This window comes from Mangifera indica, chromosome 18, assembly GCF_011075055.1.
Source record: "Mangifera indica cultivar Alphonso chromosome 18, CATAS_Mindica_2.1, whole genome shotgun sequence".
Classification (NCBI taxonomy): domain Eukaryota; kingdom Viridiplantae; phylum Streptophyta; class Magnoliopsida; order Sapindales; family Anacardiaceae; genus Mangifera; species Mangifera indica.
In genome coordinates, this window is record NC_058154.1 from 1,646,366 (window position 1) to 1,714,693 (window position 68,328).

General features: G+C 32.7%; 9 protein-coding genes, 1 long non-coding RNA gene and 1 other non-coding gene across 20 annotated transcripts; 5 read left to right on the top strand and 6 right to left on the bottom strand.

Moving 5' to 3' along the window:
• The first annotated feature begins 904 nt into the window (after nucleotides 1-904).
• Nucleotides 905-4,450, top strand: LOC123202447 (E3 ubiquitin-protein ligase HAKAI homolog). 6 transcript variants are annotated; one of them, XM_044618399.1, is made up of 5 exons: nucleotides 905-1,063; nucleotides 1,145-1,217; nucleotides 1,561-1,851; nucleotides 2,387-2,445; nucleotides 3,162-4,450. In XM_044618399.1, exons 3-5 carry the CDS (start codon nucleotides 1,597-1,599, stop codon nucleotides 4,345-4,347), a joined length of 1,500 nt encoding a protein of 499 aa, XP_044474334.1. In that variant the 5' UTR covers nucleotides 905-1,063; nucleotides 1,145-1,217; nucleotides 1,561-1,596; the 3' UTR covers nucleotides 4,348-4,450. The 6 variants fall into 6 exon arrangements, with proteins under 6 accessions (XP_044474334.1, XP_044474332.1, XP_044474331.1 ...); XM_044618397.1 differs by having other exon boundaries at nucleotides 1,145-1,851; XM_044618396.1 differs by lacking the exon at nucleotides 1,145-1,217 and having other exon boundaries at nucleotides 1,514-1,851.
• Nucleotides 4,451-5,251: 801 nt separating this feature from the next.
• On the bottom strand, nucleotides 5,252-7,995 carry LOC123202021 (reticulon-like protein B12). Of its 2 annotated transcripts, none has more exons than XM_044617732.1 (4): nucleotides 7,568-7,995; nucleotides 7,164-7,338; nucleotides 5,962-6,173; nucleotides 5,252-5,820 (listed from the first exon to the last, which is right to left on the bottom strand). In XM_044617732.1, exons 1-4 carry the CDS (start codon nucleotides 7,632-7,634, stop codon nucleotides 5,651-5,653), a joined length of 624 nt encoding a protein of 207 aa, XP_044473667.1. In that variant the 5' UTR covers nucleotides 7,635-7,995; the 3' UTR covers nucleotides 5,252-5,650. The 2 variants fall into 2 exon arrangements, with proteins under 2 accessions (XP_044473667.1, XP_044473666.1); XM_044617731.1 differs by having other exon boundaries at nucleotides 7,164-7,344; nucleotides 7,568-7,985.
• Nucleotides 7,996-8,645: 650 nt separating this feature from the next.
• Nucleotides 8,646-12,958, bottom strand: LOC123202022 (ataxin-3 homolog). 2 transcript variants are annotated; one of them, XM_044617734.1, is made up of 4 exons: nucleotides 12,896-12,958; nucleotides 12,790-12,822; nucleotides 11,289-11,645; nucleotides 8,646-9,411 (listed from the first exon to the last, which is right to left on the bottom strand). In XM_044617734.1, the coding sequence occupies exons 3-4, from the start codon at nucleotides 11,535-11,537 to the stop codon at nucleotides 8,821-8,823; spliced, it is 840 nt and encodes a 279-aa protein (XP_044473669.1). In that variant the 5' UTR covers nucleotides 11,538-11,645; nucleotides 12,790-12,822; nucleotides 12,896-12,958; the 3' UTR covers nucleotides 8,646-8,820. The 2 variants fall into 2 exon arrangements, with proteins under 2 accessions (XP_044473669.1, XP_044473668.1); XM_044617733.1 differs by lacking the exons at nucleotides 12,790-12,822; nucleotides 12,896-12,958 and having other exon boundaries at nucleotides 11,289-11,693.
• LOC123202228 (OVARIAN TUMOR DOMAIN-containing deubiquitinating enzyme 3-like) lies at nucleotides 11,982-12,964 on the bottom strand. The gene is made up of 4 exons (XM_044618053.1): nucleotides 12,896-12,964; nucleotides 12,790-12,833; nucleotides 12,230-12,281; nucleotides 11,982-12,125 (listed from the first exon to the last, which is right to left on the bottom strand). Exons 1-4 carry the CDS (start codon nucleotides 12,962-12,964, stop codon nucleotides 11,982-11,984), a joined length of 309 nt encoding a protein of 102 aa, XP_044473988.1.
• A 213-nt stretch (nucleotides 12,965-13,177) lies between these two features.
• TRNAG-UCC lies at nucleotides 13,178-13,249 on the bottom strand. Its single transcript has one exon. It is a non-coding gene; the product is annotated as a tRNA-Gly (tRNA).
• A 5,007-nt stretch (nucleotides 13,250-18,256) lies between these two features.
• LOC123201991 (acetyl-coenzyme A carboxylase carboxyl transferase subunit alpha, chloroplastic) lies at nucleotides 18,257-24,126 on the top strand. Its single transcript, XM_044617687.1, has 12 exons — nucleotides 18,257-18,431; nucleotides 18,567-18,973; nucleotides 19,063-19,137; nucleotides 20,060-20,167; nucleotides 20,298-20,458; nucleotides 20,587-20,701; nucleotides 20,786-20,940; nucleotides 21,406-21,457; nucleotides 21,548-21,616; nucleotides 21,886-21,963; nucleotides 22,048-23,206; nucleotides 23,801-24,126. Exons 2-11 carry the CDS (start codon nucleotides 18,647-18,649, stop codon nucleotides 23,203-23,205), a joined length of 2,298 nt encoding a protein of 765 aa, XP_044473622.1. The 5' UTR covers nucleotides 18,257-18,431; nucleotides 18,567-18,646; the 3' UTR covers nucleotide 23,206; nucleotides 23,801-24,126.
• A 2,400-nt stretch (nucleotides 24,127-26,526) lies between these two features.
• Nucleotides 26,527-43,610, top strand: LOC123201994 (mRNA-capping enzyme-like). Of its 3 annotated transcripts, none has more exons than XM_044617691.1 (18): nucleotides 26,527-26,766; nucleotides 27,154-27,367; nucleotides 27,768-27,885; nucleotides 29,610-29,761; nucleotides 29,916-29,999; nucleotides 30,073-30,135; nucleotides 30,391-30,522; nucleotides 30,618-30,830; nucleotides 31,122-31,241; nucleotides 31,723-31,769; nucleotides 40,170-40,332; nucleotides 40,436-40,576; nucleotides 40,742-40,864; nucleotides 40,951-41,049; nucleotides 41,637-41,726; nucleotides 41,839-41,920; nucleotides 42,864-42,994; nucleotides 43,079-43,610. In XM_044617691.1, exons 2-18 carry the CDS (start codon nucleotides 27,242-27,244, stop codon nucleotides 43,199-43,201), a joined length of 2,007 nt encoding a protein of 668 aa, XP_044473626.1. In that variant the 5' UTR covers nucleotides 26,527-26,766; nucleotides 27,154-27,241; the 3' UTR covers nucleotides 43,202-43,610. The 3 variants fall into 3 exon arrangements, with proteins under 3 accessions (XP_044473626.1, XP_044473625.1, XP_044473627.1); XM_044617690.1 differs by having other exon boundaries at nucleotides 27,165-27,367; XM_044617692.1 differs by having other exon boundaries at nucleotides 27,165-27,363.
• LOC123201995 lies at nucleotides 31,776-36,861 on the top strand. Its single transcript, XR_006498895.1, has 2 exons — nucleotides 31,776-35,577; nucleotides 35,997-36,861. It is a non-coding gene; the product is annotated as an uncharacterized LOC123201995 (long non-coding RNA).
• Nucleotides 43,611-44,867: 1,257 nt separating the features above from the next.
• LOC123201944 (protein DEFECTIVE IN EXINE FORMATION 1-like) lies at nucleotides 44,868-50,865 on the top strand. The gene is made up of 13 exons (XM_044617568.1): nucleotides 44,868-45,225; nucleotides 45,291-45,401; nucleotides 45,499-45,581; nucleotides 45,776-45,893; nucleotides 46,033-46,199; nucleotides 46,635-47,140; nucleotides 47,241-47,311; nucleotides 47,538-47,794; nucleotides 48,740-48,921; nucleotides 49,383-49,666; nucleotides 49,752-49,869; nucleotides 49,958-50,140; nucleotides 50,256-50,865. The coding sequence occupies exons 1-13, from the start codon at nucleotides 45,083-45,085 to the stop codon at nucleotides 50,571-50,573; spliced, it is 2,541 nt and encodes an 846-aa protein (XP_044473503.1). The 5' UTR covers nucleotides 44,868-45,082; the 3' UTR covers nucleotides 50,574-50,865.
• Nucleotides 50,866-51,248: 383 nt separating this feature from the next.
• LOC123201945 lies at nucleotides 51,249-53,001 on the bottom strand. Its single transcript, XM_044617569.1, has 2 exons — nucleotides 52,355-53,001; nucleotides 51,249-51,578 (listed from the first exon to the last, which is right to left on the bottom strand). Exon 1 carries the CDS (start codon nucleotides 52,698-52,700, stop codon nucleotides 52,362-52,364), a length of 339 nt encoding a protein of 112 aa, XP_044473504.1. The 5' UTR covers nucleotides 52,701-53,001; the 3' UTR covers nucleotides 51,249-51,578; nucleotides 52,355-52,361.
• Nucleotides 53,002-55,115: 2,114 nt separating this feature from the next.
• LOC123201548 (probable anion transporter 3, chloroplastic) lies at nucleotides 55,116-58,789 on the bottom strand. Its single transcript, XM_044617107.1, has 7 exons — nucleotides 58,121-58,789; nucleotides 56,742-56,968; nucleotides 56,305-56,653; nucleotides 56,166-56,210; nucleotides 55,930-56,076; nucleotides 55,705-55,842; nucleotides 55,116-55,610 (listed from the first exon to the last, which is right to left on the bottom strand). The coding sequence occupies exons 1-7, from the start codon at nucleotides 58,556-58,558 to the stop codon at nucleotides 55,407-55,409; spliced, it is 1,548 nt and encodes a 515-aa protein (XP_044473042.1). The 5' UTR covers nucleotides 58,559-58,789; the 3' UTR covers nucleotides 55,116-55,406.
• Nucleotides 58,790-68,328: the final 9,539 nt, after the last annotated feature.

The window sequence follows — 68,328 nt, forward strand, 5'->3', positions numbered from 1 at the left end:
TTCATTTTAAATTATCCAAGTTTGAAGAAAATTTTTAATAATTGTTTATCCTCTACGTATATTAAATAATTAAATATTATTTTATTATTAATATCATTTATTATATATATAAAAGAAAAAGAAAACCAATTATAAATCGCATCAAAACTTGTCTTAGATTTTTCGAAAACTAATAGTATAATTATAGGGTGAATAACATAAATAACATTTTTATCAAAAATAAAGCACAAATAATAATTTCCTATCCAAAATTAAACCCAGATAATAAAATAAAAATATTTGAAAGTTAAATTACTAATTTATTCTTATTATTTTATTTTTAAAATTACCATATTGTCCCAAATTAATAAAAAGTAATAATAACATTTTAAATTATCTAAATTATATTAAAAGTTATTTATTTTCTTTCTCTTTCACTTTCATTCTTTCATCATCTCTTTTTATAAATAAAAGAGTCTTGTCTTATAATTGTATCTTAGGAGATAAATTATAATTTTTGAAAATATTTTTAGCCTTTATGAAGATTTTTGGAGGTTATTAGTTATTTTAAAAAAATTAGAGATCTTTTAAAATTTTTTTACTTATCATTTTACCTCTTAATTATTTCAAAAATAAAAATTATACTATCAAAGAATTGAATATAATACAAAAGTATTTTTTTAGAATTAAATTGTTTATTTAAAATGTTTATTTTGATAAAAATTTGTTGTTTTGTATTTTTAAAATTAATAGATATTAAAATTATTATTTTATCTTTATATTATTAGTTTTTTATTAGAGTTTGAATTTTCATAAAATATTATTTATATAAATTAAAAATAAAAAAATATTATTTATACAAATTAAAAGGGGGAAAGTGTTTTTAAACCAAACCCTAGCTCATATGTACGTAAATACACAAATTCCCAAGGGGAACGTCGCCAACGTTGCTCAGTTCTTATTACGTCGTCGTTTCTTTCTCACACGGGCTTTTTCCTTGGGCAATTGAATTTGAAGTTAGTCCGAGTCTGGCCATTATCTCAAAGCAGACAAATATCTTCCGTCTACCGGCACAGCCTCGCCGGTTAGTTCCATAAAAAAATATTTTGCTTCATTAATTACGCCTCTATACACTATTGTCACACTGAAAATTTAATGAACGCAGCATCTATCGAAGGACTCGTTTCGTTTTGTTGGAACTCGTGGCTTTCAGTTTTTTCCTTTTTCCCCAAAAGATCGTATTAAATCCTCGCGGTTTCGCTTTTATTTTATCATCTTTTATCTTGATTCCCACTGTTTACATGTATTTATTCCTTATTATTGCATACCGTATGTGGGTATCTCTTGTTTCACCGTTTTGAAGTTTGTTGGATATAATTTAATTATTATGGATCTGCTGCATATCACTTTTTTATTTTTTCTGCATTTTGATTTAATGTTTTTATAAGTGGTGGATTCTTTGTATGCTCTTATTGAATTAGTAGAATATTCTTTGTCAAGTATATATTTTTTTAAAGCTTTCTAATTATTTTTGGGGAGTAGATTTTGATTGACTTTGGTTGTTGCATACTGGAATTGGAGATTGAAGCTGTGGGTAAAAGACTTTGAAGTTGAAGAATGCTTCAAATCAGGCTGAGCAAGGCCCCATCATCAGATGGTGGTGGAGCAGCGAAGCCTTTGCCTGCGGAGACTGTGACAGTTGCGTGCCCAGACCATCTTGTTCTTGCTGATCTTCCTGTGGCTAAGGGCATTGGTGCGGCAACTGCAGCTTCACTTGTCAAGACTGTGGGTCGCAGGTCCAGACGCCAGCTTGGTGAGCGAGTCCATTTTTGTGTTCGTTGTGACTTCCCAATTGCTATCTATGGGCGCTTGGTAGGTTCTTATTATCACTGCTTAAATCTGTTATTTGCTTTTCAGAAATTTTGAATTGCTTAGTAAAGAATAATGTTAATTTAAAATGCGCTTAAGTTTTAAAAAGGGCAAGGGAGTCAGTGAATTGTGATTTTTCTCTATAAATTGACAGTGCAACCTCTGTTGTGATGATCAATTGTGTTCTTCTTTGATAAAGTTTGTCAAAGGAAAGGATTACCAAAATTGAAAGGGTAAGGGGAATTGTAAATCTTTGTGCTTTCTATGTGAGGATGTGTACAAAGTTTAAGTCCAGTTTTCTTATCTTGTCATGCTAAGTTGTAATGCATATGTACAATGCATATATTCTTGAACTGGAGATACTTCACATAAGGTTTAAAAAATTCCTAGTTATATTCAATAGCTCATCTGTTTTTATGATTGGTTCTGCCTCTACCTATTGTCATACATTTTGGGTTCCTATAACATGTACTCTGATCAATGTTTTAGTAGGTGTATATGATATTTATTGTATGCTAACAAGTTTATATCCTTGCAGAATCCTTGTGAGCATGTCTTCTGTCTCGATTGTGCCAGGAGTGATTCAATATGCTATCTGTAAGGAGTCTTCCTGATATTGTCTCAATACATTCTTATTATTCATGTAATGTTTTTTGATGCTCTTCTTTCATGTGCTTGCTCACAATAATTTAAGGAACTCAACGGTAACCAAGTGCTATTCCTATTCAATGTGATCTTTTTTTGGTTTAAAGGGGGCCTTGTTTGGGGAACTTTTGCTAGGTTCGATGCATGAATATATTTATAGGTTGAATTTTGAGCATCTGAGACTTTTGCTTGGGCTAAAATCTACACTCCCACCTTAACTTAATATGAGATTAATTCACATGTTTAGGGTTTAGGTTTTAGGGTTGGGTTATTGATTGAAAGTCTTCAATCCCACTTGTTGCACATGAGGTTTTAGGGTTTATGCACCTGACTGTTTGCACTTAATTTATGCATCTAAGTTCTTCAGTCAACAATCAGGGATAATCATGGTGCATTGCCTTTGGGTTTAATATTGATTGGTGTAGCATATAATGAGGCTTTGCTTTAAACAAGAATAAGACTTATCAATAATTTTTACCTTGGTTCCTTCATATTTCCTTGTAGTATCTTATTAACAGGATAGGACCTTATAATTTTTGCCATTAGTTGTTAAAAGACTTAAACTCTAAGGCTGAAATGGATATTTGAAAATAAAAGCGAACACTTTTTGAACCAATTAAACAGTTGAATAATGCATTAAGTAGTTTCTCATTATTCATCAAATGCAGTTGTGATGATCGTATTCAAAAGATTCAGACAATCAAGATGATGGAGAGCATATTCATCTGTGCAGCCCCTCACTGCCTCAAGTCTTTCCTAAAGAAGACTGAATTTGAGTCTCATATTCACAACAGCCATGGTGACCTTCTGCAGCCTAATGCGGAGAAAGAAGAAGGTAATGAATCTGAGAGTCTGAGTGCCAAGCAACCTACAGTTTCGGATTCCTCTGTTCGAGCTCCACCAAGGCAAGTCATTTCTCCTGGTTCTAATTCTCAGCTCAGTGATCGTGAAGACAAAGCCAGACGGCAACAATCTAGAGAGCAACCAGCCCCAAGGACTGTCATGCCACCTAAGGCACCAGTTTTTGGGCAAGTTCAAATTTACCAATCAGATACCCAACCCGAAAACAACCTTCCCCCAGGTTTTGAGAGGCCTGGCCCCTATAATCGCTTTAACCAGGGCTTTGATGCACAAGGCGTCCCACAACAAGAATCTAGCCATCAGCAGGGACTTGTATCAGAATCCCCGTTTCCTGAATATCCACCTGTGCATTCCATGCAACCACCTAATTTTGTTGTCCCCATGAATTCAAATCCCATGATGATTCCACCATTTTCTGTACCTCCTTTCCCAACTGAAGGATCCCAACAGTTTTACGGTGCCCCCTATGGGATGCCTAGGCCAGACTTAGCACCAGAAATTGGATCAGAACAAGCATCATTATTGGGTTTCCCACAAGGTCCAACAGGGGGAGTAAATTTTCCAGGAAGTTATCCTCAGCCCTGGAACACTGGTCCCACTGGTATGCCTTTTGAAGTTCCCTCAGTGGGTCAAGGAATTCCAGATGGTTTTGGAAACATGTCGGATTCCCAAAGTAAAGCGGCATTTTATCAAGGCTATGCTCAAAATCCAGGTGGCTTACGCATGATTCCTCCCCTACCAACTGCCAATAAGGGAATGGAGGCTTCACAGGGTAGTAATGCAATAGATCCCCGGGATAGCAAGGGTATATTGACTTCACCACAAATGTCACTTCCTCCACCACCACCACCGCCACCACCAGGGCCCCCACCGCAGTCTCACCTGCCACTACATAAACAAGGTATGTACTATTCTGGTGATATGGTTCATGATGGTCAGGGTTTTGGATGGCCATATGAGAGTCGAGATAGCTATGCAAACAGCCAAGACTAGAAAAATTGCCTCTATTTATGGGCATAATGGCTTGTAATTTTTTTTTTCCTGGGTCATGCTGACTCACATGTCTAATGATACTAACATAGCAAAATTTTGAGCATGTCTTCGTTTGCCAGGGCAGAAATCTCTATACAATGGTTGCTGGGGGTGTAGTAAAGTGAGTAAGCATAGGTTTGCTCGTGTTTGATTTAGCTCAAAAGAGTTGAGCTCAAATCTAAATTTGAGCTCACCAAGTTTTGACAGAATTGAACTTGAGTTCGAACCTGATATGATAAGCCAAACTCAAGTTTGGTTTGGTATTGTCACATTTTTAAAATTTGATACTATTAATTTTATATAATTAAGTTTTTAATATAGGAAAACATAGAATAAAATTGAATTGTAATTATTAATTATATGAGAATTTTGGAATCGGGAATCTCTTTAATAAGTTGCTTCATCCATTATAAAAGAACTCTTAATTCAATTTCAAATAATTGACAGAAAACAACTCACATAATTCATTATAAATAAACTTATTCATTTTTTATATTAGTATAATTCAATCTCTTTTCATCTTTTCTTTTATTAGAATATATGAATTTTAAAAATGATTTTTAAATTAAAAAAATTGTTAAACTTGGGTACTCATTTCGAACTATGAGTACTCATTTCGAGATGGATAGGTCAAATCTTGTGCAACACCAAATTCCAAGATCAATAGTATTACATGATTCCTTCCTGCTTGGCTTGCCTTACGCTTATGTTGCATAAATTTTAAACTTCTAGTGATTGCCTTGATCTTAAAGAAAGATTATCATATATTAAGTATTCATTATAATATTTGCCACATTATTTGAGAGTCAGATAAGAATGGCTAGGAATAATCATGAAGAACTTGAAAAGTATTTGGACGGTTGTATCAGTAGAATGAGATTTTATACATTTTCCCTCATCAACAACAATGGAGAGAAGGGTCAACGCCCACCAAAGATGGTGAACCCAGATACATTTTCATCATAAAAAAACATAAAGGGTATTTCAAAGCCAAAACTATCTCATTGTATGATTTTCAGATTACCTCGAAGTGATCAGGGTACTGCCTCCCATATTTCTTCTAATCAAACGCTCTCACAGCCTAAAACTCAGAAATCTAAATAAGGATACAAAGAGAAGAAACCATTTATGAAAAAATACCTTCTCCCACACCCTGCAGCTCGGTATGAAAACAATCAAACCATGCCAGACCATTGGCACTCCCCAGCACCTCACAAAAGAAAACCAATATCACAAAAGGAAGTAATTACCATGCAAGGAGAAACTAGCTTAGTTTTTTCTTTTCCAAGACCCATTTCCTGACTTTGCAGACAATTTTCGCATCGAATTTCACATACAACTCCTGCAATTTCCTGTAGCTTGTAATCACGCATTTATCTATACAATCTTCATATCGCTCATATAAAGCTGGAACTGTAAGGATGATAACGAGGCCTGCAATAGAAGAAATGAATGGAATTATAGAAACTCAAATTCAGGTTACAATTAAAGAAAATTCACAAATTCTTAGAAATAAAGGAACTCTCCCAGAAGGACGATTAGTTTTCTGTTATAGTTATTAGATCTAGAACTTACTGGTATAGCCTAATGTAAGAAAATCTGTGAAGCCACCAATGAAAGATATCAGCCACAAGAACAAAGCTACTTTGAAAAACAACTTTGAGTCCTTTCCCAGGGCAATGTCCTGGGAAACTGAGAGCAAATAATTCATATTGGTGCGAACGTAAGTTGCCACTTCATTTACCGTTTCTTCTGAGAGATACAACTCCGGAAGGGGTGGAGCAGGCCTGTTCAGGAGAAAGAAAAGTGCAATTTGATTGTATTTTTATAACCAGAAGGAGATATAAATTGAACATTGTTTTCAATCTAGTGGTGATACTTATTACATTCTGTGAAGTGCAGGATCACTGGAGGTAATTGCTATTTCTTAACTGAAGTACACTTGTATGGTGTGTGTGTTCATTCTTCCAACTTATAAGATGAGGCAACAACAACTACACCCAAGATCAAAGAGAGAAAAAGACTGATGCATATGAGAATTACATTTTCAGATCAGTTCCAACTTTGCAAGGCCAGAAGTCATCAAAGCAAACCAAAAATCTTGTAAAAAGAAAGGCTTCTCCAAGATAGCTTTGTTCAAACTTTGTTCTCGAGAGAACTTTGTTCCATCCTAATGAATCAACAGAAAACGCAAAACTGACTTTTAAGGGGATACTTTAGCTAAATAGTATACCCAGAAGAAAATCCTAACATATCTATTTAAATTAAATTATATACACTTATAATGAGTACCAATTTAGGTGTAAATCATGATGTGTCATCTTGTAATAGGTTGATATTGAATTAAGAATAAAGTAACATCAAATCATATAGTGATATATTATCATTAACACCCAAATTGGAATTTATTATAAGTGCATATAACATTACTCAAGAAATCACTGTGAGGACTGGCTCTGCAATGGCATGATGGAACAGAACATTTTTATAAAAAATTCTGAAAAAGAACAATGAACTCTAAGAGTCCTTGCATCTTCAACTGGGCGATGATAATATCCAATCAAGCTTGAATTTGAGATAAGCCCATAAAATGTAGTTCATAAACAATTGAAATTAGAAACGCCAGTCCCCAATTGCAAAATGGAGGAACTAGAGTGGAGCAAAATAGTACATAGATAACATAAATCACAAATGAGTATAGTCATCATTTGCATGCACTTAAAATGCACCAAATAACATCAACATGTAGTTAGAGGCACAATTTAATTGCATATTACCGATTAAGAATTGCTGCAGATTTGGCCCAAAGAAATAAAATGGCAAAGAGGAGGAGGAGAACACTAGAGACAAGAGACAATAGAGTATAACCAGATCTCTCAAACACCACCCAAGCAGCAAAAGTTACCATCAATATCCCCAAAGTTAGATTTGTTTGCCTCCAAAGAATCACATCTGCAACTGTTAAAATAAATATATCAAACGTATAAACTCTTTAACAGCTAGCCTAATTACCCCATTAAAGCAAGATCATCAAAGACAAAGGCCATCTCTTCATAACTTTATAGTTACATTTAAAGGATATAAAATCTCCTTAATTAACACCAGGGATAAATGCAAAAAGAATGAACTATATATCGGATCATCAAGAATTAAAAAGAGGAAACCATCGAATTTGACTTACCAAGATTTCCTCCAAGGATTTCATGTACAGTTCTCTGTCTGTCAAACAATCGATCAGAGGACCCCATTTACAAGAAACTGAAATTAAAGATCTTAAAAACTCCAAAACAAGGGAGCTTTGGGATGATCTTCAGAAAAAAGAAAGTAGAAGTAAGCTTCTGTTACTCCTTATATCTAAAAAAAATATATTTTTTAAAATTTAATTTGGGTAATGTTCATTGTGATGAATATAAAAATAAGGGATGAAAATTGAAAAAGTGTGGTTGGTGAGTCACAATCCAGCCTAAAAGCATCACCCCACAAATAGCTTTTTGTTTTTTCTCCCATTTTCAGGACTTTTTTCTTGGTAATATTTATTGCCCACAGCATAATTTTCATCGTGGAATGTGAAGACATTCATTCCTTCTATCCTGCCATTCCATGCATTGAGATTTTCACTTGAGGGTATTCATGTCATTCAATTTTTGCATCTCTGTCTTCTGTCAACGGTGCGTGTGCGCGAAGACTTTAATGGCTGCTACTTTGTTCAAGCACTTTATGGGCTATGCGCAGTGCAACTATCATAAATTTGGGCTGTAAATACAACTAGTATCTGAACTAACATAACTTCAGCCAGTTGTGTACAGAAATGAAGATGGTATATTTTAGACCTCTTCCAATTCAAGGTTCAAGATGATGTCACCCCTTGCCGCAACTAGTCTTTAACTTCACCGGCTATTTATACTGCGGAAGGCTGGGCAGCAGCACAATCTCGACTCAGTTACACAAATCCCGAATACTAATATTTATTTTAAGTCAAATTATGTGAATTATAGGTGTGTAATATTATGTATACTATTTTTTATATATAATTTATATATTAAAATAATATATCATCTTATAATTAAATATTATTTTATTTTTAATTTAAAATTATTTAATCATATTAAGGAGTTAACAAAGACCTCGTCTGTAACTTCGGTAGGAATTAGATAAGGCTCCTAGTGACGAGACAAGAAAGTTCAGACACAAGCAGAACCAGTACATTAACCCAGCATGTATGCATGTAAACCTGAGGAAAAATGTTACATTACTCCAGATACTGAAAGCTAAAATGTCATTTCTTGATACCGCTTTGATAATGTTATTTGAATTGGACAAGGTATAGTGAATGTATATACTACACAAACACAAGGATTCATGTTAAGGAGGCGAATCGACATCTAACCTGATATTTGATCATCATACTTGAACGGTAACAAAAAGTTTACAAAATTATTCCTCTCGTGCAGTTTTTCCTTTGCTATCTTGATTTTCAATTTTTGGAGCACAAGTTTCAACACTAGCCATTGCTGGGGAAGAATCCAAGAGGCTGGCAGCTATTGCAGCCTTAAGGTCCTCATCTTCATTCTGAGAAATTGCACCAGCCTCCCCAAAAGAAAGTAATGGATCAGATTGCTCTTCAGTCAGCTTCATTCTCTTGGATTCCTCCCTTGTGTTGCAAGATTTAGTAATCCTCTCAGCATCCTCAGGCAAGAGCCATTGGCCGTAACCAATAGAGGTTTCTGAGGATGAAATAGGGCACTCCTTTGGGAAACTTCCCCTAACCAGGAAAATGCTCCAGCCAAAGCCTTTCAAAGAATCCAAAGAGGCTGAGAGGTAAAACTTAGAAAGGTGCTCTGGGGCTGCATAAAGACTGTCAAAATTATACCACTCTCCATTCACTTTCCGGATACAGAACCAATGGTCATGCAAATGGCAAATGAAGGCATTTTCTTGCTCAGGATCAATCTGGGCTGGCTCAGCGATGGGGCAGTTAAGAGGAATGACCTGCAGATCCCACACCTCTAATGCCTTTTGTAAAACCTTCAAAAAGAATTTTTGACAGGATCAATTTGAAAAGTACTATGAATGTTACCAAGCAAGATCAACTGCAAAAGGAGCACATGCTCATGCATTTAGATTAGCCAATAAGAATGGTAACTTTACCCAAAAGATGATAATCATCACTAAGGCAACATGCACACATACACTGACAGACAAACCTAATCAAACAGCACAATCTGATTTCATAAACTAAAGGCTCCAGTGCATGTGTGTAATGCGCGCATAAATCATGAAGCCTTAACTACATGTGGTACATAGGAACTGGTTACTAATTGATATTTTACACCTATATTGTTGAATTAAAGAGACAAAGTAGCGCACTATATACACTCAATGAACCTCAGCATTAAGAAAATATTTTCTAATTAAATTTGTGTTTGCATGGAAGGAAAAATCCACACCATGTTAAATGAAAAGGAAAAGGAACATAGAGAACTACAAGGTGCAAGGAAGATAAATCAATGTCAATCTTCTTTCTTCATAAGGAGATTCAACTAAAATCAGATGTAATAAGCAACAAAGAAAAACCATGAAGTGGAAAGGACAGAGACCGAAGAAAAATTAGTGATAAATTGTCATAGTTTCACCAGTTCAGAACCACAAGAAAGCTCCAAAAGAAGAAAGGCTTCATTCTAAACTCAGTGTTTCATTCATACTACACAATAATGCAGTTCACACTCTCAGTTTCAAAAGAACTACTCATTGCTCTAGATTTTTTAGATACTATGGCCACAAAAGCTTTTATTTCTTTGAATGATTTTCTGTGACTGGGGCAAACATTGTCAATACCAGCAAGAGTAAGTACAATGACCACTGAGCAACATGATTGAGAATTTACTTAACAGTAATAGATGACACATTGATGGCTGCAGGCATTCATTCAAAGTGCCTTTGATTATTATTTTGTGCCAGATGCCCGAACTTTTCAAAGATAAAACCATCACAAACACCATTAGCATTATTGAAAAAAAAAATCAAATCATGAATTTGAAAAAGCAGTCAGAACAAAGAGCTGTATGTGGAGACTGCTACACTACTTCATATACAAAATCTTGTGATATCTAACAAATTATATCACATATTAAATCATTCTATAATTAATGTGAGACTCTCAAATCATTTGTCAAATCCATCCATTTCCTAACCTCAGTCAAAATAGACGAAGGCTGAAGAAAAAGAGTTGAAAATTGAACCATAATTCTCATACATTTCACTAAAGAATATCATCGTCTCCGTATTCATGACCATAACCGAATTCAGCACAGTTTAGATGCTTTTGAAAGAATACAGCAGCCAACTCTTTTTCCCTTAGTTTCCGAGTGATCTGACTTCGAATAATGCAAATCAAACAAACTATTCATCTTAACATACTTCCCAAAAACAGACTAAAAGATACAGAATGAATGAACAAGTCTAATGGCAAAAAGATTCAATTTATAATTCACATTCTTCATACATAAGGAAACAAATAAATATACCCTTCAACACATAAAAGATCATTTTCTAATTGGCAAGCAATGAATTTTACCTCTCCTTTACGAATACCAAACAATTAGGTATTCATTAACAGCAGTTCAGTCCTTTATTAGCAGAATTTTTCATGCTTTAATACCATTATCACTAACTTCAATTTTTAGGTAAAAGCATTGCATATAGGGTTTTTATTCTTGTGTTCGAAATTCTGGACATGTTTCCGGGTAATTACTAATAGCTGACCTCACGAAACTGTTATATTCCTTGCTTATTTATTCCTCCGAATCCGAATTTTGTTGACAATCGAATTTATAAAATAAATACTAGCAACAATTCTTGTTAAAATGACCGGAATAATGCAGTATCAATTTACAATTCAGTACCTGAATACTGAAATCGCCGTCGAGAGAGACGTTATGAGACTCCTCCGTGAGTAAATCACCGGAGTAAGCGGAAACGCCGCCTTCAAGCATCATCTGTCGCTCCTTACGATCGAGATCCGACGCCAGAGCTGCTAAATCAATTTCGGAGAAAAAGGGACCCTGTAACACCGTGTTGACGCAATGTACAGCGCACAGCTTGGACTCTTGTACCTCGTGGTACAACATACCTCCGTTACTTGCCCCTTCCATTCGTATTATCAATCAAAAGGCAATATTCTCAGTATGAATAAATTCGTACAACCCTAAAGTTTGCTGCGATCGTGTTTAGTTTAAACTCTGATACGGTGGCGTTTTAGTCTGCACGAAGAGAAGAAGAGGAGGATAAAGAATGAGATATATATATATATATATATATATATATATATATATATATATATAGAGAGAGAGAGAGAGAGAGAGAGAGAGAGAGAGAGAGAGAGAGAGGAAGCACTTTTATTAGAAGCGCTTCTATAAATTCCACAAATCAAACAAACCCAATTATTTAAAATAAAATCTTTGAATAAAATTTATTGAATTGATTGAAAACAAATAAGAAAAAATAGTATAATTCTCCATCTTTCAGGACAAAATTTGAGCATTTCCTTTCTTGGCAAATGTCATTATTTATGTATTTCCTGCTCTCATGGTAAAATCTCAGATAAGCAGGTCATAATGGTTTCTACCACTGTAATGAAGCCGCATGTCTTTCCCGGGTTTTCCTTTTATTGAACCTTTGAGAAACTCAGCTCCATACTCTGCAATTGGGATAAAAGAAGAGCCCCCTCCACCCCTTTTATGCTGCAATTCAGTTTTTAAGAGACAAGCAACAGAGAAAAGAAACTATGAAGATTCATTTTTGGCTCTGTGATATAATATTCATCATCCTGATTGACCTAACAAACTTGAAAATGAAGAAGAATGGAGAAATCGTCGCCTGAAACTAAGCAAGCTATACTGATATCAACTCAGCAATGAGAAACATGCAGTCTGCCATAGAAAGTTTCCCATGAATTAGCCTTCTTATATCGAAAGCTCCCAGATTACATCCATTTGGATGCAAAAGAAACATTTAGAAAGACAATCATATTCACCCATATGTCGAATTTCCGCAGCTCTAAAACCAGTTCTGGGGGTTTGACTAACAAATAAACCTGACAGTAGGCAGGTTAAACTGAAGCAATTAGAACTGGCAATTCATATTTAGAAAAATTTCACATCCCTTATGCTCCGTTATGTAAACAATGATGGGCTGACAACACAAGTTAGACAACACCTGGTGCAGAATTCATAGTCAATGGTCATTATGTAATATTCACACAAAAATATACATAATCATCATGTGGACACATCTTGCAAGACATCAGCAATTGCTGATGCAATTATCAAGAAGATGATCATCATCTTGAAAAATAAAAGGATGAAGTGAATAAATCAAGCAAATATACATTAAATGGGTACTAACCAGTAGTTCCGACTCTCCACCCAGAAATCAGATCTGTCAATGCTCTGGCAGTAAGTACAGACAGAATTAAGCATATGTTCAATAGAAGCGAAGCCTGAAAACTTACCAAACCATACTTCAAAGACTCATCTACTGTAATTGTGATCAATTCCTCCTCATTCTGCCGGCGTACCATTATCATATATAACCTCCTTCACATCCATTCATAATTCATCTGCATTTTCATAAATGAGGTAAAACCATTTACCTAAACTTATAGCAATATCATCTGACCATCTATGAAATAAAAAGACATGACAGCCCAAGTTTCCCACCTAGGTTTAAGGCATAGAGAGTTTAACAATTAAGCCCAAGAATTCTTACACAAGCTTTAAGCTAAAAAGCCAATTGCGTTTGCCGGGAGTCGAACCCGGGTCTATTGCTTGGAAGGCAATTATCCTAACCGTTGGACTACAAACGCTTGCTTGTCTTTCGAAGCTAATTATAAGAATAATTGTGCTGCCTAAACTTAAGGAAATCTTCGACATGATGGGCAGAAGACATGACAGTGAGCAATGCTGGGCTGTTTTTGATACGATCATACCTAGGTAGTCTTGGCACGGTCCATAAACCGGTGGTTTCGATTCGAAATCACCAGTTCACAATTCAAAAAATTAATGACCGTAAACCGAAACCGTAATAGGATGGTTTCGGTTCATGACCCCGGTTCGAAACTGACATTGAACCGTCAATTCTAATACATGATCTTGATTTAATTTTTAAATTATTAATTACGATAACTGAAAATTAAAAGAAATGTTTGGACTTGATTTTTCAATCAAGCTTCCTACGTATCTTTTTGGGGTTTAGAATAATCAAAGCCTATATAGTTCTCTTACCTTTGCATATCTAATAGCTGACAGTGCCCCCTTACCTTATCATTCACCTGTACTATCTTGAGTATTATTTCCCGTCATCGAACTATCTTGGATGTAGGAATTTTTTAAGAGTGTTATTTCATCTTCATCTATTGTTGTTATTGTTGCTCCACATCTACATATTGGTTTTCACTTTCTTGTGTTGAAAAATCATCTATAAATTGATTTTCATTCATATTTGATATATGTGAATATTGACCAAATCTTCTATTACCAGAAGAATTTTCACTACTTGTTATTTTTTGATAATAAATAAAATTAATTATATAATTAATTATGAAAGATAATAAATAAAATTAATTATAACAATAAATTATATAATTAATTATGAATTATATAATAAAAATAGAAATTAGAATTAATACAAAATTAAGAAAGAATTTAATTAAATTAAAGAGAATTTGATTGAATTGAAAGATTGAGAAAATATTAAAAGTTGAAATAATGAGAATGAGAGTTTGAAGGGTTGAGTGAGAGAGTGGAGAGATTGAATGAAATTTGAGATATTGAAATTTGAATTGGAATGGGTATATATATATAGAAAAAAAATTGTTTAAAAGAATTTTAAAAAATAGGGGGTGAAAAGGCAGTTTTTAAAATTACAGGGACCAATCAAATTACAAAATTTTCAAAGTAATATAAATAATAAAATATATATTATTAGTATATTTTGTTTGATTTGTCAATAATAAAATATTCTGATAATATTCTATTATTAATGGTGATCTAATAAGTAATATAAAAGGTAATATAATTATTACTTATATTTTAAATATTAAAATATTATCAAGGTAATCGTAATTTTATTATAATTATATCTTCACTTTTATTTTTTTAAGACAAAAATAAATTTATTTTCAATTAATATAATAAGTAATACGAATAATATTTTAAAATAATTATATACGAGGGCATTTAAGAAAAATAATATTTTATTATTCTTTTTTTACCTTAAATTAAATATAATAATTATTTATAATTACTAATTTTTATCAATTTTTATCAAATATAGTAATAATTTATATTCAATAATCTTCAAGAAAATTTTTTACTTTTATTAATAAAAAATTTCTCAAACCAAACACACTTTAAAAGGCGTTTGGTTTGAAAAATGTTTTATTATCAAAATTAAAAAATTTCATTGAGGATTACTGGGTGTATATTATTATTATTATTATTATATTTGATAAAATTTGATAGGTATAAATTATTATTGTATTTAGTTAGAGGTAATAAAAAATATTAATATATTATTTTACTTAAATTTTCTTAGGTGTAATTGTTCTAAAATATATTTTATATTATTTATTATATGAATTGAAAATATGATTATTTTTACCTCAAAAAAATTAATAAATAAAGATATAATTATAACAAAATCAATATTATCTTAATAATTTTTTAATATATAAAATAGAATTAATAATCAGATTATTTCTTTGTATTATTTATTATATTATTATTAATAATAAAAAATTATTAAAATTTTTTATTATTTATAAATCAAAATAAAATAATAAAATAATAAAATATAAATTATTACAATAATTTTTACTCCCCCTGACCGAACAGCCCCTAAATATATTTGATTGTGGGATAAGGCATGGTGGTTGGTGGTGAGCTGTTGGGCACGCAAAAGGAGTGATGGTTTGATGCTTTCTCTTATTTGCGGGGGTTTGATGGAAAATAACTTTATTAACCATGTAACAAGTTACAGTACAAAATTGATGGACTAATGAAAAATTTTTAACAGAGCTGGGATGACAAAGAGTCAGCAAAGTTCGGATGATAAATAGCCATTTGACTTTTTGGGAAAGGGCAAAGGACTGATTTCCAACCAAGATTTAAATTAAATTCAAAATCACATTTACAATAGTTAAAAAATTCAAAATTTTATTTATGGCTTAATTTTTATTAATTTTTTAATTAAAAATAAGAATAAAATAATTATTTTACTGTTAATATTAAAAAGATATAAAATTTATTATCTTTTTCCTTTTAAGTTTTAAAAATTAATAATGTTATCTTTATTTAAAGTTTAAAAACTTTAAAAAATAATATTTTCACTTTCAAACTTAAGGTTTCAATATTTTTTAAATTGCAATCACCTTCTAAAACTTTCAAAAACACTAGTTTTACTCGTCTCTTCAACTTCAACTTCTGACACCCTTTCGACATTCTTCGATACTTGAGTTGACAGTAAATACTAGTGCAACGAAAAAAACAAAGATCTCTTCATCTCAACAAAGTGCGATGAAGAGACAATGCGATGAAGAGATCTCCGTCTTTTCCTTGCATTATCTTTTTCCATTGGGTCAGGAGAAGGAGGATGTCATAAGAGATACTGAGAGTTGAAGTTGAAGAGTGGGGTGTAATTGCTATTTTTGAAAGTTCTAGGGGATGACACAGTTTGAAAAATATGAAAACCCTAGGTTTGGGCTGAAAATGTTATTTTTTAAAAGTTTGAAAACTTTAGATAAATATAAAATTTTTAATTTTTAAAACTTATTGAAGGAAAAAATAATGAATTTTATATATTTTTAATATTAACAGTAAAATAATCATTTTACTTTTACTTCTAACAAAAAAAAAATAGTAGAAATTGTATTATAGGTAAGAGTTTGAGTTTTTCAACTATCAAGATATGATTTTAAATTTAAACTAAAACTTGGGTGAGACACAATCTTTTGCCCTTTGGGAAACAATCAAAATAAATAATGGGTAAGCCACCTAACAAGTACGTTCTAAATTTGCTCTTAAAACTGTTAACAAAGTTTCTAGAAAGAAGACTATAATGTATTCAAGCTCCAAAACAAAACTCACAATTACAGCCCATGGCAATTTAAAGGTTGAGACACATGTTCTCTATTAAATTATGGCCAGAAGACTTGTTCTGACCCAAGGTTTAATATATAAACCAAAATTTTTATTTATCAACTTTCAAAAACTTAAATACCAATCTATGAATTAATTTTTGTTAAAAATCTAAATTAAAGTTTGAGGTAAAATCGTTATTTAATAAAAAAATTTTAAAAACTAAAGTTTTATCACATTTTCTCTCTCTAAGTTTACAAAATATTATTTCCTTTCTGCTTAAGGTTTGAAAAATAAACATTTCCCCCCTAGGATTTGTGGTTTTCCCTTACTCCTACTACTGCTCCAATGATTAGAGCTTACCAACCTCCATATTGGTGCTCCTCTCTCTCCTCGACAATGACACTTAGTTAGCCCACCTATAACCAGGTAATGATGACGACGAGTATTGGTTTCAATCGGAAGCATAGACAATGACAGGTATTAATGACTATATTTGCAGTAGTTGACAACAACTTCACAGGCTCAAACAATGGTTGAAGATGACAAATTCTCATTGCTACTGTGATCGACGTTTATTCTTCAACAACAATGACGACAGGTTGTCGGTTGTCGGTTGTCTTGAAAGGGATTTTTAAAAGGCCAAAAGACTATTTCTCACCCAAGGTTTGGTGCAAACTGCTTTCTCACTTAGTAATTTTGGAAAATCCAAATACCTGTCATTCTGTTAAATTTTACTATTATTATTAAAAATAAAATTGTTATTTAATAAAAATATTTAAAAAACTATAAATACATCACATTTTACCCCACCAGGTTTAAAAAATAATATTTTACCCCACCAGGATTAAAACTAACAATTTTACCCCACCTTTCCCCATTAAAGGTTTGAAAAATCAAAATTTTCCTCCCAAGGTTTTTGTAGCAACCGCCAGTGCCCAAAGATGATGGTTACAATAATATTCTCCCTCACTCTTAACTTCTCTCTTAGCCACTATCAATTTTTTACCACCATTGACTGTATAATATCCTTCTTAAATTAATATCAAGGATTATAATAGATGTTAAGTTAATATATTTGTTATAGTTAATTTGTAGGTGACTTCTTGTTACGATTTTATATTTGTTCAAACTTTAATTCGTTTATGTGTTTTGTTTAATGTAGTAGATTTGATTTTTATTTTTATTTGTGTTATAATGGTTATGTTACATAATTTGTCTATAATAATATTTTAACACGTGTTTTATAGTGTTTAAATTTAAAAATATATATAATATATAATTTAATATATAAAATACATATAATTAGACAAAATTTTATAGGCTTTCACACAAAATTAGAAAGCCAATCAAATTGGCGGATCAAAATAGTCTAGTTGGAATCAATACTCAAAATAATTTTTTTCTTAATTTAATTTAAAAAAATTAATTAAATATTATTTTATTTTTAATTTAAAATAATACTATCTAAATTATTATTTTTATTATAAAAAAGAGGGAGTTAGAAGTAAATTCGGTTGAGTTTGGGCAAGCCAAAGAAAGTCGTATGGTCAGAGTTTGGAGAATGGAGTCGAGTCCTAGGAGAGCATCGAAGGTATCGAGACAACAAGAAGTTCAATCAAGGTGTACACGTGTCAATAACGAGGGTTCACAAAAAGGAAGATGTTTAGTTCAACGACCAAACCGAAAAAGGGTGGCTCCATTACTTCACATAAGAAGTATCGACACACACATACATACATATACAATTTCTCTCGCTACCCTAAGTTATTTTCATTCTTTATTTTTTTTTCTTGACGATCTCCACGATGTTCTCATCGTGTCTCCCATTCCCTTAATTATAATCTCCATTTCGTTTCTCCTGATTCTCTTCAGAACTCTTATTCCTCTCCTTGAAGATCTCTGAATCTGGTAATTGTTTTCTTTGAATTTCTGCTGCGGTTTTGCGAACTGTTTGATTTGTGAGAAATTAATTTGAGTTGTATGTTTGAGTAGTGAAGTTGCTTGTCGGTTGAAGTGAATTTTTGTTTGGTAATTTTGTTGCAGATTAATTTAATTGGAGATATTTGAGAGGTTTTGGGATCTAATTGGTGAGAGTTTAAGGGATTGGCTTGTGGATTTGGAGAATGGCTAGTATATCTCAGTCTTCTGTTGGATTTATTGGAGCTTCGGCTTCGGATCTTTTTCGGAGCTCCAGAAACGGCGTGAGTGGTGTTCCTTTGAAAGTGTTAGGTAGGACGCGGTTTAGTGTGAATCAGAGTGGATTAGTTGTGACTGCAAAGCTTAGGAAGGTGAAGAAGCATGAGTATCCATGGCCTGACGATGCTGATCCAAATGTGAAAGGTGGAGTACTCTTTCATCTCTCGCCTTTTAAGCCGTTGAAGGAGAAGCCAAAGCCTGTGACTTTGGATTTCGAGAGACCACTTGTTGAGCTAGAAAGGAAGATCATCGATGTAACTGAACCTGTTCTGATGGTTTTCTTTGTTTAGGTTGTGAAAATGTGAAGTGGTTTAATTTAATTTTATGATTCTTTTCACTGCAGGTGAGGAAGATGGCAAATGAAACTGGTTTGGACTTCTCTGATCAGATTGCATCTTTGGAGAATAAATATCAACAGGTTTCAAGAATTATATATAATTGATACTTTCATTGTTGCTTTGAGTGTATGCTGAATTTTGCCCCAGTAATCCTATTTATTGTTTTTGCTAATTGAGACTGTCTTGTCTGCCTTTATTGAAAACATCACATTAGTTACTTCGTTTGTTGTTCATGGATTACAAGTGACATTGGGATATTTAGATAATGGAAAATGTTGTTGAGGAAATTAATGAAAAATAAAAAAAAAATCTACTATCTGGCGACATGGATTTAATTATGTGTTTCACTGATAATTGATACATCTGTCTGTTGCTCAATACATCTGACCCTTCTATAGAAGGGTATATTTGAAAAAAATCCTCTTGATGTCAATTCTTCAAACAGAAGTATCTGCTCTTCTTTGTGTAAGAGTTTGCTATTCTTGACACTTGAAGTTTGAAAGATAGGAACATATTCACAAATTAATGGATTAGGAAAATTTGAAGCTAAATACTCTGTTTAGAACCTTAAACATTGAAGGGGAGAAAATTTTTTTTCCTCTGCTCTTGTAGCCATTAAATTCCATGGAACTGAATGACACATAATTTTCGTTCCTTTCAGTGGATAGGAAGTGAGGTTCTTTGTCAAGATTATCTTACATTAAATATCTTTCTCATTTATTGATGCTCAATTGCAAACATGTTTCTTTTTGCTTGCTGAGACAATACATGATAAGCCAGGGATTACCAATGCATGCATATTATTATTATTATTATTTTTGGGAAATTGCTGCATAGAAATGCATGCCTTCATAAGCTGAAGGAGATGGTAATCAAGGCTTCACTGTGTTATGAATAACTTTTTCATGTGCATTTTATAATATCGGTGCTCTTTTTTACCACTATATTATGTATAGTTTCTGGCTCAAATTATCGATGCATACTTTCAATTGTTGATTTCAGGCTCTAAAAGATTTGTATACACATCTGACTCCTATACAACGTGTGAATATTGCAAGGCATCCTAACAGACCCACTTTCCTTGATCATGTATTTAACATTACTGAGAAGGTCCGGTAATCATACTATCTTTAAGTTTGAAATTTTAACATAAATTGTCCTCTTTATTAAAATGCCCAGCTTTTAGATTTATATTGAAATGGCTACTAATAAATATATTTCTTTACGTCCATTTGTCCAGTTTGTGGAACTTCATGGGGATCGAGCTGGATATGATGATCCTGCTATTGTTACTGGTATAGGAACCATAGATGGCAGGAGGTACATGTTCATGGGTCACCAAAAGGGTAGAAACACGAAAGAAAACATTCAGCGTAACTTTGGAATGCCTACTCCTCATGGGTATGTCCAGTAATAATTATAAAGTGTATAATTACCTCAAATTTTTTATTACTTGAAACATTACCAGAATTTTTGTTAAACTCATTAAACTACTCTTATCTTATGTTAATTGATAAATGTTAAAACAGTTACCGGAAGGCTCTCCGCATGATGTATTATGCAGATCACCATGGCTTCCCAATTGTTACATTCATTGATACACCTGGTGCATATGCAGACCTAAAATCTGAGGAATTGGGTCAGGTATGTGAAATATTTTAGTTAAAAACTTCAGACTACTCTCTTCTACTGCTGGCTAAATTGATTGGGTTTGCTACATTAATGTAGGGTGAAGCAATTGCTCACAATTTGAGGACCATGTTTGGTCTTAAGGTACCAATTATTTCCATTGTTATTGGGGAGGGCGGCTCTGGTGGTGCGCTTGCCATAGGCTGTGCCAATAAATTGTTGATGCTTGAAAATGCAGTTTTCTATGTTGCCAGGTGATTAGAGAATTTTGACAATTTTTTTAACCCATAAATTAGTTGAGGAAGCAAATCATATGTCTAATCTGTTATAATTATCCTCATAACTGGGAAGAGGGAGAAGATTTTGGCCATCCATTTGCATACTACTATCTCTGTTCTTAGTATGGTAATATGGTAGATCAATAGGCAGATCTATTATGTACGTATACTATTCGCTGCGGTGACATATTCAAATATATTAGCTATCCAAAACTTGGCCAATATTTGTTTGCGATGTGTCCTCAATTATGCATACAACAACAGGAATGGCTTTAGTTTGAGTGTATCACTTGACTTGATAGAATCCAACTAATGGATGATGTGTTCTGTTTCTTTTTTAATCAGTTTATAGAATATTTTCTTCTTTCTGCGTTATGTTTGTAGATCATATCTTCTGTCTATTTTTGTCTTCTGATTTCATCTCTATTATTTATTGTGTAGTCCAGAAGCATGTGCAGCTATATTGTGGAAGAGTGCCAAAGCTGCCCCAAAGGTTATACAGTGTTAATGATCCTGTGCTTGTCTATCAGTTAATCAAGACTTGTTTATTTGATTATGACCACTGAAAGATGTCTGTATGCAGGCGGCTGAGAAGCTGAAGATTACTTCGACGGAGTTGTGCAAGCTAAATATTGCAGATGGCGTGATCCCTGTAATAAATCTCTCTTGTTCATGTCTCTTACAATATTTTCCATCTTCCTTGCCCATCCTGGGTATTTTTTAAGCTGTTATAGAAAGCAATTTCTCCTAACTAGACTGATTTGTGCATCCATTTCATTGTTTAACGTTAGAAGAGAATCCTGTATCATGTCTCTTCTCTCCCTTCTCTGGTGCACTCACAGTAGATGAATTATGTTTTTTATGTTGAGTACTATATTTTAATTTCTGTGGTATCATAAAATAAATTTCACTTATGCACAGGAGCCACTGGGAGGTGCACATGCTGATCCGTCTTGGACTTCACAACAGATAAAACAAGCTATAAATGAATCAATGGATGTGAGTACGCCTGGCACTAGTTCTTTAAGAATATACATTTTATCTATTCATTCATAGTCTAATGCAGATCTTTGGTTTTTACAGGAGCTCCTAAAGATGGACACGCAGCAGCTACTAAAACATCGCATGCTCAAGTTTCGGAAAATTGGTGGATTCCAAGAAGGAATCCCAATTGATCCCGAGAGAAAAGTCAACATGAAAAAGAAAGAAGAACCTATTGTTGGCACAACTTCAAACGAAGAATTGGAGGGTGAGGTTGAACATCTGAAACAGCAAATTTTGAAAGCTAAAGAGACTTCTACAACACCTCCAGAGGTGGCTCTTAATCAGATGATGGAGAAACTGAAAAGAGAGGTTGATCATGAATTTTCTGAAGCAATTAAAGCCTTGGGCTTGAAAGACAGGTTGGCAATGTTGCGGGAGGAATTTTTGAGAGCAAATTCTCAGGATCAACTCATGCATCCAGTTTTGATGGACAAGATAGCAAAGCTTAAAGATGAATTCAATCAAGGTCTGTCAGCTGCTCCTAATTATGGAAACCTGAAGTATAAGCTTGACATGTTGATCGAATTCGCCAAAGCCAAGAATCTATCAGAGAGCAAAAGCAAGGCTTCTAAATTGAAGCAGGAACTCAATGAAAAATTCAAAGAAATTATTGGTCGACCTGATATAAAGGAGAAGATGGAAGCATTAAAGGCTGAAATTCAGGGGATGGGAGCATCGAATTTAGAGGATCTAGATGAAGAGCTGCAGGAGAGAATTGTTTCAGTTAAGCAAGAAATAGAGTCAGAACTAACTGACGTTCTCATGTCCATGGGTTTGGAGGTTAAGGCTGTAAAATCAAAGGCAAATGATCTTATTGAACAGACTTCATTATCAAACTTGAAGGCTAAGATGGACAATCTGAATGAGGAAATTAACAGAAAAATAGAAGAGGTTGTTAATTCATCAGATGTAAAAGGTATGATAGAATTACTGAAGTTGGAGAGAGCAATGGCAGAGAAGACACCAGATTTGACATCAAAAAATAAGATTGAAGCTCTAGAGCAACAAATTAAGCTAAAGATTTCAGAGGCTATAAGCTCCTCTGACTTAAAGGAGAAGCATGAAAAGCTGATGGCTGAGATCTCTGAAACCACAGAGTCGGCTGGAGGATTAGATGGAAGTTTGAAGACTGACAATTCTGAATATGACCAGTCCAGAGTAGAGCTTAATGTGGGTGCAAACAGTAGCTTTGCTTAGTGTAAGTTAATCTCCTCTCATCACACATAATTTCTTTAATGATTTATATATTATCTAACTGGTAATTTAGAATGTTTTGTGTGACTATTTGTGACGGAGCGAGAACAAGAAGAGTTGTTTCATCAATGCCTCATGTCTAGAACGCCACTTTTGTATTGTATGCATATTTGTGCCTAGAGGTCTCAAGCCCGCCTGGCCTAGCCCCTAAAATTTTGGCACAACCTGCGTTGACTTGGCACAAAAAAAAGTAGGTTGTGCCAGGCTTGTGGGTTTAGCAAGCTGTGCCTCAGGCTATGAGATAAGTTCCATGGGTTGGTTCAGTATGACTTGCTAAAAAATTATTTAAACATTAATTAAAAATTATAATTTAGGAAGCCAACCCATGAAAGTACACAGATTGGCCCGTTAAGGGCCCATGGGGGCATGACCGAAGGAGCCCTGAACCATGCCCTAGGCCTTGTGTTTTTGCCAGATTAGCCTAGTCTAGCCCGACGTATTGACATCTCTAATTGTATCTTTTTGTATCTTTGGTAATGGAAGAATTCAGAGGTTTCATAAATCCAATTTTTTTATGATAATATTTTCTTGTATGCAGTATTTATGTTTGTATTATTATGCTACCGGTGAAGATGATGCAAAGCAGATGGTAGTGATTGATCAAGTCCTTGGAAGATGAGACCATGATGCTGCTGCCACTGCATGGTCACCTTTGCTAGAGGCCTTACAGTGGTACAGACAGGGCACACTGTTCCTGCTTGAGCACGTTTCTTGGCTGTAACTTGTTCTCCTTTCGTTTGAATTAGGTTTTATTGATTAATTAGTATACTTGTTTTAGCATTTAGGGTTCAATAATAAAATAATAATTTGACCCTTATTTGTAACAAAAAATTACTTTATTAATAAATGTTTGAGTTTTTGAAACGTATATGTATGTTTTTTAAAATAAGTTAAGACTTGGGTGAGAAATAGCTTTTGGCCAAACATAAATGCCTTCCAGCCTACTTGTCAAATGCCAATCATCCTTCTTTATTTGATACGTTTTTTAGTTTTTTAATTCACGCGTAAATTTCTATTTTTCATCCGCGGGAAAATAGGAAAAGAGTTTTTTCAATATATAAAAAGGTTACTTTTAAATTAATATAATAAGTAATTTAAAAAATATTTTAAAATAATTATATCAAAAATATTTAAATAAAATAATATATTAATATTTTTTATTATTTATAAACAAATATAATAATTATTTATATTTATCAAATTTTATCATATATAGTAATAATCTATTCTTAATATTCTCTTAGGTTATTTATATTTAAGATAATCGTTTAATTATGGTAATAAAAAATTACTTAAATCAAACACATCCTAAGTTTTTTACTTTTACCCCTTAAAAACTTAAACTACAAACTCAAATATTTCATAACCAATGTATTTCACAAAATCACAACATTCATGAATCCAACAAAATTGTTGACAAATTATTTATTTTCTTTAATGACTTATTTTTCCACTTTTTTGTCTCATGATTTTATAAATTAGATTGAATTGATCAGTCTAGCCAATTAAACCAAGTAAAACTTAGGTTTGATTTAGTTACAATTGTTATTATGATTATGTTAACAAAAGAAAATCAATGTTTTTAAAAAAAATTATTATTAGGATATGAACCTAAACCTTATAATTATTTTGAATATATATCCTATCAAATTAAATTTATTATTTTGTTAAGACAATTTAAAAAACATATTTTATGAGTAATTATATAAAATTACTTTAAATATTATTTTTAAACAAAAGAATTTCATTATCAATTAAATAATTTAAGTGTCAGTTGGAACGAATCGTCTCTTTCACTACTATAACTTTTTGTCTACAATGCCCATAAATTAGATGGGAACATTCTATATGTGTATTTTACATTATATTTGGTAAAAAATTGTCTTTTGTAAGTTTGTTATAACTTTTTCATATGGTTTAATTTGATACGAAGTTATGGACAAGTATTTTTTTATGTTCAAACAAACTCAAATACTTAACTCTTATCTAACTTTTGTTCAAATTCTCTGTTAGTTGTAAGAGTAAAATTATTATTTTATCAATAATATTAAAATAAATAAATTTTAATCTCATCTTTTTATCTTAGTTTTAAATACTCACAATTTTTCTTCAATTACAGTTTTAAAAAGTTATATTTTTTTTTAAGGTTCATATTTTTTCCCTTTTTTCTTTTATAACCGAACTCCAACCGAAATTGTTTTCATCCCATCATTCTCTTTTTGCCACCATTGATGATGGTGGATGACAAACAAAGAAGTTTTAACACTTCAAGTTGATGAATAGAAGACAGAGAAGCCTTGACCAACTTCATTATTAATATACATAATTTTATTACTTCTAGAATTCAAATCCCATAATATTTTATGGGGAAAAAATTCATACTAATAATTCAAAAATTACTATTTTCTTCTCGAGAAAGAGAATTTAAAGACTATTTTTTTATCAGAAACACCAAATATTACATGTTGAAATTTGGCAAACTGACTACTTCCTAGTCAAGGTTTGACAAAACAAATTTTTATCCTTTAAATTAAAAAAAATTAAATTTCCACCTATTATTCGTTTTCATTAGTAAATTTATTTAGTTTTTATAAAAATAATTATTTTACTTTTTTATTGGAGTTATAAAACTAATATTAATATTTTATATAAGTATTGAAATATCAATATATTATTGTCAGTTTAAAAATGGATTACTTATACTTAAAAAATATCAAAATTCTAAAGTTTAACTAACTTTAAAATATGAGTTTTGGTAAGTTTTTTTTGAGATGTGACAATCATTTATGAAACCATGAGGGGTATATTAAAATTTTATAAAATTCAAAAACACCTCAAATTTTTTGAATTTTCAAAATCCCTTTAAAAATTCTATCAGCAACTATAATATTTTCAAAAATTTATAATTCACTTGGAAACTTTTTAATAGGGGAAAATAAAAGAATAAAAGAGAGAAGAAAAATAAAAAAAATAAGGAAAAAAGAAATATAGAGAGAGAGTAAGAGAAAAAAAAAGAAAAATCTATACAAAGTAACCTTTGTTTCACTAATGAGAAGTGGATGAGAAGTAAAAATTAACTTTTTGAAAATTAGAGGGTGGGAAAATTATTCAGGCAAACCTTGAGTGGAAAAAAGGCGGTTGACCTTAAATAAAAGTCCCTTTTAAAGTTTTCTTGAGATAACTAATTTGGCCCTCCTAACTTTGCAATTTTAATTATTCGTGACATTCGTCTGTCGTTTTAATAATGTAAATCGAGTCGAGCGTACTATTTACCTTTCCCCTTTAGTAAATGATACAAAGAGAAATCTTCCCTACGCTCCCCTGTCTCTCGCTCTCAAATTCACTTTCTTCCTCTAGGGCTTCGAAGCCAAGTTCTCGGTCTGAGGTTTTAAATTCTTGTTTCTTGTTGATTAATTGATGTGACTCGTCAATTCAGAATTTTTCATCTACTTTTTCCTGGTGCTCCGTCCCAGCTAGATGTAATTTCGTAGTCGACACTTGCTAGTGAGTTTTTGGTTCTTTCTAGTACTTTGGTTTTGAAGATGCGTTGTCTTTTAATTTAGTTTTATTTTTAAGTTTAATTTGTTTATTTGGTTGCTTGGGAGATGTGTAAAAGTCTGGAATGGGTTTTTATTCTTGTTTACTTTTGCTAATTAGGGTTAGAGACCTTGATTTTATTTGTAAATGTTTAGTTTGCTTGAGTTCATGGAGGTAAAATTACTGGTGAAGTGAAGAAATTCATTAGTTGAGTCTTTATGTTGTTTCGTTTCTTTTCTAAAATTTTTGCCCTGTGTGGTTAGATTCTTGGTGTGCTTGTGAATTTCGCTTTGATGGGTTGGAAATTTTGCATTTTTGTTGTGCACTTAGGCTTAGTTTGTCTTATGGGTACAGTTTTTTGGCAGTTCATAGTCTTGGTATTTACTACTGATATGGGCGAGTGAGACTTTGATGTTGGTGAATGCTTTCTGGTGGATGTTGAATGATTGGTACCATGGATTTAAATGCTTCTCCATTACCTGAAGAGGACGAGGATGGTTTCGAAGGGCATGTAGAACAATATGCTGTACATGAACGTATAGAGTCCGGGGCTGAAATTTTAAGGCGGGTAAGCTCATTGATTTTCTCAATTGTTTCCAACTTTTTTTTCCCCCTTGATTCTACTATTGAAGGATCCTTTTGTTTTATATTTGGCGGGTCTTTTACACTTTGAATTTAGTAAATTACATAAATTGGGCTAATTAACAATAGTGTTTGAGCACTCTTAGCTTGACATAATAGTTTGCAATGGGCTTGCCTTTTGTAGTTTGGGTTGGAATGACATTATGTGTCAACCTAATTGGTTATTTCTAGTCTCTTAATCTAACAGAGACATGCAACAAGTTCACTGAGTTATTTGGTGGCTCTTTCTGTTATTTTCTTTTGTATCTTTCAGAAAAATATAATACATTTTTGTGTGCTTCCCTATGTATTTTTTATGTTCACAATTTTTTTCCTGCTCCTGTCAGGAGCGTGAAGAAAGAAGAATGCGCTTGAAAAGAGATCGACCTGATGATAGAAACATGCATGATCAATATTTTCAAGCTAAGAGAATCCAGTCGTATGAAAAGAATAAGCTCCCCCCTGGTATGTTCTTCAATATCTTAATTGTGTTAAACTAATTTTATTCATTGAGACTGCAATGAGGTATTACTTGATTTTATTATTCTGTTATTGACTAAAAAAATTGCCTCATTTTGCTTATATCTTTTTCAAGTTACTATTTTATGTCTTAGATTTGTTTTTTTGTTCTATTTATTAATTCTTTAATTTTCTTAAACAATTCAATGATTGAGATTCTAAAGGGGTAGTATGTACTCTAGTTAGTAAATATGAGAATGAAAAAAAAAAAGTTACGGGAATTATAAAGGTATGATATTGTGAATGGTGAAAGGCATGTTTGTAAAAATACGGTCATAAAATTCGGATATGAGAAAAATACAGAACATGTATATATGGTTTTTAATACAGTATATCATCAATAATACATTTGAAAAAATACAAAACTTCCAATCCTAATTTTAGTACTTTTCATTTAAAACCTAGTTAAAATTAGTGTAGCATTTCAATATATCATCAATGATTCAATTGACCATTAGACCTAATATAACACTATACATAATTGATTTTCAAAGTATAGTCTCAATACTTTCAAATGCAATATATAGTGAAAATTCAATTATAGTCTTCTATACACATAACATAATTAATAAATCACAATAGTTGATTTTTCTATTTTGCATGGAGAGATTTAATAATAATCGATGGTTTATATCCCACCTTTATTTGCTATAGACGAGTTAAATTCAATTCATGCAGTTATCATCCTCATACACTTTAGAAGTACATATTAATAAAATAACCTAAACCCTTTAAAAAGAATCTATAGAAATTATATTATATCTCTAAAATTTTATATCTTGTCTTACATCATTTGCTCTAATTGAAAAAAAAAAAAATTCTAGTCGTAGTGATTGTGTTACAAAATAGGATTAATCATGCCTATATTTTTTCATATCTGGATTAAGATTAGACTCTAATGTCAAATGATAGAGATAAAAAATGATTTGTTAGACAATTATCAATCAAGTTCAAGTTTTCTTTACAACCAAAACAATGAAGGCCAAAATCTATTATTGTAAGATTGTTCAAGTATAAATCTAACAAAGTAATAAGTTTCTTACCTTGCTTACCAATGTGAATTGTTGTTTCCAAGTATTAACAAATTGAAAGATAAAATGATGAGTTGATGGTGGGAAATAGAAATCTAAAAGAAAAAATATGAAATTGTAAGGGATTTTCAATTTTGAAAGACAAGTAACGACGTCATTTTTTGTCTTGTAAAATGATGTCGTTTTATCCTTTGTCAATGGAAAAATTAAAGATATGACAATGTATAATATAGACTTTTAATATGACAAACATATAAAATACGTGTTTTATATGTTTTATGTTTAAAGATGTGACTGAACATGTTTAAAACAGTAAAATATGACAAACACGTATAATATCCTAATCAAACGCGAATTTTAATTTTTAATTATAATGTGCTAATAATACGGCAAACATGTTTACACTTATTGCTTTTTAATTTTTCATCAGGCAGCATTATGCCTTTAAAGAGTCAATATGTTACAACCACGCAAATGATTTAATCAACATGCAATTTGAAGATGCAAAATTGGTGGATGAGTATCTATTTCTGGATACCGGATACATATTATGTTTTATAATTGGAATATAAAGTGATTTCTTATGTATAAATTGTCAATATTATGTATATTTTTAATATTATTTTCTTTATGTTTCAGGTTGGTTGGACTGCCCTCCATCTGGTTCGGAAATAGACTGTATGATCCCTTCCAAGGTTCCTCTTGGTGAATCCTTCAATGACTTTATTCCTCCTGGTAAAAGATACTCCTTTAAACAAGTGATTCATCAACAAAGGGTTTCAGGAAGAAAGGTAAGTCAAATTTTAGTAAGCATAACTTCCCCTTTTATTTGCATGGCTATGTCAAACGAATTTCTTCAAGTTCCAACCTATTTATGTTTGTTTACCTTTTTTTTGGACAATCAATTTAAGGGGAATAAAAAACATTTCTTGGGTTTTGTGTCAGCTTGGCTTAGTGATTGATTTGACAAATACAACTCGATACTATCCAGCATCAGATTTGAAGAAAGAAGGCATTAAGCATGTCAAGGCAAGTATTGAGTCATCCTGATTCTTATGATTGACTGTTAGGTTTTTAACTTTATTGTTTGTTTGTGTTCTAGATTCAATGTAAAGGGCGAGATTCTGTACCTGATAACCCTTCTGTAAATATCTTTGTTTATGAGGTACATTTCTTTGGTATATTTATTGACCTTTTGTGGTTTTATAGAAAGGCTTGGGTGAAATATTGAAATGATGTTTGTTTCTGTCAACTCTACATAGTTCAGTTACTCAACTTTTTTTTAGTTTTCTAGACTTTCTTTTCCCTTTCTTCTCTCACTCTCTCTCTCCCCTCTATTTTTGTCTACTTGTCCCATATCAATTTTGAAACAAAATATGTCCTTATGACACTGGGTATATATAATTATTGGTTCTTGCAGGTCACACAGTTTCTCTTTCGTCAGAAACACTCAAAGAAGTATATCCTTGTGCATTGTACTCATGGACACAATCGCACAGGATATATGATTGTTCATTATCTTATGCGTTCACAACCAATGTCTGTTACTGAGGTTAGTTCATGTCAAATTCTTTCATGTTCAATCAGTTTTACATTTTTTTCTTAGTATAAATTTTTTGTATTTCCTTTCATTTGGTCTGTGTGCAGGCTATAAAAAGATTTGCTGATGCACGTCCTCCAGGAATCTACAAACGTGATTACATAGATGCTTTATATGCATTTTATCATGAAAGGAAGCCTGACATGATTGAGTATCCAATAATTCCAGAGTGGAAGAGACCTTCTGAATTTGATCTTAATGGTGAAGCAGTACCAGATGATGATGATGATGATGATGGAGGTTCAACTGCTCCTCTAAATGTATGCATAATCAAAGTATAGTTTATTTTAAATTCATTTGATAGTGGCACAGTGCAAGTGAAAATGTTGACCTTTTGGAATTGTTGGCTAGTCTATGAGTCGCATTTATTATCATAGATAAAGATATGTTGATTAACTTTTTGCCAGATGAATGGAAATCAGTACTTCTTAAGCTGCTTTGATACCTTCGATATTCAAAATTTATTGTTCCTGTTTTAGCTTGAATTGTCTGCAGATGCTTGAAATGGTATATTTGTTTGTTGTCACTTAGTAAAAGATTCAGTTTTTCAGGATAATCAAGAGGTCCTGGTAGAAATTACAAATGATGACGTTTTGGGTGATGAAATACCTAATGACCAGCTACTTTCTTTGCGGAATTTTTGCTATCAGATGTTGAAGCTGGACGTCAGGGTAGGTTTTCTGGGGACCTCTTTGTTTTTTATGTTTGCTGCTTCTTTATCGTTGTTACAACTGAAGAAATTCAAGAAGTAGATGTGCGAAATTTATTGGTACTCAGTTACATGATTTAACAGTGAAAATTGATCTGATACACAAGCACAATCATTTCCTTTTTAAGTGTTGCATTGCTTTCCTTTTTCAGCTTTGACATTTTGGGCTAATATTAGTTTTCTTTGTTTTAAATATTTATGTTGAATGATGATTGTTAAATATTTAGGCAGAAAGTAGCTGCAAAAAGGCCAAAATTGCAAAGTTTTTCTTTTGTAAATTTTATTTAATAATATTTTTCATGAATGCAGCCAATTTACAAATTAATTGAATTTGATAAAATATGTAGCAACAACAACAATCTTTATTTTCCCTTGTATTTGTATGCCCTTGGTAGCTTTTTGGTTTAACATGAGGTTTGCTGTGATCTTTTTCTGAAATGCAGGGAAGAAATATGCAATTTCCAGGGTCACACCCAGTGTCTCTTAACAGGTTCAACTTCTGCATCTTCTTTGATTATAATCTAACACCAATTTTGCTTGTAACACTCAAGAAACTGTGCTTTTGATGATATAAATATTAGTAAGTTCTTTGTAGTATTCATAAGGTTCTGCTGTTGAGTATGAAGGATTAAGTTGGAATATTTTTGTCCTTTTTTCAGTATGTTATCTACGTGAGTTTTAAGGCTGCTTGGAATCATAGATATCCTGTTCTTCTGGTTGACCTGTTGTTACATTATTGTTACCATCTCACAGGCAGAATATGATTCATTATTTGTTACCATCTCACAGGAAGAACATCTTACCTTATTGTGTGAAGAAAAAAAATTGAAATGGTTCTCTTTGTTTTTGTTTAAAGGAAAGAAAAGAATTAATTTAATTTTTTCTTAGCTATCAAGAGCTTGTTTGTCTAGTAATTAATTTATGTCATGCTTCCTTAATAAATACCCAGTAAAAAACCTGTGGTAGGTGAAGGCTGAAGTTTAGCCAACTGAAAGCTCCTCTCGTCACAATGGGGGTAGTTACCATTGGGGAAAAGTACTTTAAGTTCAACCTTGGTGAGTCATAAAAGTTATAATCTAGGGAAATATGCGGCTTACATTGGTACAGCAAAAGGCTTGGTGCTAGACTGATCTGTAGGGGATGGCTAGTGTGACTACAGTCAAAACTAATTGTTCGAGGTGGAATTGTGTTTGTTCTAAGGTTACTTTTGACTGAATGATGAGATAACTTGGTGGACATTCCTTTTCCAATGTGGCTTGTTCTTTGTTTCATATTTTTCAGTAGTATAACAAGAAACAAATGGAATAGAAATTTAAGTGAACTAGAATGGATAAGCCCAAGGTGGGTGAGCTATTGATTTCACAAAGTTGTAAGTTGAGTAACCAACACATTAGAGTTTATGTACTCCTTTCTTGAGCGTTGCTTTATGTGCTTTGAAGGTTATAAGTTTGGAGTAATAAAGGTGGCTAGATACCTTTTCACATTCTTTCGTTGTGGAGAAACCTTTATTGCCTACTCTTTGTTTTGGTTTGTCGTTGGCAAGGAGTGAGTAAACTTCTAATGGGAATTCCGATTGTACAAACTTTGACCAACATGTTAATATGGTTTGATTGCATTGAAGTACTTGTTGAGTTGTATTTTATTATGTTAGGAAGACTATCAAGCCATATTAAGATAGAATCTGTATTTTCATAATTTGACTTAATTTGTTTCCTTCTATAACTCCATTGTAACTGTATATATTACAATGTTCTATTCTCTATCAATACAAGGAAAATATTTTGAACTCCTTCTCTCTGAATTCACATGGTATCAGAGCCTCCTTCAAGGCTCTACATTTTTTTCCGACGAACCAACCCCTACTTTTCCGGCCACCTTACTCCCTTCCTTTTCTAATGGTTGTGCCTTTTTCGTTTGGATCGGTTGTGTCTCGTCAACAAAACCTTGAAGATTTGTCGTCGGAATCCTTCCCACTCGTTGCCAGGCGCCACGTGTTGTTTTGGCCTCCACCATTGTCGATCTCTCTCTCCGGTGACTGTGGTGTCTCACTGGCATCATCAATCGACTCAGAAGAAGCTGACGGTCATTTCTGTTGAAGTCCCCCCTCCACCGGCCACTGGATGTGTTGCTGGTGACATTGTCGGAAACCTCCTCCATTATTCACGTTGCCGAACGCGTCTAGAAGCCCTCTCTCACTGTCCATCAAACTTTTGATTAGATTTGTTTAGCCTCTAGTTGCTCTAAGTCTTCAGTTTTCTCTAGAAGCTTTTTCCGTTCTCTGATATGTGCTTCAACATGTCCATTGAGAGCTCCAAATCAGGTTTGTTTAATTCTTTTCCAGTTATCACTACAGAAAAATTAATAGGGAGCAATAATTATATCTCATGGGCTGCATCCGTTGAACTATTGTGCATGGGACAGGGTTTTGAAGACCATCTCACTAAGAAGGTTGAGGATATTATGTTTGATAAAACTATATGGACTGGGACTAATGCATTATTATGTAGCATGCTATGGAATATCATTGATCCTCAACTTCATTCTATTTTTAAAGTTTATTGGACATGCAATGACATATGAAATCAAGTTAAACTCTTATACATCAATGATATTCAACAATTATACTTTGTTGTATTGACCTTGATTACTTTAAAACAATAAGGAATGAGCATGTCTGAGTTTCTTGGTCGGATGACATACTTGAAAACTAAATTTAATTTATTATTATCTGCTGGTAAAATTACAGTAGACGACTTAGCCCAGTGAGACATTTTTTATGGTTCTCACATTGACCGCCATTAGTCTTGACCTTATTCATGTTCGAGATCAAATTCTTGTTAGTGCGTCGTCCCAACCCTTGATGAAGTCTTTGCTCAGCTCCTCCGTGTGTCTTCCCCAGGTGTTATGATTGGATCTTTCGGTATCACCAATTTTGAGTCATTTTCCTTTGTCGCCAAGAATCAACAGCTAGACAATCGTGGTGGCTAAGGGAATCGGCCAAAGTGCAGTTATTGTAACAAGTGGGGTCACAAGAGAGACAAATGTTATAGGCTACATAGTCGTCCATCTCGAATTGCCAATGTTGTTCAGTCCATCTCGAAATGCACCAGAATCAAGGACCCATGGCCTGGAAGGAGAAAAGTAAGACACATAGTTGAAGTACCCGAATGAGCAATCGAAACAATAGAAGATGAAGACTGTTTTGTTGTCTGATACCGGAGATAGTCTTCAAGATCAGCGCCTGTGAGTGTCAAGAACGGTTGAGGTTGTACTCTAAAGGTTTCAAGAGGAGAATCAAATGTACTGGTCTGAACAACATTGGCAGTTTGAGATGGACGACCATACTACTTATAACATTTGTCCCTGTTGTGACTTTACTTGTTACAATAACTACACTTTGGTTGATTCCCTCACCACCATGATCACCTGACTGTCGATTCTAGGAGACAAGGGCAGATGAGTCAAAATTGGTGGTACTGGAAGATCCAGTTATAACACCTAAAGAAGACACATGGAGGAGCCGAGCAAAGACTTCATTAAGGGTTGGGACAAACACACTAGCAAGAATTTAATCTCGAACATGAGTAAGGTTAAGACTAATGGTGGTCAATGTGAGAACTATAAAAAATTTGTCTCGCTGGGCTAAATCATCTGTTGTAGTTTTACCAGTAGGTAATAATAAATTGAATTTAGTTTTCAAGGATGGCATCCGACTGAGAAAGTCAAACGTGCTCATTCCTTATTGTTTCAAAGTAACCAAGTCGATACAACAGAGTATAATTGTTAGATATCATTGGTGTATAAGAGTTTGGTTTGATTCCATACATCATTACATGTCCTATAAGCTTTAAAAATAGCATGAAGTTGAGAATTGATTGTATTCCATAACACGCTGCATAACAATACATCAATCCTAGTCTATATAGTTTTATCAGATATAATGTCTTCCGCCTTCTTAGTGAGATGGTCTTCAAAACCCTATCCCATGCACCATAGTTCAACGGATGGTTATAGGTGGATCTATGCTATTAAAGTTGGTCCTGATGGTCAGGTTGATAGGTTGAAAGCGTAGTTGGTGGCTAAAGGATACACTCAGACATATGACCTTGATTATCATGAGATTCTCTTCTGTGGCCAAAATGTCATCTGTTCGACTATTTTTATCCATGGCTGCCTTTCGACAATGGTGTCTGCATTGGTTGGACATCAAGAATGCTTTTCTTCATGGTGAACTACAAGAAGAGATCTATATGGAGCAACCTCCTGGTTTTGTTGCTCAAGGGAGTTTGGATTGATTTGTAAGCTCTGTTACTCTTTATATGGCTTGAAACAATCTCTCCGTGCCTGGTTTGGTTGCGTTAGTACTGTTATCCAAAAATTCGACATGCTACGAAGTGAATTTGACCATTCAGTGTTCTGTAGACATTCTTCACAGGGATAATGTATCTATCTAGTGATCTATGTTGATGACATTGTTATTACAGGAAATGATCAGGAGGGCATTGAGCAATTAAAGAAACATCTGTTTAATCACTTTCAAAGCAAATATTTAGGTCCACTCAGATACTTTCTTGGTATAGAAGTTGTCTAGTTTAAATCTGGAATTGTTATCTCTCAAAGAAAGTATGCATTGAATATTTTGAAGGAAACAAGAATATCAGATTGCAAACCTATAGACTTTCCCATGGACGCTAATATTAAGCTCTTACCTGGACAGGGGGAACCACTTGCAGATCCTGGGAGATATCGGAGACTGGTTGATAAACTCAATTATCTCACCATCACACGACCAGATATTTCTTTTTCTGTTAGTGTTGTTAGTCAATTCCTTTAGTCTTCATGTAAGTCATTGGGATGCAGTAGTTCAGATTTTGAGGTACATTAAGAGGGCACCTGGAAAAGGGTTGCTATATGAGAATAAAGGACATACTCAAATCGTTGGGTCTTCATATGCGGATTGGGCAGGTTCTCCGTCAAATAGACGTTCCACTTTTGGGTATTGTGTATTGGTTAGAGGAAATCTCGTATCATGAAAAAGTAAAAAGCAAGATGTTGTTGCCAGATCAAGTGTAGAAGCAGAATATCGTGCTATGACCTTACCCACTTGCGAGCTCATTTGTTTAAAGCAATTGATTCAAGAATTAAAGTTTACAGAAGTATGACAAATGTTATTACTTTGTGATAATCAAGCTGTTATTCACATTTCCTCAAACCTAATGTTTCATGAAAGAACAAAACATATAGAAATTGATTGTCATTTTGTTCGAGAAAAGATTTTGTCCGGTTGTATCTCCACAAGTCATATCAGTTCAAATGATCAACTAGCTGACATACTAAATGTCTTCGAGGTCCTCAAATTAGTTTCATCTGTAGCAAGTTTGGTGCATATGATTTATATGCACCAGCTTGAGAGGGAGTGTTGAGTTGTATTTTATTATATTAGGAAGGCTATCAAGCCATATTAGGATAGAATCTATATTTTAGGAATTTGACTTAATTTGTTTTCTTCTATAACTCCATTGTAACTATATATATTGCAATGTTTTGTTTTCTATCAATACAAGGAAAATATTTTGAACTCCTCTCTGAATTCACAATACTTAAATTTGTAATCGTTGCTTGATTGTCCAAAATTTGTGTTTGATATATTTAGAAGTAAAGCAACACCCATCAAGACCAAATTTAGCATTGTACCATCATTTTCATAGTCTACTTATGTTATTCAATTCTTAACTCCATTAGAACAAAGTTTAGGGACTAATGTGTCACTTGATAAGATGATCTCCCTCTCTTGAATATTAGAGAATCGTTGATGCATGGGAACTTTAAGAAGGATAGGGTTTCCAAGTTTTCGAAATTTTCTGGAAACAAAAATGCTTTGACACCCACGACAACATAAATGATGGCTAAGTTGTAACTGACGATGATGGTGGAGTCGAAGCCTAGGGCATAGATGAGGGAATCGATAGTGTAAGCACAATTAGGAGAGTAATGGTGACAACATTGGCTACGGAGGAGGGGAAAGTGGGTAGTTTCATCATTTAAAAGGATGAAAGTTGGAGAATGAGTTGGTGGGTTCTTTGTAACCGTGCTTCATTTATGGATGTGTCAAAAGAATGTGTTTTGTGTAGTTTTAAATCCTAAAGATGATAAAGAAGAGAGAGTTCCAAGTTTTAGTTTGAGATTCATTCTTCTAGCTTCTAATAGGGTTTGATTTGAGTTGAGTTTGCTTAAGCTTGGTTGCCAGCTTGGCTTTGTTGAGTTCAAAACGAGCTAGTTTTAGGCGAGTTTGAGCTTGGGGATATGGTGCTATTAAGCTCAAGCTTGACTTAGGGGTGTAAGTCAAGTTGGGTTGCTCGCGGGTAACTTGGGCTCGGATTGACTAATGCTAAGTCAAGCTGAGCTCAAACTTGAGGATGATCGGCTTGAGTAAAACATCAATAAGCTCAAATCTTAAATCATATTTCTTTGGTTTGAATATATGAGTAATTGGTAATTATATAAGTTATGAGTTTAACTGTAGTAATTTTAAAATTATGAGGTTAAACTATAATATTTGAGCTGAGCTGAGCTTGAGTTAGCCAATCTGTGTTGAGCTTGAGCTTGAGCTGAGATCTAACTAGCTTGAACTCTTCCTAAAGTTAATCAAACATAGCTCGAGCCAAACATTACTCTACTCGGTTCGATTACACCCTAACCTTGAGTGCATTTGGTCATTTGTCAATGGTGATAGAGACATGAAAAATAATATAATTTTTGAAAAGTAAAATAAACATAAAAAAACCTCGAGGAGACACGTGCCCAAGTTTCCTAATTGCCAGTCTTTGATGTTAAATGTCTAGAGAATTCCCATGTGACATCTCTCTTCCTACCTTTCTCTAGTTTGATTATAAAAGAAGACCTCTTATATATAAACCATCAACCTTTCTTTCCCCAATTAATATGAGATTTTTTTCCATCAATTATTTCACAATTAAACCAATTCAATTAAATTCATTTTCCTTCAAATGTTACACAATTAAACCAATTTAATTTAATTTTTTGTTTTAATTCCCCTCTATAACTCTATTCATATACCCTCTCAAATTTCTAACCCAAATACCGAACCCAATTCTCAAAAACCTAATTGAATAAACCTAATTTTCACATAACCCAATTGTAAAAATCACACCTCGGAAAGAGATATCTTAACCATTCATTTCACTCATTATAAATAGCATCACTCTTTACCTTTCTCAACATAATTCAACTTCTTCAATGTTTTCTTTTATTTGAGAACATAATTTTTTAAAGATAATCTTCCCTCTAAGTTTAATGTTTTTTCATTAGAGAACATAAATGTCTGGGGAAATCATCATTTATGAAAATCTATACAAAATTAAAAAACTTACTAGTAGTAGCGAGGTGAGCTTGAGCTTGACTTGGTAATATAGCCGAATTCGAGCTAAGCTCGAGTTTGGCTTCCCTCAAGCTTAATTAGTTCAAAACTTATTGAGCTCTAACTTTTTCTCTACCTACAATACACAAATAGAATACATTTTCACTTTAACTATTTATTTTTAGATGTAAAAATGAAATTCTAAGATAAAAATAATTCTTTATTATTTCTTCATAAGATATAATAAAATATTTATTTTCATATATCTCTTAAATGATAATTGCAATTTGATTTTTTTTTTTTTCAAGTGTGGGGTCAGTAAATTCACTTTTATTTGTAAAAGCCAAATAATGCATTAAGAGTTTGTTGAGAGAACAAAGATAAGGGGACGGAATGGGTAAAAAAGGAGGTGAAGGTAGAGTGCCTTCTCACATTGTTGGGGAAGTATTTATTTAAAAAAAACAAGTGTTTAAGAAGAATCTTTTCGGAAGAGGAGTGTGTTAGAGCATTAAACAATTATGCTCACTTTTCCTGCAAAAGTAGGCCATTTGACGATCTTGATTCTGTTGGTGCTAGATATGATACCTACCCTAGGAAGTGTTGGACATGTGTTGGTTCAAATTCTACATTGCTTCAAAAGTTGGCTTTTAAAATGCTCGGAGAACCTACTTCCTCTTATTGTGAAAGAAATTGGAGTACTCATTCCTTCATTCATTCAATTAGAAGGAATAAACTAATTCCTAAACATGTGGAGGATTTGTGTTTTTTTTTTTTTTCACATAAATATCCTTCCTTTTTCTAGGGTCATCTCTAGGAATTCTGATGGCGAGGATAAGAGGTGGGATAATGGTGGAGATGATTTTGGTAGTATGAAAGATGTGGGAGTTCTTGAGTTTGCCAATTTCTCCTTTGATGAACCATAATTGGAGTTTTTATTTTCAATGAAGATGCCAATGAGAATGTAGAAAAGGAGAATGATGACGTAGAGAAAAGAGAATAAATGTAGTATTGTGTTTTCTACCTTTTGAATGTATGGTCTTTGTATGAACTGTGGTTGTAAAACTTGGAAACAATTAATTTCTTTGTCTAAGAGACTTATTTTGTTATTGATGATCTTATGTTCTTATTTTTGTATTTGAAGTTGAATGTTGATTTGGATGCTTGCTTTGTTCTTATTTATCTTTAATTTTATTTTTTTGGTATAATAGTTAAATGTACTATTTGGTTGAATTATTTTATTTAGAAATTATATAAAAATTAATTTTGTACAAGTAAGCCCCTATATTTTTAATATTTGCATGTCTGTGAAATGTTGTTTCACTGTGTCTGTATATGAGCTTCCATGTCTATGCTTCCTAGAGAGTAATTGAAGAAATTGGTGACCTCATCTGTTTCTTTGCTGTGACTTGTTTTAGTTTACTTCTCTTTTATTTCCCAGATTTAATAATGTCAGCTACAGTTTATGCGAGTTGCTTATTGTCTAAAAGTGGACGCTTATTTTGTGGTATGCAGGGAAAATCTGCAATTGCTAAGGCAGCGATATTACTATGCAACATGGAAAGCTGATGGGACAAGATACATGATGCTTATAACAATGGATGGATGTTATTTGGTTGATAGATGTTTTAATTTTCGAAGGGTTCAGATGAGGTTTCCTCTCAAATTGCCAAATGGAGTATGTATTCCAGTCTGTGCCTTCAGGAAGTTTCTTGGTATTTAGACCCTAATTACTACTATTACAGGATGGCTTCTAATTTTTATAATATTTTGTTGTAAAGGCTGGTGTGAGTGAGAGAACTCACCACTATACATTGCTTGATGGGGAGATGATTATTGATAAATTGCCAGACTCACGGAAGCAGGAGAGAAGATACCTTATTTATGATATGATGGCAATCAACCAAGTATCTGTCATTGAGGTGGGTTTTCAATAGAATATGTGATGATTCATGTTTTGAACTGCAGGAATGTCATTATATATTTCTTGTAGTACACCATATCCTTGTATGTGCTTGTATTATGACTTATGAATCTGATGAAGTACATCTACTGACTCTAATGTCTGGTTATAAATTTTGGTTCAGCGGCCCTTCTATGAACGGTGGAAGATGCTGGAGAAAGAAATCATTGAACCTCGGAACATTGAGCGACATAGCATTTACTCAAGTAAAAATCCTTATTACAGATATGACCTAGAACCCTTCAGAGTATGTTTTGAGAACCATCAATCCATCTAATATCAGTTCTTCCTCCTTGTGACTTTGGTTAGTGACTTTCTCAATTTGTTTATCAGGTCAGAAGGAAAGACTTTTGGTTGTTGTCAACTGTTACCAAACTTTTGACTGAATTTATTCCAAGGCTTTCACATGATGCAGATGGCCTTATTTTTCAGGTGTAATTGAGGATCATAATCTTGATTGCAATATCAAAATTGGGAACTTTTTATAGAAGTCTTGTTAGGTTTTCAACCCTAAGGTCAAATCAAGTGGGAGAGAAACAGGATATTCCTTTTTTTTTGAGTGATTTGTCCTTCCCAATTGCAGCACATAACTCTTTGATGTACTGCACTGGGTGGGGGTGCTTGTCCCCTCACTTATTTCTTACCATGCGAAGTATTTATGAAATAACTATGGGGCATTTTAGTTATTGGCTCACCGAGGGATATGTGTCTGGCTATCTGGTGATTTCTCTTAGCTTGCCCAGAAAATGCCTTGATTTCTTTCTTGATGTTGTCATGTGATAATTGCTTTGGCTTTGGCAGGTTGAAATCTCATCTGTGTATGATATAATTTATCAACTAAGATGTTTGTAAATTTAGCAGCAATTTCTTTCACTATTGAGTCATTAATTCAATTGGAATTAGGGACCCACTGTCAATAGATGATTTAGTTTCCAGGAAAACTTTGCCATTTCTTAGTTAAGTTGAGACTTCTGTTATTAGGTTTTACAGCAGTTGTTACCAGTGATATTATGTTGCAGGGTTGGGATGATCCATATGTTCCACGCACGCATGAAGGCCTTCTGAAGTGGAAATATGCTAGACTGAACTCAGTTGACTTTTTATTTGAGGTATACTATTATATTTACTTTAGGTTGGCTGTTGATTTGTCTTTTTATCTCTATCAAATAGCATTTGTATCTATTAACTCCTATGATATTTGGTTGGTACATGCTGACACAGGTAACTGATGATCGTCAGCTTCTTTTTCTGTATGAACGAGGGAAGAAGAAACTGATGGAAGGGAATGCTGTTAAATTTAAAGGTTGATTTGTTTCCTTTGTTTTCTCACTTCTAGTTTCTTGTAGATGTTTGAGTCATTTATCCATCATCTTGGAGTTGAAATTTCTGAATGTGGATTCTCAGCTTTATGGGTACATACGTTGTTACACTGCATTCATAGCTGTCACATATAAAAGCCAAAAATGGGGCTGACTTCTGATGTGAAGTGATAAAATTGTCAAAATTCTAATTTTGTTCCAAATATTTGTATGGTGTGGGATTGATGGTTCCTGCAATATTTATATCATCTTGTGGTTTTAGACTTACAGAAGAGATGGTTGCTTACAAACCTTTGCACTTTCGCATCATTTTTGGCATGATTACTTATGACCTTATGGAGAATTGTTAATATGTGGACCCAAATAGCATATAACTTCATTATTTAGCCATTCATAAAAAGTTAGCAGTGTTACTGATTTTATTTCCTTGTGTTAACTTTTTGTTGCTCTGCTTAATATGCATTTAGGAAGTTGGAAATAATGCGCTACCTTGCTACCCTAAAGCTTTAACTGGGGTTGAGTTTTAGTTTTCTTTTTCCACATGATGTTGGTGGATTAATCACTGCTATAGAATAAGCTGTGGACAATCTTATGGTGACTTATAGAATAATTTATTGAATTTTGAGCTTGTCATTTGACTCATTCTGATTATTTTTCCAACTTTAACCAATATTATTTGGTGGATTAATTATTTGCTTGAATAGCTGTCAGTTTATAGATTTTCTGAAAGTGGTTCGTAGTCATATGGTTAATATTATATCTAGATGGTCAATATCTACCTAATTACTTTGATCTGAATCAAATATTTTTCCATTTCATTATCTTTTTATGCCCAGGTTTGGCAGTTCTTTATCCGGGCATGTTTTTTATGATCATTAGTTGTAGATTAGCCCTTTGCTTACCCTCCTGTGCTTGTAAACCTTCCAGATGGTTCAGATCCCACTTTTTACTCTGGGAAAATTATCGAGTGTTGTTGGAGTTTAGAGGAACAGGCATGGGTATGCATGCGGATCAGGACAGATAAATTGACTCCAAATGAATTCAATACCTACAGGAAGGTATGTCTATTTCTTCCTCATTTCTATAATCTTCTGAATCTTTTGACTATATCAGACTAAATAAAAACTTGCTGGTTTAAATAGGTGATGCGGAGTATAACAGATAATATAACTGAGGACATCTTGTTGAATGAAATTAATGAGATAATCTGCCTACCAATGTATGCTGATAGAATTCGGAATGATAGCAAGAGACGACTAAGGTGATGGTGGGCAGTTGAGGTGCAGACGTCAAACATGTTTTCAAGCGTACCCTGTTATAACAGAAATAGGTGTATCTTTTTTATTCTTTGCTTGCTTTATCCAGTGCAGGTCTTAGTCAGGCGAATACCTGGTCGAAAAGGGTCATCAAGTTATTATTGTAATTAGCTATAGCCCTTTTTATAAAGTTATGGTGTGTACGACACTGGTGAGTTGTATGATCCAGTGAGTACACTCAAATAGATCTCGACATCATGTGTGAAATTATTTTTCCGATCATTGTCCAGATCAAGAGAAGTATAGCACACCGACGCCAGTGTATATTGTTATTGTAATCTTGATGTTGTAGTTATTTATTATAGGTTGCTTAACGGGTAGTCATACTTTTAGAACCTTGAAGGTAAGTGTTGCTCCATTTTCGGGTTTTGCATTTTGCCTTACTCTGAATATTGCTTTTATGGCAGCAGGTGAGATTTGTGAGCCCCAACCACATCCTCTGATTTTCTTCTGCCTTTCTTGTTGATTCTCTCAGAAGGAAAAGAAGATTTGGTAGTGGCAATTGTTAATTTTTCCTGACGCCATATTAAGCTTTTTATGGTGTGAAATAATCTATATCGTGTACATTTTACAATTTAAACAAATTTTAGTCTCTAGTGTTGAAAAATATTATCATAAATGTAAATTATAATATATTATGTTTGGTTTAGCAGCAATGATTCTTTATAATGCTAGTGAAAATTAGGGATAGATTCTTCTTGGATTGAATTCGAATAAGGCTCAGATTGAGCTCAGCTTAAATTTAGAGCAGATAGCTTGAGTTTGAGTTTGGTTGGTTTGATTGTTTGATTGCCCGCATTGTTTGTTTGAAAACAAGGGTTGGTAGGGAAATCCAAGAGGAAGAATGGTTGGGAATTTGAAAAGTTACTGGAGAATAAGTTGAGCTGGTTTGACTGTGTCTTGAGTTAGGTCAAGCAAAACACATTTTGGCTGGGGTGTAGTACAGTGATTCTTTTTTTCGTGGGTTAAAGAAAAACTTTTAATCGAATTGAAAACTTCGAGTTTATGACCATTGTATTTTGTATTAGATAATTTAAAAGCTTAATTTGATATATAACAAAAATGTGTTTTGAAATCTATGTCTTCTTGTACGGATACTCTATGGTGCCACTCAAGCAGCAATCCTTGGAGTCGTGGCATAGAGACGTTGGGTCAAAGTTAATTCATATATGTAGCCTGCCCAAAGTGAAATCCGTTATTATGGGTTGTCAATAACTTATAATTTAATGATACATATAAAGTTTCACATCAATTCTGAAGTTAAAATCCCACATGGGGTATACCCTTAATACGCAATTATAGCTTTGATGTCCTCTGTGAAGGAGGGGGATAGCCGGTCCTTTGAAAAAAGGTAGAGATAATGAGAATTATCATCGTTGGAGAAAGAAAAAAATTATTTTTTAAAATTAAAATTAGAATAAAATATAAATTTTTAAAGTTAAAAAATTAAAATAAAAATATATTTTTTAATATTATTGATAAAATATTAATTTTATTTTTAATTTTAATAAAATTTTTTAATAATAATTATTATATAAATGAATATTTAGATGTTTAGAATATATGTGTTATTGGGTGTATATTAAAACTTAGGTGGGAAAAAGTTCATTGGCCTATGTTTTACTGATCACTGTGTTTGTCCGAAGTATTTTAGGAACTTTTCGTTCCGTAATTTGGTTTCCAAATTGCTAACCATATTAGATTTTGTCGCAGTAGTGATCTATTCATTGAAACTGAGAGATTCTTAGAACTCAAGCCCGTTCGTCTGTTCTAGAACGGTGCCTCCTGTATGTTCAATTCTTTTTGTTGATCGCATTTCTTAGTGAACATATGAAATCCTCCACGGCCAGCGTATTTTTATTTTGGTTATTACTCTTCGTTACGTTTCTCAATTTCGTTCATGGCGCTGACTCAGAACAGAATAAGTTTCGTCAGCGACGGGCTACCGACGATGAGCTTCGCTACCCTGAAATGTGAGTTCATGATTTGAATCGTTGATATCTGTTTTTTTTTTTTTTTAATTTTTATGAATTTGTAGAGATGAGGATGCGTTGGCGAATACTCAGTGCCCTAGAAATTTGGAGTTGAGATGGCAAACTGAAGTTAGCTCTAGCATCTATGCCACCCCTTTGATCGCTGATATCAACAGGTTTCATTCACGATTCTGCCTATTATACTTATCTGAAATTACTTGGACCTGATTTTGTATTCCTTTCATTTTGGTGATTTTTTTTTTTTTAATAAAGTGATGGGAAGCTTGAAGTGGTGGTTCCTTCTTTCGTACACTACCTAGAAGTACTTGAAGGCACTGATGGAGACAAAATGCCTGGTACAAAATAATCTCTCTCATATATGCTTTTATGTTGATTTAACATATCCTGAGTGTAAATGGAAATTCTAGTGTTAATTATAAAAATCTTAATATGTGGGTTTCTTGCGATATTGTGAGATATCTAATATTTAGGTAGAATGATTGTAGGTAAATGTAAAATTGTTTGATGTAGGGATTCTGTGCTTTATTAGGTTGGCCTTCTTTTCACCAGTCAACTGTGCATGCCAGTCCTCTGCTATTTGATATTGACAAAGATGGTGTGAGAGAAATTGCATTGGCTACCTACAACGGTGAAGTACTGTTTTTCAGGTAATTTTTCTCTTTGTATGATTCTCATGAATGATTCTAGCTATCATGTGATATTTGGTAATTATTGTGGTTTTCACTTGCCTTGCCAATATGCCCAGAATAGTTGTAGATGTGTTCATCTTATTTTTTGTTTTTTTAGGGTTTCTGGCTACATGATGAAAGATAAATTAGTGGTTCCTCGTAGGAGAGTTAGTAAAGATTGGTATGTTGGTTTGCATCCCGATCCAGTGGATCGCACCCATCCAGATGTCCATGACGATCTACTTGTTAAAGAGGCTGAGGCTTCTCAATTGAAGTCAACTACAGGTAAATAACATCAGGATTTTGGGAAGTACTATGTACTTCCTGGTGCAGATCAAACTTATTTTCTTTGACCTGTCAGTCAAGTAGATTCACTTCTAGTGTGGATTTCTCTTATCTTGTGATCTTTGGGCAAGACTTTAGCTACTTGACTGTGTCATTCATTTTAACCTGTTTTTCATGGCATGGTCAAGATTTCTCTGATTATAACTGCTAATATGTATGAATAGTTCATTATTGTGAATCATTCTGTGTTTAGCTATAGAGTGTGTTCCTTCTGACAAGAATCAAATAGCTAGTAACTAATGTTGGTTATCATTGTTGGTTTACCTAATATGTATGAATAGTTAATTATTGTGAATCATTCTGTGTTTAGCTATAGAGTGTGTTCCTTCTGACAAGAATCAAATAGCTAGTAACTAATGTTGGTTGTCATTGTAGAAAAGAATGGAAGTCCACCTGAACTGAACAGAACAGCTTCTACATCTAGAGAAAGTCACCCTGGAGTGGTAAACATGTCTAACTCAGGGGATGAAAATAAAATGAATGGGAGTCAAACTGAAACAAACATAAACCTTACCACAACATTGGACAATGCTTCATTGACTCTGAATAATTCATCCTTGACTGCGGGGTCAGAGGGTAATAGTAGTTCAGAGAGTAGAGCAAACTCCAGGAGACATCTTTTGGAAGATAACAACTCTGAAGATGATAATAAAGTTGATGCTCGTAAGGCAACTGTGGAAAATGATCCTCAAGCATTGGCAGATGATGCAGATCAATCTTTTGAGCTATTTCGTGAAGCTGATGATCTGGCTGATGAGTATGGCTCTGACTATGATGATCATGTGGATGATGCCATGTGGGCAGATGAGGAATGGCAAGAAAGGCAACATGAGAAATTGGAAGATTATGTGAATGTTGACTCACACATATTGTGCACGCCTGTGAGTGGACTTTAATCAGCACAGTGCTCTTTTAATATTTGCGAATATTTCACTTGCATATATTTTGTCATAAATGAAATATGTGTCCCATATTTGTCAGGTCATTGCAGACATTGATAACGATGGCGTATTTGAAATGATTGTTGCTGTTTCCTACTTCTTTGATCATGAGTGAGTTCTATTTTATGATGTGACAACTTGCTATTCTAGTTCCCTGTTTTTATTTTTTAATTTAAAATTTAGATTGAATAATTAAAGTTAGCTTTTTCCTGTGAACTTGAGCTATACCTTTGCATGTTGTATGAAATGTCAGTCATCAATCATATACTCATATAGCCTTATAAGTTTCCAAAAGTGCATGCCTTGTGCTTTTGAACTAATTGCTATGAGTCCACAGGTATTATGCCAGCTCAGAGCATTTGAAGGAATTAGGTGGTATTGATACTGGGAAATATGTTGCTGGTGGCATTGTTGTTTTCAATCTTGATACAAAGCAAGTTAAATGGACCACAGATCTTGATCTAAGTACTGATAGTTCGAATTTTCGTGCATATATATATTCTTCTCCAACTGTCGTGGATTTGGATGGTGATGGAAATTTGGACATTCTTGTTGGAACTTCTTTTGGCCTGTTTTATGTCCTGGATCATCATGGTAATCTCTTTAGATTGGTTGCTGATTTTTTTTCTTCTAATGTGTTTCTGGTTGGAACATATTTTATGATACTTACCCTAGTTTGGCTTTAGCTCAAATTTTAATTTTAATCATTTTCGAGAGCGTGAGTTGCTTTAATCTTTAAGACAGTGATTCCCGGCTTGAATTTCAATGCTTTGCAGGGTTATGAATTAGAGTTGTTTCTTTTGCCAAGAAAATCATGCTTGACTCTGATATGACTTCCTTTATTTGCAATTGCCCATTTTCATTTGTGGAATTAGTTGATAGATTTTTTAGTTTTTGTTTTCTTTCTGCTGTATTATTCCTTATCCACTTATATTACTGTATATAAACGATATAAAAAAATGCAACTTTGTCTTTATTAACAAACACTTCAAAATAATTGAAAATGATTAAATTTCAATTGAAGTTTCTGGGATTATGCTTTCCAGAAAATCATTTGGATTGTAGGCTCTGATCATATCCTGTTATGTTTGCAATATATAGCTTTCTTATATCCAGGACATGCCTACATTCATTTTTAATTGGAATTTGAGATAATCCAGGAGTTCCTTTCCAGTTATATATTTCTACTGAACTTAAATAGATCACTTTACTTTTTCCTATTTTCTCTATTATCCAACCACAAGTCTAATTTCAATAAGACAATTATGATCACTTTTAAGCTTGTAGAATAGAACATCGAAGATCAATCAATCTAACATTGACACAGATTCTTGATTTCAAGTTGCTAGAGACTTATACATAGAATAGCAGCGGTGATGAGGAATTTGCTTTGTATGTTTTCATGAATGAAAATTATGTTTATGCAAAGATCTCCCTGTTTAAGTTTTTCTTTTCTTGTCAAGACTGATAAGAAATGTACAAGCAGCTTAGTGAAAATTCTCTTTAGCAATTGTGAAATTAGATTTTCCACTTCTGCAGGCAAGATTAGAGAAAAGTTTCCTCTTGAAATGGCCGAAATACAAGGTGCTGTTGTTGCGGCTGATATCAATGATGATGGCAAAATTGAACTAGTGACCACTGATACACATGGAAATGTTGCTGCATGGACTGCACAAGGAAAAGAAATTTGGGAACAGCATCTGCAGAGTCTCATTACCCAGGTTTATTGCAGTGCCAATTTTGCGACATGGATAATATCAAGCATATAAGTTGACTGATAATGCATGGATATTGATTCCTGTCTTGTGTGGCTGTTGGATCAGTTCATAATGGAGCATGCTTTATTAATATTTTACTTTGCTAGTACTTACTCTGATGATTTTCATAGGACTTCATAGATGTGATTTTGGTATAGCTGCTAATAATAAAATGCATGTTTTTGCTCAACATAGAGAAGTTGCATCTAATTCTACTAGTATGGATTTGTTTGTCTATCTATTCTGCACTGTTCATTAATCCTGTTATACTTGTTCTACATACAACATCGCACATGGTGATTTGCTTTAACAGTCATTTTATGAGTCTTGCTTGTTTCTGCTTGGATGTAGACTAGTGATTTTAGATTATCATAGATACCTTTGGTTGCTTAATTATAGAGCTTTCTGAAACACCCTCTTTGCAGGGTCCCTCTGTAGGTGATGTTGATGGGGATGGCCATACTGATGTCGTGGTTCCAACCCTATCAGGGAATGTATATGTTCTTAGTGGCAGGGATGGCAGCAAAGTTCGTCCTTATCCTTATCGAACTCATGGAAGAGTGATGAATCAAGTTCTTCTTGTTGATTTAGGTAAGCATGGGGAGAAAAGCAAGGGTCTAACACTAGTTTTGACATCATTTGATGGTTACTTATACCTAATAGATGGACCGACATCATGTGCTGATGTAGTTGACATCGGTGAAACTTCGTAAGATATTTTTTTCCTTGATATATTCCGTCCCCTCTTTTTCTGTTTTAAATATCTAAACTAAATGAAAGTCTCCACATGATAGATATAGCATGGTGTTGGCAGACAATGTTGACGGTGGAGATGATCTCGATCTTATTGTTACAACAATGAATGGCAATGTTTTTTGTTTCTCAACTCCTGCTCCACATCATCCCCTCAAGGCAAGATAAATCTGAACCTCTGTTTGCAGATGATTACTTAGAGATTTTCCCAGTATGTTAGAAATCATTTACATGTTATCATTTTCAGGCATGGAGATCAAGTAACCAAGAAAGAAACAATGTTGCACAGCGTTACAACCGTGAAGGGGTCTTTGTCACTCATTCATCTAGAGCTTTCCGAGATGAGGAAGGCAAAAACTTCTGGGTGGAGTTTGAGATTGTAGACAAATACAGATTCCCATCTGGGTCTCAATCACCGTACAATGTCACTGTAAGTTGCTTTCCTCCATTCAAATTACTGCTTTTAGCAACAACTTAGATTTTTAGATCTTCTTAGATCTGACTTCTTCCTAATCAATTCCTATATTCCTTTTTAAAACATCCAGACAAGCTTGTTGGTTCCAGGTAATTACATAGGAAACAGGACGATTAAGCAAAACCAAATCTTTGAACGGCCAGGTAAATATAGAATTAAAATGCCGACGGTTGGAGTAAGGACTACAGGGACAGTGCTGGTGGAGTTAGTTGACAAGAATGGACTCTATTTTTCAGATGAATTTTCTCTCACATTCCATATGTATTACTATAAACTACTGAAGTGGCTTCTTGTACTCCCAATGCTCGGGATGTTTGGTGTGCTTGTTGTCTTTCGTCCGCAGGAGGCCATGCCTTTGCCATCGTTTACACGGAACACTGACCTGTGATGAGCATCCCTTGTTGGTTCAACCTGAACCAGGGCCATATCCCTCAATGGATCTGAGCATTTAATCCACTGGGAAACAGTTTCTGGTAAGACTACCTGAATAGCAATGGCCCCAATTGGATGATTTTTGAACCAAGAAATTCGGGACATGTAAATAGTTTAATTTGATTTTCAAATGTTTCCATTGTTTTACAGATAGTCGAATAAGTATATATTTATTGAGAGTGCAGATGTGATATGGGGAAACTGATATTGATGGTCTTCTGATAATGTTTAAGTTGTTACTCCACCTATGAAATCGCTTGAGTAGTATCCAAATGAATCCAAGTACAAAATCCCCATGACCTACTTAACATGGGGTTACATAAGAACTAACTTAGCTTAATTTGAATCTATCATTTTGTCCGAACGAGTCAATCTCGAGATGAAGTTCTATTATGATAGTTTAGATTGAGATAAACATATTTGTCAATTTAGACAATATTATTAACACTTTTAATGATATTGTTAATCTCATTGATAGCCTTTTGATGACCTTGGAAACACGATCGAACAAGCTTGAGTTTGAGTTGGTCATTATGAATTTGAGAAGTCTTTTCATTTACGGAGAATCATTTTATGCAAAAACTGCCCTCGCTTTTTTTTTCAGCTAAGAACATTTCTCTGCCAAAAGGTATTCACAAAAAGCAAACATGTATTATTCATATCACGCAAGAACAATTCAAGGCTAAATTGTGATTGCCAAGCAACATCCAACCATATATGAGCATCTTGTTTTCATTACTTATTACAGTATCAGATTGTATGCTCATGCCAACACAACAGGGTCACCATTCACTAAACTGAATATATTCTGCTATCCACTCAACATCCTTTCAAATGTGTCTATGGTTTTATTTTATCCTCTATTAGTTAAAGAAGATGATAGCACATACTCTCAGATTTTCTTTCTTACAGACGAACACCCTCAATCAAAGTAAACCAGCAGTTTCCCAGGGCTGCAAGCCTGCAACCAATAGATACAAGGTTTTAAACTGCTTGTCATAAAATGAAAAAACAATAAAACTATTTGCACAATCGATGACATATCATTATGTGATTGAGCGATTTTGAATCTAATATCTAATCACATGACGATACATCATCATTTGTGCACATTGTACTACTTGTGGAAAATTTCAGGTAAGTATAATGGGTTCATCTTCTGTGCACTGCATCTTAAGTGGCAATTATTTTGGTTGGTTTTGCAGGATAACTGAAAAGCAAACAATGTAATGCCACTCCCTAAGAAAATAAGACAAGGCTCACATTGTTTAGCATTTTTCTCCTGATTTATTGACCCTTTTGCGGGTTATAGTCAGCTACTTGAAAGATGATGAGCAGAAAAAATGTAATCTAAAGTGCTCCCTATAGACAATTTCTCAAACTTGGCACATGAGTAAAAGAGCAATGCTATATATGCACCAAGTTTTGAGTACTCAATTGAACGTACATATAATCATCCGGATATCTGATTGGGTACTCGAACTGTGCACATAGTTATGTTGTAGAACAAAATCGATGCAATACAAACCTAATCATCCAACAAACCATTTCCACCCTTGTGCTTAGAAAAGCCATAAACTTACAGAAAAATTATCAATTTGGTCGACTCAGTAAACAATCTATGATTTGAAGCAGAAACAATTTACATATACAAAAGCAAGAAATACACTAAACAGAACTTTAAGCAACCCTAAAAAGCATAGACAAAAGTCTTGAACAACAAGCAGAAAAGCTTACATTAGGATCAGAAGGCCTGCAACACAGGCCTCTTGCCGAGCCTCTTGATCTCTCTATCCATATTCCCAGTAAGCATTAATCCAAACATCTTGTAGTCACAAAAAAAGGACCAAAACGGGTGCCCAAAAGTTGCAGGAACATTTCCTTCAACAAAGAAATGACTATACCAGGCGAATCCGTAACCAAAGATTGGCACACACACCAGAAAACACCAATTAAACAATATCGAAAAAAGCAAGAAAATTATACTAGTGAGAGTGCCCACAAAGTGCCAACGCCTTGTACTTGGTTTTGAGTGTTGGCTCACATAGAAAGCCCAAAAATCATCTAAGCTCCTGAAATTCATATCCTCAAGCAAATAGTGAACCAACCCAAATCAGAAAAATAAAAGTTTTTGATTTCTTGATCTTTTGACTATCTGGGTAGGTTTAAATTCGCTTTGATTTGACCAGGAAAAGACTCACTGAACAGATAGAGGGTAATGGATGAGATTGTGGGTATGATTCAAAACAGAAACACAGGCCACAAGAGATGAAGTTTTTTGTCAAATTTGGGAACTAACAGAGTTGGGTTGTAGTTTTGGTTGGTCTTGCTGGAAAAATCAAGGTAGGTTTCTTGTCCCTTCTGCAATAGTTTCTTCAATTCATCATTTTAGGTTTGGTCAAATTCTTATCAATTAATAATTGTTATATTATTATTCTTTTATTTTGCATTTAATAATAATATTTTTTTTTTAAACTCTAATATTTTATAAATTTTATTAACTTTGGACTATTATTATTTTAATTAAGTTTATAATAATTTTAATTTTGAATTCACACATAAATTTATAGTCAATTGAATGTAGGAATCCCATGATTGGAAAGTGCCTTAACATTAAACATAATTGATTTAATAATGGGTGAATAATCATGAATTTGTCTCAAATTAAACCTTTATATTTTATTTAATATATAAAATCAATTTACCTAATATTATTCATTCAAATATTAAATATTAAATTTAGAATAATTCTCTAATAAAACCTTTTTTTTTTTTTAATTTTCATTTAAAAAAGTTTAACAAACTATTTACCCATAAAAAATATTTTAACAAGTTTGGGTTTCCATGACATTAAAATTATTAAAATTTCATAAATAATTTTTTATAGAGTTTTAATATATTTTTTATTCAATAAACCATTAGTTTATTGAAATTATCTCACAATTTAAAAACTTCTGTACATATACTTATAACATAATCCTTACAAAAAGGGTCAAATTCAGGGTTAAAGTTGTAATTTTGATCCCCCCATTTTGAATTCCATCGCAGTGATTTTGTTTTTTTATGAAATTAACAATATTAATTCAGTAGTTTTTGTTATTGTCATAATGACCTCATCATTATTTGAAGATTCTAATTCAATGTGACAAATAGCATATTACTCGCAATGTTTTTGTTTTTTTGTTTACTTGAGCAAGTGATTTAAAAAATGAGACTCATTTTAATCAAGTTTATTTAAATTTAAGTTTAAAATGATTTAAACTAAAATAAGTTCGAGTTTGAGATTAGGAGTTCAATATTTTTGAATTTACAGTTTATCAGTGTTCCATTTGTAAAACTTACAAACTTAAAAAATTTGATCTGAATCGATTAAAATAATATTATTTTAATTAATACATATCAAAATTATATCGTTTTAGCATTAAACAGAGTTCAAAGCTTAGTTCAAGCTTAACTCTTCTCAAACAAGCAAAATTCAAGTTTTATTTCACTGAAATCGAATCGAACTTAAGCTCAATTTGGTTAGAATCTAACCCTAGTTAGAACCAATCTTTTTCCTAGTATATTTGAACCAATTTGGTTTAGGCTCTATATTTTTTGTTTGAATAAACTAAACTTAATAGCTTATTAGCTATGATTGATATTGAAGGTTTGCTAACAGTTTACCTCTTCGATGTTATAGTTCATCTATTCAACATTGGTATTCACCTCTCTAATGTCATTATTCACTAACTTGTACTTGAGTTAGAAGTTATAAATTCAAATCGAGATTAACTAATCTTTATTTAAGCTCAATTCAAATCCATTTATATTTGGTGGTAAACATTTCGACTTTTACCTTTCACAAATTAGTACTTTATTTTGTTGGAGTTAAAATGGATAACAACACCTCAATGTATAAACTACAATTTTTTTACTAACATGAACAATTTTTTTTTTCAATTAAAATAATTAAACTTTCTAATTTGTTATTAAAGAGGGGAAATTTTTAGATATTCCTATTAAAAAATGTATAAATTCATTTTATTTAAACTAAAAAAATAAGATTTTATCACAATATAAAAGAGATTAATATCTTTTTAAAGTAAAATCATATGAGTATTGATAAATATGAAGATTGATATAAAGATATTTTCGAACCATAAGATTATATGTATCAATTTTTGATATATAATTTGTATATACAGATAATATATAATCATATGATTAGATAATTTTGAATAAAAAATACTCAATCATATGATGATATATCATCTGTGTATATAAATTGTGTACTAAAAGTGAATACACATAACATTACTCATTTTCAAAACCAATGGATATCAATCAAATTATACTTACACACTTTTGATACATCATTTATGTATATAGATGATATGTCATCGTAACTTCAAATCATATGATGATATATCAACTGTGTATCTAAATTGTATACTATATATATATATATAGTATTGCCCAATGGAAAAAGATGAAACCCCTCCAAGACACAGGAGACTGGATGAAGTTGATTATTTAAATACATTTGTAATTTCAGTTTCACAAAGTTAATACAAAAATTATTATTTTTCTTCTTTATCTGATTCTGAAAGAAGAAAAAAAAAAAAAACTTACTTGTAACTTCACATTATGTGAGGCATTTTTGCCTATTACAAAAGAATAATGAACTCAACTGTACATTCCTGAAATTCCTCCACCGTCTAAACCAAGATTTTAGTAGTCTAAGTGAACTTTCTTCTTCCTTATGTTCCCTGTTCATTATACAAGTCTTATTTCTGGGCATCTTGGATTAGAAGACGCGTTCACCGGTCGCATACAGGTTCCAGAAAAGGGTTGCGGCTAAGTACAGACATGCCGTCACGGAGAGGAATGCTTGAAAGGACCCAAGCCATTCAACAAAATAGCCGGTTCCGATTGTACTGACTATTGCAGCTAATGTTCCTGCTGAATTAGAAATTCCATGGAGGAATCCTGCACAATCTGGAGCTATTTCCTGAAAACAGTAAATCCAGGAAACCAGTTGGTTAAATTTCTCCATACATAATTGAAAAATATTTTGTCATGACTGAATAGGGAGCTGAGCTTACTTGCATATTAAGGAGAAATCCTGCCTGGCTGAAAGAGCTAAAGCTTAGTGCAGCTGTGATTAGTGTAGCTGCAACTGCGGGCGACTTGGCGAAATTCAAGCAGAGCAACGACACCCCAGGTCCGATGAAACCGATAGACTGATAAAAGATGTTATGTGTCAGTGAGCACTGTGATTGTGACAAAAATATGGGCTGAATGTATTATGAGTTTGACAGAGGATTTACCTGCATAATCTTTCGGACTAAAGTCACCGGGTAGCCTGCTTTGATTAAGGAATCTGATGCTTTACCCGCGACGTAGCCACAAACTGCCATTGTCCCCCATGGCACGGCACTGAACCAAGCTGCTTGCTTCAAGTTCACATTGAATACCTATATTCACCAAAGAGAAAATGTACCCTCATTGAAGTGCAAATTATGCTGAACAGAGTACATTGCCAGAGAAGAAGATTGAAACATACCGTTTTGAAATAAATCGGCATCCATGTTAGAAGAACGAAGTATCCCTGTAATGTGGAAGAAATTCATTAGTATATATAAAGAAGCAAAAAACTGTTAGCCATAGCAAATGACTGTTGTGTTCGGATGAGGAAAACTGACCCAATTGTTAGTGATATTAGCCAAAATTATTGCCCAGGTTGGCATTTTTGATAATAGCAGTCGGAGCGATGGAAGCTTTCCTTTCTTTCGGATGGACTCACTTTTTCCAGCTTGAATTAATCGCAGCTCTGATTTGCTGATAAAAGGGCTGTCTCCAGGATCATCGGTGGCCACAGATGACCATGAAGTCATCCATAGCAGCCCAAGAGAAGAGAAGAGAAAGAAAGGGCCAGTAATCCCAGTTGTTGCCAGCATAATAGGAGTAAGAACTAAACCAACAACATTGCCAAGGTGAAATCCAGCCATGGAGATTCCAACTGCACTTGCTCGCTCATGGCTCGGAAACCACCTAACCAAACAAATACATCCAACTGCGATCAGTCAAAATCCTTCTCCCTGCTAATTGACATTAATCTAAAGTTAAGGTGACATTGTACCTTGATGAGAGGATACTCATGGCTGGCAGAGCCACACCTTCGGCCAGTCCAAAGAAGGCGCGAACGGCTAAGAGGGCAAACGTGGAATTATTGGCAGCCCATGGAGTGAGAAGTGTAGACAGAGACCACAATACCAGCCCACATGCCAGCACTCTTTTTCCTCCATATTTATCCACCAAAGCCCCTCCAATCACAGAGGAGAAGATGTATCCCCATAAAAAGGATGACTGCAATACATGGTTAACATATATTTCAGTTAGTATAATACACCATCATTGATCAAAATTATACATATCAATTAAAAGTGTAATATTACAGAGTGTTAATTCTTTTTATGCAAGAATTTATTAGACTATAACTAGATTAAAGTATTTGATAGAGAGACCCTGATCTAGGAACCAAACAGTTTCAACTCTTCATTCTGGTAATATAGATAATCTAACAACGTTATGACATAATCACCATAATCATGATTAATAAATAATTATCTTTACCGCTCACCCATAATCATCATAATCATTCTTATCAGACTAACAGCCTCAAGAAGTTCTTTTCCTGATAGTGATATCTAGCCCCAGGCTAGATAAGGTTAGTTTCCAACACCAACCATGCAGGCCGGTGTAATTTTTTTATGTCGGACCATACTTTCAGAACTAACTTCCAAATCGAGAGTCTTATCTCAAACCCCACCACTGCTGAGACTATAACCGGAGATTCTTCCCTTTAACAAGTAAAACTACCTCCTTGGCCGTACTCTAGGGTGGGATTGAATTAAATTGACTTAGAAACAGAGAGAAAATTATAATAAGGGGCACAACATCCACAAGAAGCCCCCACTTTTTCCAAGCTAAAGGCACAAAGAAGAAGCCATGGGATTTGGAAAGTGCCTGTCAACTGCGCTCTCTATGCTCTTAGTATAAACAAATATTTATCTCACCAAACACAAACAGACAAGAAAAACATATCCCAATTGAAAGAAAATTACCAAGACCAAGTCGTAAGTTACAGTTTTAAATTCGTAAAAGAGAAGGTGACATTTATTTCGTCTTCTCAACAACCACATGGCGTACTACTTTCTTTTCTTTTATGCTTTACCAGAAACTAGAACGACAGGAAAGGAAAATTTTACTCCGATGACGCAGTAAACTTTTCAAAAAGGTAGAAGATTATCATATGGATAATTAAAACCTGGATTATAGATTATATCATAATTATAAAAAAAAATATTTTTTTTCATTAAAATACATCCACAGAATCCAACTACCAATTCCAAGGAGAAGACCAGGAAGTATTCTAATATGGACATTAAAATAATAAATTTGGTAAACGACAGGCTCTTGACCCCCGAAGGCCTGAAAGCCAAGATACAAAAATATTACCTGAACGATACCGAGGAAAGCGCTGGACCAGCCATATTTGGCAGCGAGAGGAACGATAGTCACAGACATGACGACTCTATCAGCATTACACAAACACATGACACATGCAAGTAAAGCCACCACCTTGTATCTTTCTGCCACCAGAACTTTCGTTTCTCCTCTCCCTCCTCCGATCAATAAAGTCCTCTCGATTCCCTCCGCCGTACACCTCACAACACCTTCTCTTTGTTTATTCTTGTTATTCGAACTTGTTCCCTCTCTGGTGATTGAAAGAGACGAACTTAAACTTTCTCCCCATTTAACGCCTCCGGCTGTTGAGAGGCTTCTTGGCTTAAACCCCAAGTGGGATGTTCTCAAGTTGATCAAATTCGATTGAGAGTTGAAGAAACAAGAAGATTTTGGTGAAATAGCGGAATGCAGCAGAGATTTAGCCGCCATGATCCAGATTGAAAGAAGGAACCTTTTCAGGATATATTGTAAATCCTAACTTGTATATAAAAATAAATGAATGTTGGGGTGGAAATGATGAAGAAAAAACTCTTTCAATGAAGCAATAAAATATACCAGAGAGTTGGTGAGTTTGGTGAGGACTAAGAAGGATCAGACGAAATGCAGAAGAGAAGATTTAAGCAAGGAAAAAAAATCTAAGAAAAAAAGGAAAAAATTGTTTCTGTTTTGAGGGTTGGTGACAACAACTGAGTGTTCCTTAAATAAAAAAAAACCTTGGAGGGTATTTTCGTCAATAAAAAGTTTAGTGACAGGTGCTTCCTTCGTGTCAACACGTGTTGCCTACGGTCCATGTGTCACCTAACCCTCTGACAGTGTCTAGCTTCTGCCACCACCAACCACCAGGGGTTCTCGGTTACCGGAATTATCGGTCACTTAGAATACGAAGCTTAGTCAAGTCAATCCTGCCAAAACTCAGCGTCGTCATTATAATTTCGTACGGATTTTTATATTCGTATTTATTTTGAATTTTTTTTCAAATTAATATTTAGAAATTAAAATTTTTATCCCAATTTAAACCTATATATTTATATCATATTTTTTATATCTTAAATATTTTTATTATTTTATATTTTTTTCTTTTTACCATTTATTATTTATACCTAAATTACTCTTATATTTAATTTTGAGAAATCAGATAAAAACAATACTATTATTTTTTTTCTTTTTATGTATTGCAGAAAGAGAATATATGTAAATATTTGATATCAATATTTAAAATAAGATTTATATATATGTTAGATAAAATCAAGTAAATTTAAAAATTTTGGAGTTTAACTTTTTTAGACTAAATTTACAAAATTTTAAATTCATTTGATCTTATCTCCCTAAATTCTAGTTTATGTTAATTTTATATTGAAGCAGCATATAAAAAAGTAATCTAATAAACGCCCCGTGAAAAGCAAGCAAGGAAGGTCCTGCCCGGAGACATAAAATATAAAATATTACAGAGAATATTACATAGAATATGAATATAATGCAATATATTCAACAAGAAAAAAATATTATAATAAATAAACCTGAATATAATGCACTGACTCTTGTAGAAAATATAATGAATATACAGAAGATTTTGCTTGTTTGCTTCCATTTTTCATTCACATGAAAGTATTTGCTTGCTTGCTTCCATATATGTGCATGCTTTTGCAAATATTTTCTACAAAAGTATTTGTTTGCTTTCCTATGAAAATATTTCTTTGTTTACTTTCATATAGCATGAGAATATTAAACATATATAACATAGATCATTTGATTGTTTTCCCATGCATAAAGAAAATTTAGTGAATAGCTTCATTGATCATCGGCAGTGGCAATATAATGGCAGAAAGATAGGTGAGGTTTCCTTATAAAAATAAAAGCATAACTATATCGTACCAAATTTAATTCAGTCTGAAATTTAATTAAATAATTCAATGTAAATTACCAAATGAGTAATTCAATGTAAATCTAGGTTTGATTTGAATCGAATTAATTTGAAATCGAAATTTATTATTGGGTTAGGGAGGAATAGGTTGGCGAGGACACAAACCTGCGCCAAGGCTTGGCATTGCCGCCAACCTTTACTGCTACTTTGTTTTACCTATTTTCTTTTTGTTGATTTCAATCAACTTGAAATATCAAAATAAAGTAATCTTTTTTATTCAATTTTTTTACATCCCACCATTTTTTTTTTTAAATGTTACTCAAGATTGTTGGTTGAGTAGAATTTATTTTATGGATACTAGTGATTAGAAATTATTAAGTATAGAGGATTGAGTTTTAAATTTTTTAGATTAACATAGCTGAAATGACATTTAAAACTCTTGGTAATCTAAAATCTGAAAATATTAGGAACACTCATTAGGAAGATAAATGAAATCTCACGTCAAATTTAATAGTTTTCATATATAGTTTATATTTTATAAAAAAATTCATTTTAAAATATAACTTTAAAATGAAGTTGACGTCAACCATATTAATTTAATAATAATCTAATTTGTTTGATTAATTTTTGATTAAAAATTATTGTCCTCATTAAACCCTGAGAATTCATCCTCATTACTCTTTACTTCATAATCCTCATCCACATTATTGTCATTATCATCATCACCATAATTCCCACCAAACTCTCAAAAACTTTGCAAATGTGCCCACTTATCTATTGGAGGATCCTCCCTTTCTTCCTCATGAATATCTTCAGCTTGTTAATTGTCTATTGGTAACATAGAGTTTAGTTAATCCTCGTAAACATCTTGCTTTAACCATAAAAAACTTTATATCGTTATCGTCTACAATCTTCATTGGACCCACATCCCCTAAGGTAAATATGTGCATATTTAATTGACTTCAATTAAGTCTTAGATGATAGCTTATTTTTGCAATGAATTCTTTAAAATCAACACTTATGTCAATACACATTACTCGCTTATTCCTATCAACATATCTTGTCACATTATCATCACCTTCAATCCATTGTCCTTCATAACAAATCATAAATGTGTCTTTTTTTCATCTTGACTTAAAAACATAAAAACATATGTATTTAGGCAAAGTTTATGTGCTGTAAATAGTACCCACTAACGAACAATATTTTTTGATAAAGAACAGTAACTCGAAAATGAAGAAAATCACAATTAGCTTATACAAACAATCAATGCTTTAATATCAAACTGATGCATAACGCCATGCATGAACAATAAATCCAAAAGGGGTGAGCTAGAAAATACTATTCACTTCAAATTGCACTACTTTACAATTTCTTCAAATTAGGTCTCAAATGCAATACCAATGCAGTCAAACTTCATACACACGTATTTATAACACATTATACTATTATATCATCAAGTGATGTACAAATACTGATCAAAGCAAGACAATAAAAAATGAAAAAAACAATAATGGTAATTCTGTAATTTTTTATGCAACTTTTTATCAAGACAAGGAAAACAATACACACACTAAAATGGCACTAAATTGGAACACAAGCATAGCCAAGCCATAAAGGATAAATCCACAACCTTGGAACTCCACCACTACTCTTTAAACACAAGAGAATGGATAAAAAAATTGAGAGGAATGGAAGCTATGTTTAAACAGACATAAAAAATTTAAAGGGGTTGGCGAAAAGCCATGCCTTAACGTTAATGCCAAGGCTTGGTGTTAATGTCATGGCTTGGCTTTCAGCCAACCCCTGGCTTTCGCTAAAGATTACAGTTGTAATATTCTCTCTTTCTGTATGAATTACAACAACGGGGGTATTTTAGAAAAATGGATTACTGTTATGATATTTTTGTTTAAGGTTTAAGATGAGTGATATAAATGTATATACGATTAAAAAAAAGGGTAAAAAATTCAATATCTCTTAATATTTTATCTACAAACATATAGCAGTTATTAATAGAAAAAAATTGATACAATATTAGAATTTTCAAATAAAAGATTTGGATTTGAACTTTTATCATGTTTGTAAAACCCTAATTATAATAAAGTAAATTACAATTTTTACATTATTCCAATGGGGGTTTGATCTAGAAACTTATCAAATTATTTTACTTTTATGTTAATATTATCATATTAAATTAAATTAATAAAAATTAAAAAAACTTTAAATTTCCAATTTTCATCCGAACTTTCTTATTTCACTTTCCTTTTATTCTCACCATTGATTCATTGGTTTCCTTATCAGTTCCCATCACGCTATTTCTCTAGCAACCCACCTTAGGCTTCCAACCCCTGAATCCACCGTCTCTCACATACCACTATTTTTTCCTCTCTCTCTCTCTATGGCACATGGTGTGAGCTCCACAACCCTCTCTCCCATCTCTATGGTCATAATCTCATATTTGTCAAACAATTTATTCACTTGATTGAGTTATTCACAAAATCATTTCAATAATGACATAATTGAGTGAAAGAGTTATTGGCAAAATTTGATATTATGGTGACAGAGATTGTGATAGTGGTAAACTCATGATGGTGGTAAAATTGTGGCAAGCTGAGTTTGCAGTAGTTAAGGTTTGTAAAGAATCATAAAATTTGAATTGTAAGCTTTTAAATTTGTAAGAGAGTCAAACTGATATATTTTAAATATTAAAATGAAATTTCTAAAATGGTTATTTTTAATTTTTTTTCAAAATTTTTACATGGTAAAATTATTATTTTATCCTTATAATATTATATTTTTTTTTTAAACAAAATTTTATTTTGGGTGAGAACTGGTATTTTTACCATCTAAGGGTGAAATATGGTTTAGATCTTTTTTTGGGTGGAAAAAATGATTTACCCACAAGAATATTGTTGTGAGGATGTCATTCACCGCATCACATGCTCATACTTTCTCTTAAAAACTAATTTTCGGGTCAAAATGGTAAAATTAAGCCGGATAATACTATGTATATAATTTTTGTATTCAATTATATAATAACATATCGTTGTTTGTATATAAAATTATATATAAAAATTATATATATAATACTACTTTATTTTCCACCATTACATAAAATGAAACGAAAACCTAAAATTCAACCATAATTAGTTAATTATAAACTAAAGTTGAAAACCCAAAACAAAAAAGGTCAACAATACCTTATAATTTTAATAAAATCAATGTAAGGAATATAATCAATGTTCATACTTACCTAACGCAATTCAGTGTAAGATGACGAACATGCACAACATAAAGCGTAAAGTTGGTTGGATGATTTGGTGACTGCACTTACTGGGGTGGGGATGTATTGTGCGGCTCCTATTACTTGCTGCTAAAACCCTCTCACTTGGCTACGTACCTCCCTACTAAGCCACACGAGTAACTCTTTCCGCTGCAGATGACCTTTCAACAACTGCAAAGTCATTTTGTGGTGATCCATGACCATTTCATCTATAAGGTGTTGTATCAAGGCTTACGGACCCTATTGTTTGGTTGGAGGCTCTAGTTTCGCCCAATAAGTGGGTAGGATGCAAGGGGCAATATCCCTATACTCATAAGCGATGTTTAAGTATCTATTCCCTCTTTTTTATCATTATCACGATAAAATGATATTTTGACAGAAGTTGTTTGTGGTTTGAGTTTTATCTCATAAAGACCCGATTCAGGATTTTCTTTAATAAGTTTTGTTGATTCAGGATTATCAGTTTTTTATACATTTAGTGGTACCTAAATATCAGGGATATAGTTTGAATAAGTTAGTTGAAATTCAGTAAACTCAAATCCACTTCAGTGGATTCAACTTGAACTTTGGAAGTTCTTCAAATTCTTTTCTCTTTCTCTCATTGCATGCTGAAAAAGAAATGGTAACCGCATAATAGTTGAACATGACTAAAGAGTCGGTCAATGAATCCAATATCATTAATAAATAGTTCTATGTAAAGATGAAACATATGTTGGTTGAATTTTCTAACAATATCCATCCCCTATATTGTACCGCCGAATTTTAAAAATCAGTGCTGCGAATTTGACATTGTCAATTTATAATTGGCCAAAAGAATTATTCTCACCTAAGATTTGGTCTATTTTCAAATTCTTACTTACAAGGTTTCAAAAAATCAAATACCCTTGTGTCATTTAATTTCTTTTAAAATTTTTTTGTTAGAGGTAACGGTAAAACTGTTATTTTATAAGTAATATTAAAAAAATATAATTTTATTTCATTTTTTCTTATCCCAAATTTTGAAAACTGACAATTACACTCTAGCCTTAATTTTCTAATTTTAAAAAATGACTTCTCTTACCCCTTCTTTGCCTCTCTTTGGGGACGACGACGGTGACTTTCTCTTCTCACCTTTTTCTCTCTCTTTGATTGTCTCATGTCCTTGGCAGACAAAAATGAATGTCTTTATTGTCGGTTTCAAAAATGGAAAAATTAAAGTTGAGATGTAATTGTCAGTTTTTAAAATCTAATAAGAGAACACGATGAAATTAAATAAGAAATGAGTATTTGAAATTTTAAAAACTTACGAATGAAAGTTTGAGAATAAACCAACCCTCGGCCTTTATAATGAGGAGAAAAAATAAATCATCCTTAGTAATTGAAGACATCTAGATTGTAGCTAACAAGGAACTTTTCAATGGCAGGCAGAATCATTAATTGTCATTTTTCAATCAACTGAAAATTGGCCGAAGGGTTCCTGAAATATTCATATGTTAAATGAAAATAAATAATAAAACCTAATGGAAGATAAAACTTTGTTGTTTTTCAACTTAAAAAATACAACTTTTATTTGAAAAAAAATGGGTGACAAATAATCGTTTTCCAATCATTATGTAATCTAGTGGAATTCTATAATCAATTAGGATGTAGGGTCGTGCTCAAAGTTAGGTGGAATTGGATAATAAAATGGTTTACACCAATTGAAAATGAGGATACGTAAAATCCAGTTTAATGTGATTTGAAAATTTTTTTAAAATTAAATTAGAAAAAAAGTGGTTTAAAAATTTTTTAAATTAAATTAAATTATTTTAAGTTTTAAACTAAACTAAATTATTTTAGATTTTAAACTAAAACAAACCAAACTAAAAAAATATAATTTAGTCTGATTTAAATTAAAGTTTGAATTATAATTATCAGTATCTTATGATACATAATATGTATCATATGATACAATATAACACAAATAAAAGATTATGTATATAATAAAATATATCAAATTAATATGATACAATAAACATATTATATGATATATTACATATTATTAATATAAATCAATACACTTTTTTTTTTTTTAAGAAATCCCCTTGAAAATAAAGTTAGGTAGGATTTGATGGTTATATGGCTTACACCAATTGAGGATATGCAATCAAGACTGCAATTCATAGCACTTAAATAAAGTTTTTCCAAACAAAAAGTCGAAAGGAGCTCAACAACTCCTCTAAATCTGATCTCCAGGGCTCTGAAGAGTAAAACTATACGTATCTATTTTAGGTATATAAATATATATTTTTATATGTGTTGGCACATGATTGAGTATTACTTTATTCTTAATTTAAAGTCAATCAATCATATGATAATACACATGAAATATATATCCAAAATAGGTATATATAGTTTTATTGGGAATTTGAAACTACGATTTTATTGTTTAAAATTTAAAAAGCAAATCTACTCTATTTTTGAGAAGATTTTGTCAAAATTATATAATACATCACAATTTCGAAGAAGTTTATACAATAAAATTGTATACTTATGAATATATATTTGATGTGTATCATTAAATAATTAGATAATTTTTAATTAAAGATAAAGGAATATATATATATATATATATGGTATGACAGTCAAATCTAAGGGGTTGGTGTGCCTTGTATGTAATTGTGAAGACACATCTACTTTAATGAATAAGACTGATTAAGATGAGACACACAATGAGTTTCCCACCTAACAAAAATGTAACAGTGTATTCGTCACTCCAATAGATAATTTGGATGACAAACATGGGGTGGCCAAGTATGGAAGTATAGATTTGAAATCAAATGATGATATACCAAAATCAAATTTTTGATTTAGTCACAAAACTCAAATTTTCATTAGTTTTGTGCGATGAATTCATTCCTAAAATAAATGGTATAACTCAAATAAAAGTTCTCTAGTGAAACAAAAATCAGTGTTTTCATCTCTTCGATTAAAGGCAAGAAAATATGAAGGTGGAATTTTATGCGACCGTGTAATAGAAGAATACTACAAAATTCACAATAAAATTATATGTATTTATTTTGAGTATATAAATATGTATACTTAATATGTATTATCATATAATTGAATAATTTTAAATTAAAGATAAAATAATATCTAATTATATGATAATATATATAGATATATACTTATTTATTTATTAAAGTGAATACGAATAATACTACTTCAAAATTAAACGGCATTCCATTAATCTACCCTTCACTTTTAGGCACCAAATTTGAAGGTTTGATATCCGCGTGGTGGGTAGTTCAAATTACACGACGGGACCTGTTCTATTAAATTAGTCCAAGTATTAATCTGGACAAAATAATTGTAGTTGATCTTTGACCGATATTCATTAGACCATATTCTTACGTACGCCATGCTAAAAAATTTTTAAAGGGTTTTTTTTTTTTTTAATTCAATTTGGTTCCTGGCTGGCTGGAAAAAATAAAATAAAAATAAAAAGAAAACCTTCAACGGCAGTCGTTTTCAATTATGCGCGTCTCCAGATCCAGCCAACCCCTGATGGTGCTTTTGTGCAGTAAATTGTAGAAAATTGGGAAGTCATGGCTGTGTCAAGTGGCAAGCTATGGGAATTTATGCGGCCTGCCCCGACTAAACCTGCAACTGCAATGGACAACAATAATTAGAGCGGGCCCCGTGAAGTAATTTGAATGATTAAGTAATGAAATTCTCAAATGGCCAAGGCTTAGTCCAAATGCAAACACTTGCTTGCATAGTTTTAAAATTTTAAATATCTATTTATTATTAAATTTTTTTATTAAAATTAAAAATAAAATTATTAGATATGATGAGATATGTCTCTTTCTTATTGTATTTTTTATTAGAATTAAAAATAAAATTATTAGATATGCAAACACTTGCTTATTGTATTTAAATAAAATTTATTATTAAAACACGTCTTCATCTCTTTTTCGACGAAAAGATGAGATATGTCTCTTCATTATCTCTTTTTTGTTTATCAAGAAAGGAAGCCACCAAAGGGAGAAAATGTTGAAGATGGTAGTCAGTCATCACCAGAGATGATGGTTGGAGAAGAAGAAAAAACTCAAAGGATATGAAAAGAAAAATCACTTTTTAAAATTGAAACTACGGTAAAATGTTAATTTTTTAAATTTAAAAAGAAATATAAGATAAAATTATATATTTTTTAATACTATAAATAAAAAACACTTTCTTTCATTTCTCAACAAAAAGACAAAACATGTCTCTTTTTAATTTATCAAGGAGGGAGACTGCAAAGGAAGAAAAGTCTCCATCTCCAACGAATTGAGTAGGGAAGTTAGAGGGCTGTTACTGGGAAGACACTCCTATAGAGGCAAGAACAAATTTTAGTAGTATAAAACTCATGTTATAGGTTGATCGATTTAAATACATGGAAAGTCTCCATGAAACTTTTAAATCAAGCCAAAAGACTCCCCAAGGTTTGCTAAAATGACAAATTCCCACCTTTTGAGAAAAACTAAATTCATATTCATATTTTACTCTCATTAATAAATTTCGTTAAGTGATAAAATAAAAAGATCATTTTTCATAGATTTTTTTATTTTTTTGTTTTTTTATATTTTATTTTTTCATGGTTCTAATGGGTAATGATATATTAATAATTTAATATTTATATTAAATTTTAATAAAAATCTTGTAATTTCAATCAAAGAAAAAAACTATTACTTAAAAAAAAATCGGATAAATTTATTATTAGAGTTGGATAACGGGTGGTCACGAATTTAGTTTATTAAAATTTAAACGTGAAAATTTATTATATTATCAAACCTTGAGGTGGAATTGATTATTTGGCCTTTATATTACGAGGAAAAAATTATCAAAGGAAAATAGGTGAAGGGTTGAAGTCATTATTTCTCCTGCGACTCGAATTATTTAAAAAGAATTATGCGGATAGGCTTTGACTCCACAAAATTGGTCAAATTACTCCCAAATTAATTCCAAAAAAATATTATTTTATATCAACAAAAGTCTATGAATTTGATATTTAAAATATGATAATATATATGTCAATGAATGTATTTATATATA

What these genes read in the sequence shown, in the direction of transcription:
- LOC123202447 (XM_044618397.1), top strand. Translation starts at nt 1,597, where the DNA reads ATGCTTCAAATCAGGCTGAGCAAGGCCCCATCATCAGATGGTGGTGGA. An exon ending in TTGCTATCTATGGGCGCTTG is followed by an intron (nt 1,852 to 2,386) that starts GTAGGTTCTTAT and finishes ATATCCTTGCAG; the next exon opens with AATCCTTGTGAGCATGTCTT. An exon ending in AGTGATTCAATATGCTATCT is followed by an intron (nt 2,446 to 3,161) that starts GTAAGGAGTCTT and finishes CATCAAATGCAG; the next exon opens with TTGTGATGATCGTATTCAAA.
- LOC123202021 (XM_044617731.1), bottom strand. Translation starts at nt 7,634, where the DNA reads ATGGGGTCCTCTGATCGATTGTTTGACAGACAGAGAACTGTACATGAA. An exon ending in TCTGCAGCAATTCTTAATCG is followed by an intron (nt 6,174 to 7,163) that starts GTAATATGCAAT and finishes TCTCCTGAACAG; the next exon opens with GCCTGCTCCACCCCTTCCGG. An exon ending in TCTTACATTAGGCTATACCA is followed by an intron (nt 5,821 to 5,961) that starts GTAAGTTCTAGA and finishes CTTCTATTGCAG; the next exon opens with GCCTCGTTATCATCCTTACA.
- LOC123202022 (XM_044617734.1), bottom strand. Translation starts at nt 11,537, where the DNA reads ATGGAAGGGGCAAGTAACGGAGGTATGTTGTACCACGAGGTACAAGAG. An exon ending in ACGGCGATTTCAGTATTCAG is followed by an intron (nt 9,412 to 11,288) that starts GTACTGAATTGT and finishes TTCTTTTTGAAG; the next exon opens with GTTTTACAAAAGGCATTAGA.
- LOC123202228 (XM_044618053.1), bottom strand. Translation starts at nt 12,964, where the DNA reads ATGGTACGCCGGCAGAATGAGGAGGAATTGATCACAATTACAGTAGAT. An exon ending in AGTCTTTGAAGTATGGTTTG is followed by an intron (nt 12,834 to 12,895) that starts GTAAGTTTTCAG and finishes ACTTACTGCCAG; the next exon opens with AGCATTGACAGATCTGATTT. An exon ending in GTGGAGAGTCGGAACTACTG is followed by an intron (nt 12,282 to 12,789) that starts GTTAGTACCCAT and finishes AGTTGATATCAG; the next exon opens with TATAGCTTGCTTAGTTTCAG.
- LOC123201991 (XM_044617687.1), top strand. Translation starts at nt 18,647, where the DNA reads ATGGCTAGTATATCTCAGTCTTCTGTTGGATTTATTGGAGCTTCGGCT. An exon ending in TAGAAAGGAAGATCATCGAT is followed by an intron (nt 18,974 to 19,062) that starts GTAACTGAACCT and finishes TTTTCACTGCAG; the next exon opens with GTGAGGAAGATGGCAAATGA. An exon ending in TGGAGAATAAATATCAACAG is followed by an intron (nt 19,138 to 20,059) that starts GTTTCAAGAATT and finishes TGTTGATTTCAG; the next exon opens with GCTCTAAAAGATTTGTATAC.
- LOC123201994 (XM_044617691.1), top strand. Translation starts at nt 27,242, where the DNA reads ATGATTGGTACCATGGATTTAAATGCTTCTCCATTACCTGAAGAGGAC. An exon ending in CTCTCAAATTGCCAAATGGA is followed by an intron (nt 40,333 to 40,435) that starts GTATGTATTCCA and finishes TTTGTTGTAAAG; the next exon opens with GCTGGTGTGAGTGAGAGAAC. An exon ending in ACCAAGTATCTGTCATTGAG is followed by an intron (nt 40,577 to 40,741) that starts GTGGGTTTTCAA and finishes ATTTTGGTTCAG; the next exon opens with CGGCCCTTCTATGAACGGTG.
- LOC123201944 (XM_044617568.1), top strand. Translation starts at nt 45,083, where the DNA reads ATGAAATCCTCCACGGCCAGCGTATTTTTATTTTGGTTATTACTCTTC. An exon ending in TTATGTCCTGGATCATCATG is followed by an intron (nt 47,795 to 48,739) that starts GTAATCTCTTTA and finishes CCACTTCTGCAG; the next exon opens with GCAAGATTAGAGAAAAGTTT. An exon ending in CTCCACATCATCCCCTCAAG is followed by an intron (nt 49,870 to 49,957) that starts GCAAGATAAATC and finishes TATCATTTTCAG; the next exon opens with GCATGGAGATCAAGTAACCA.
- LOC123201945 (XM_044617569.1), bottom strand. Translation starts at nt 52,700, where the DNA reads ATGAATTTCAGGAGCTTAGATGATTTTTGGGCTTTCTATGTGAGCCAA.
- LOC123201548 (XM_044617107.1), bottom strand. Translation starts at nt 58,558, where the DNA reads ATGGCGGCTAAATCTCTGCTGCATTCCGCTATTTCACCAAAATCTTCT. An exon ending in CTTTCCTCGGTATCGTTCAG is followed by an intron (nt 56,969 to 58,120) that starts GTAATATTTTTG and finishes CATGTATTGCAG; the next exon opens with TCATCCTTTTTATGGGGATA. An exon ending in CTAATATCACTAACAATTGG is followed by an intron (nt 56,211 to 56,304) that starts GTCAGTTTTCCT and finishes TCCACATTACAG; the next exon opens with GGATACTTCGTTCTTCTAAC.